The sequence below is a fragment of the Phoca vitulina genome, unplaced genomic scaffold, assembly GCF_004348235.1.
Source record: "Phoca vitulina isolate PV1807 unplaced genomic scaffold, GSC_HSeal_1.0 scaffold2, whole genome shotgun sequence".
NCBI lineage: Eukaryota > Metazoa > Chordata > Mammalia > Carnivora > Phocidae > Phoca > Phoca vitulina.
Genome location: NW_022589705.1, coordinates 91387085 through 91459173, shown reverse-complemented (window position 1 = coordinate 91459173; position 72089 = coordinate 91387085). Strand labels below are relative to the sequence as shown.

General features: G+C 44.5%; 1 protein-coding gene across 2 annotated transcripts; it reads left to right on the top strand.

The window, feature by feature from the left end:
* Positions 1-22828: 22828 nt before the first annotated feature.
* PDPN (podoplanin) lies at positions 22829-51752 on the top strand. Of its 2 annotated transcripts, none has more exons than XM_032393342.1 (6): positions 22829-23188; positions 41454-41584; positions 43257-43386; positions 48303-48341; positions 48915-49020; positions 50024-51752. In XM_032393342.1, the coding sequence occupies exons 1-6, from the start codon at positions 22897-22899 to the stop codon at positions 50028-50030; spliced, it is 705 nt and encodes a 234-aa protein (XP_032249233.1). In that variant the 5' UTR covers positions 22829-22896; the 3' UTR covers positions 50031-51752. The 2 variants fall into 2 exon arrangements, with proteins under 2 accessions (XP_032249233.1, XP_032249225.1); XM_032393334.1 differs by having other exon boundaries at positions 48915-49026.
* Positions 51753-72089: the final 20337 nt, after the last annotated feature.

The window sequence follows — 72089 nt, the reverse complement described above, 5'->3', positions numbered from 1 at the left end:
ATTCAGACTTTTTTTTTTTTTTCCGTACTGGAGAAATTTCAGAAGAAAATTCTTGATCCCATCCATCGGCAAAATATAGACTCAGAGGCAGCATCTGAGTTCCAGATGCCCTTGGAAGGCTCTGGATAATTCCAACCTGGGGCCGCACGTGCAAACATTTAGTCAATAACTTAAGCCTGTTTTAACTTGAATCAAGTTGCCAAGTGCCCAGAAGCTATCACCTGGCTTGCCTGGATGGTAGGTCCTCCCTCTCTCTCGGGGATCACCTCGGAGAGGCGCCAATGGGGAGAGAAAATGTCACGCATTCCTTCTCTTCTCGGGCTTCAGGACACAGGTCAGATCAACCTCTGACGTCAGAAGGGAGTTCATGCCCCCTGTTCTGTTCTAGAATTTCACACTGGCCATGCCTGGAAGGAGTGGGTCCCATTATGGACACACAGTGCCGGCTGGGTAGAGGAGCATGCCTGGCCCGGCCTGCACACGAGTGTCCAGGGAAGATTTAAAAAGAACAGAGAATTGCCCACCTCTTCACACGATGTGGCCCAGTTCCTGTGACACCACCAAGAAAGACTAGGTGGGGCTCTTTGGACAGGGGGCCCCGGAAGGGCTCTCTGAGCAGGTGTCACTTGAGCCAAGAAGACTCCAGTAACTAAAGGAGACAGCCCAAGAGCAGAGTGTTCTAGGTAGAGGCAGAACCCACCACGTGATATAGGGGGCCCTGGGGCGAAATGAGAACGTGGGGCTTGGTTCCAAACTTATGGAGCATTTCAAGATGGCGACAGCAGAGCATTAAACCAAGCGTGGGGCCCTCTATGCTCAGGCTCCATGTGACTACGTGGTCATTCGCCCGAGAAATGGGCCCTGAGAAAGGGAATACCAGTCTGAGAGCCCTAAGGCTTGGCAGACAGTCTCACTTTAGGGTCTTCACTCATCCCCTGCCCTCCCCGCCTGACTCCTGCACACCTTGTATCCTCACGACATTTGCCTTGCACACTCACACTCTTCACTCAGCTCCACCTCAAAGGCCACCTCCTCACTGAAGCCCCCTGCAGGCGGGCCCCACCTGTGCACCCCCGCCCCCACCCCCAGCACCTGCCCCTGGAGAACACCTGCCTCCCCAGCTGGGGCATCCTATGTGTTGCTGATGTCCCGCAGAGTGCGGGGCACTTGGTGGTCCGTGCGTGATAATTAGTTGTCAATTGAGTGAATGAGTTTATTAACTCATGTTAGAAGAAACGGGGCTCTCCTTGAACCCAGCAAATCTGAGCCCAGACCTTGACCTGAAATAGGAGGTTCGATTTCCAAATTCAGCACGCTTCCCTCTCATTAGATGTCTTAAAAAAAAAAAAAAAAAAAAAAAAGTCAAAAAAAGAGAAGCGGCTGCCATCGGAGGCTGTCGCACCCAAATTGCAGCCTCCGACGATTGTTCACGCTATATTTGTCCTGTCTCCAGGCGTCATCCTGGGGGACAGGAAGGACAGGCCAAACGGGTCCTCCCAGCATCTTGCCCTGCGGCGCCCTCTCGTGGCCAGAATGCACATTGCATAGGCCCAGAAGCGATTTTTCCAGACTGAGGGAAACACAGGATGATTTTGATGATGAAGGATTTAGCCAGGAGGACGGGCGAGCTGCCAGAGAGGCTCGGGGAGCTGAGGGCCTCTTGGGCTGGTGGCCTCCATTAACCTGGGCTCTTATTTATCCTGGATCGCCCCAAATCCCAGGACTGCCAAGCTGCAAAAGGACAGCTCTCCTGGACAGGCGACTTGCCGCCCTTGCCAGGGAAGGACAGAACACTGGGCCTTTACAAGGCTTTTTATGGTCCCTTCACAAGGCTGTTTTATTTACCTGCTGCATGGATGAGGCCTAAGAAAAACCCAGATCCACCATATAATTTAGAGCTAAGTACATGATGGATGCCCAGAGATTTAAAATTAGCCAAGTAAACTTAATACGGGGCATTATGCTTGCTTTCAAGCGCCTGGATGTCTGTTAGGGAGGCATCACTTGAGAAGGACTCTCGATAAAATAATCAGACTCTCTCCTCCCTGTAAATTAAAAAAAAAAAAAAAAAAAAAAGACCAGCTCTGAAGGTCTGAAGGGGACCAGTTATCCCAAATGTCCTCCAACCAAATCAGTGAGTAGAGCTGGGTGTACACGTGTCCTGTGTGTGACATTATTTTGTGCTTGCACTAATTAAAATGGAGCGTGGGGCGATTTCCACACATTTGCTATTTTATAAACACATCACACTTAGCTTGCAAAACTGAGGTCCTCCTCCCTCCCCCACTCTATGGTAGGTGAACGGTAGGTGGGGGGATGGGCAAGAAGAGGCTTGTCCCTCAGCACCTCTTGCAAGTTCATGATAAGAAAAGAGATGACATGAATTCACATGAATAGTTAGCACATGAGGGGACGCTTATCCTTATGCTCTTTACCTGCAGTATTTCATTTTATTCTTAACAACTTTACAAGGTAGCAATTACCTCCATTTACTAAATGAAGAGGCTGAGACTTTGCACGGCTGAATGAGTTGTGCATGATCATGCGGCAGGAGGTAATGGCAGGGACCAGGATTCAAACCCAGGTATGACTGATGTGTGCTCAAGCACCCTGTGCTGTTTCTTCCCAAAGTAGAGCAGAGTCTACTGGGTGTTACCCCTCAGATCCTGTCATCTGTTAGAACTGTAGGCAGTCAATCAATAACACCTTTTACTTCCCTTTGGAGGGTACAAACAATTGAGAAATAGACTATATTCATTATCTGTTTCTGTGTGACAAATTTTCCCCACATTTAGCAGCTTCAAACAATAATACACATGCATTGTCTCACAGCTTTGGAGGGTCAGGAATCTGAGAGTAGATTAGCTGGGTGATTATGAGACAGGGTCTCTAAAGAGATTTCGGTCAAGAGGTCAGCCAGGGCTGTGGTCAGCTCAAAGCTCAATTGAAGCTAGAGGATTTGCTTCGAAGCTTACTCACTTAGTGTCGACAGGAGGCCTCATTCCTTGCCATGTGGGCTTCTCCCTAAGGGTGCTCATGATATGGAAGCTGGCTTCCCCCAAAGCAACTGATGACAGAGGGGGAGAGAGAAAGAGAGCCCAGGAGTGACACCACCATTTTTGCCATATGCTAATGGTCATGTAGACGGCCCCCTGATACAGCATGGCACTCCAACAGAGCACGAATACCAGCAGCTAGGGATTACTGGTGCCATCTTGGAGGCTGCCTACCAGTACACAGAGAAATTGGAAAGATGGAGAACAAAATGGTGACTTTAAAACTAAAAAAGCTGTATCAAAGGATGTGGCATAAGATGTGTGGCCACAAGGGACTTTGTACTACTTCCTCCCTGAAGCAGACACACATAGTTAGGCACCTGTCACAGCTGGGGCTCCCCCTGCAGGAGTGCAGCAGGTCAGGCGGGCTTAATACACGGAGAAGCAGAGAACACACCTTCAGAGCAAGACCTTCTGCAGAGAGAATGGGCAGTTGCAGCAGCATCTCCCAGCTGCCCGACCCAGGTCACGTCTCCTCTCCCAGGAGGCTGGGAATGCTCCTCTCGCAGACCTGCCCTCACCTGAACATATGGCCAGGGAATGGGTTTCTCACTAATACCATCCCTGTTACAGTCAATTCTCTGTTCCACCACTGCCTGCCAAATCTGATGGATGTTTTGTGAACCCCTGTGGGCAAGGGACGTTTCTCACTGATGCTGGTATCCCCAGGACCTAATGTGGTGCACGACATGGGCCACCATCATTATCACCACATTCATACATCATTAAGTGCCTAGCATGTGCCAAGCAGTGTGCTAATTCCTTCATAGCAATGATCTCATCCCATCACCATGACCCTCTGCAGCAAGTACCATTAGTATCCCTACTTAGTGGTGACAGCAAGTCAGCCTCAGAGAAGTGTATATGTCTGTGGTCACCCAATTAGCAGGTGGCAGAGGCGGGATTTGAAACCAGGCATTCTGACTCCACAGTCTTGCTCTTTTTTTTTAAAATTTTTTATTTAAATTCGACTAACATACAATGTATTATTAGTTTCAGAGGTAGAGTTCAATAATTCATGAGTCTTTTATAACACCCAGTGCTCATTACATCATGTGCCTTCATTAATGTCCATCATCCTGTTACCCCATCCCCCAAACCCCCTCCCCTCCAGCAACCCTCAGTTTATTTCCTATGATTAAGAGTCTCTTATGGTTTGTCTCCCTCTCTGATTTCTTCTTGTTTTATTTTTCCCTCTCTTCCCCTATGATCCTCTGTTTTGTTTCTTAAATTCCACGTAAGAGTGAGATCATATGATAATTGTCTTTCTCTGAAAGACTTATTTCGCTCGGCATAATACCCTCTAGTTCCATCCATGTGGTTGCAAATAGCAAGATTTCATTTTTTTGATGGCTGAGTAGCATTCTACTGTATATATAGATCACATCTTCTTTATCCATTCATCTGTCGATGGACATCTGGGCTCTTTGCATAGTTTAGCTATTGTGGACATTGCTGCTATCAACATTTGGGGTGCAGATGCCCCTTCGGATCACTACATTTGTATCTTTGGTGTAAATTACCCAGTAGTGCAATTGCTGGGTTGTAGGGTAGCTCTATTTTCAACTTTCTGAGAAAGCGCCATACTGTTTTCCAGAGTGGCTGTACCAGCTTGCATTCCCACCAACAGTGTAGGAGGGTTCCTCTTTCTCTCCATCCTCACCAACATCTGTTGTTTCCTGACTTGTTAATTTTAGCCATTCAGACTGGTATGAGGTGATATCTCATTGTGGTTTTGATCTGTATTTCCTTGCTGCCAAATGATGTTGAGCATTTTTTCATGTGTCTGTTGACCATTTGTATGTCTTCTTTGGAGAAATGTCTGTTCATGTCTTCTGCCCATTTCTTGATTGGATTATTTGTTCTTTTGGTGTTAAGTTTGATAAGATCTTTATAGATTTTGGATACTAGTCCTTTATCTGATAGGACATTTGCAAACATCTTCTTCACATTCTGTTGGTTGTCTTTTGATTTTATTGACCATTTCCTTTGCTGTGCAAAAGCTTTTTATCTTGATGAAGTCCCAGTAGTTCATTTTTACTTTTGTTTCCCTTGCCTTTGGAGACATGTCCTAGCAAGAAGTTGCTGTGGCCAAGGTCACAGAGGTTGCTGCCTGTGTTCTCTAGGATTTTGATGGAGTCCTGTCTCACATTAAGTCTTTCATCCATTTTGAGTCTATTTTTTGTGAATGGTGTAAGGAAATAGTCCAGTTTCATTCTTCTGCATGTGGCTGTCCAATTTTCCCAACACCATTTGTTGAAGAGACTGTCTTTTTCCATTGGATATTCTTTCTTGCTTTGTCAAAGATTAGTTGGCCATAGAGTTGAGGGTCCATTTCTGGGTTCTCTATTCTGTTCCATTGATCTATGTGTCTATTTTTGTGCCAGTACCATACTGTCTTGATGATTACAGCTTTGTAATAGAGCTTGACGTCCGAAATTGTGATGCCACCAGCTTTGGTTTTCTTTTTCAACATTTCTTTGACTATTTAGGGCCTTTTCTGGTTCCATATAAATTTTAGGATTATTTGTTCCAGCTCTGTGAAAAAAGTCAATGGTATTTTGATAGGGATTGCACTGAATGTATAGATTGCTCTAGTTAGCATAGATATTTTAACAATATTTGTTCTTCCAATCCATGAGCATGGAATGTTTTTCCATTTCTTTGTGTCTTCCTCAATTTCTTTCATGAGTGTTCTATAGTTTTCAGAGTACAGGTCCTTTGCTTCTTTAGCTAGGTTTATGCCTAGATATCTTATGGTTTTTGGTGCAATTGTAAATGGGATTGGCTCTTCACAGATGACATGATACTCTATACGGAAAACCCAAAAAAAACCCCACCCCAAAATTGCTAGAACTCATACAGGAATTCAGCAGTGGCAGGATATAAAATCAATGCACAGAAATCAGTTGCATTTCTATCCACAGCCTTGCTCTTAAACTCTAAGCCAGAGAGGCTGTCAGTAAATATTTGTTGAAATACATGAATTCAAAAACAGCTATGACTTGAAAAAAGGAAAGAAAAGTCTAAGTAAGTAAAGTTGTTGGACCATAGCAAATTCTAGAGAAAACTTAATGCGCCCTAATGCCCATAGTACTTTTTCCAGATCCTAGGAATAAACTTAAAGTGGAAAAAGGAACAACATCTTACAAAATAAAGAATTAGTCTCCAAAAGGCAGAAGCTTGGGCCAGGAGGTGGCTTCCTTTTCAGCTTGGAGCTTCTTCTCACTCCCATTCACTTCTATAAGTGTTGCATCCATGGTTGAAACAAGGTTGTTGGGAGGCCTTAGCAAAGCAGGAGTGGGTAGGAACTTCGCCCCACCCCCACCCTCACCCCACCCCCGCCAAGTGCCCACTGGAGGCAGCTTACACAGTGGTCAGTGCAGATGGCTTACTGGCAATGAGCACTAGGAAATTGGAATGTGTTTGTACTGACTTCCCAAGAAACAGAAGCCCCAAGTTTGTTTATGAGACAAACAAATGAAAGGCCAAGAGACAAGCTGCTTAGGGTCTTAATGCTTTCAGTCCAGTTTTTGGCCTGTCTGGGAACAACAGCCCATTTGCTGTTACCACCGGTGTCTTGTTTGCCTCTTATGACCCCACCCCCACTTCCAGCTGTGTCCCTCTGGTTACATCAACTCATTTTCATGTCCAAACAAAACCACAAGGTTTTGTGGGAGATGAGGTCTTATGGGAGTACATGGGGAAATATAGGGAGACGAGATCTCATGGAGAGACAGAGGAGATAATATCTCATGGGGAGATGTGGGGGAAATGAGATCTCCTGGGGGAGACATGGAGAGACAAGTTTTCATGGGAAGGTGTGGGGAGATGAAGACTCACAGAGAGACGAGGTTTTGTGGGGAGACAAGGTCTCATTGGGGAGATGAGGTCTTGTTGGGGGACATGAGGAGATGTGGGGAGATGAATCGATCGCATGGAGAGACGTGAGAAGATAAGGTCTCATGGAGGGCATGGGGAAATGAGGTCTCCTGGGGAGACAAAGAAGTGTAAGGGAACACTTGCTCTGTGGGGAGTTGGGTTTGGATTTTGTTTTTGGGTTTTTTTGACTGTCCTCAAATAGTTTGCTTGAGTTTTGGAGTGAGTTAGGGGGTATGACACAGAATACAGGGGTGATTAGGGGAGAGAGGCTGAAACGCACTGGCCCCAGCGCTTTAGTCACTTGGAGGAGGGAGGAAGCACTTGGGGCTGGGCTGAGAAGGAAAGCTTTCACAGGGGACGTGGATCTGAGGAATCAGGAAGACACAGTCGGGTGTTTCCCAACCCTCATTCTCATACAATTTTTATGACATTTGGCTACAGCCTGTTCTACTGTTTATTTAACACCTTCTTTAAATTGAATCATTTTTTCATATATAAATTAATTCTTCTTTAAAAAAAACTTTAGGGGCGCCAGGGTGGCTCAAGTCAGTTAAGCATCTGCCTTTGGCTCAGGTCATGATCTCACAGTCCTGGGATCGAGTCTTGTGTCAGGCTCCCTGCTCATTGAGGACTCTGCTTCTCCCTCTCCCTCTGATGTTCCCCCTGCTTGTGCTTTCTCTCTCTCTCTCTCTGACAAATAAATAAAATCTTAAAAAAAAAAAAAATAGCCTACATGGGCCTCCATGCTCAGCACAGAGTCAAATTGTTCCTCTCCCTCCCCCTCTGTCCTTCTCCCTACCCTCTCTCTCTAAAATAAATAAATAAAGTCTTAAAAAAAAAATGGGTGAACTAAGGTAGATCTGAAAAAAGTATCCAGAATGCCAAACAGACAAGGAGATGGAAAATATGAATGATAAGGAAGATGTAATGAGAAAATGTTATATACACCCAATTAAATTAGTTAATAAAGGTAAAGCACTTAGAACAGTGACTGGCACTTAGTATCAACAAAGCCAAATGTTGGTTCTTCAACATTTATCAGTCGATAAAAAAATTGTAAAATCTCTGGCAAGATGAATCAAGGAAAAAAGAGACTTCTCAAATAAACAAAATCTGACATAGGAAAAGAAACTGCAGATATAGCTGAGATTAAGAAGTTAATTAGAGTATACAATAAGTATTATGCCAATTAATTGGAAAATATAGATAGAATAGACAAGTTAATAGAAAATATAACTTATCAAACTGACTAAAGGAAAAGTAGAAAATGGAAATAATCATATAATTATAAAGGATATAGAAGTTTGAATTAATAGTTAAAAATTGACCCAAATATATTACACCAGTCCTAGAGACATTTATAGGTAAAGACTACCAAACTTTCATTTTTTTTAAAGTATGTTCTACACCCAATGTGGGGTTTGAATTCAAGGACCCCCAAGATCAAGAGTTACATACTCTACCTGAGCCAACCAGGGTCCCCAAAGCCTACCAAACTTTCAAAGAACAGATTGTTGGAGGAAATATTCCCTAATTTATTCTAGAAGGCAAACAAAACTTATATTAAAGCCAGACAAGAATAATGCTAGAAAGGAAAATTATAGGTCAGTTTCATTTAGGAACATCGATGCAAAAATTGTAAACCAAACATTACCTATCTCAATCCAACAATCTACAAGAAGGGTAAGGAAGACCAAATTGGGTGTAATTTAAAAATAAATGGTAGTTTAACATGAGAAAAATGTATAAACACAATTTGTCATCTTAACAAATTAAAGGATAGAATCATATCATCTTAGTAGATGATTTCAAAAAATCGTTTGAAAAAGTTAATATGTATTCATTATTAAGAACAGAAGGGAATTGGGGCTCCTGGCTGACTCCTTCAGTGGAACATGCAATTCTTGATCTTGGGGTTGTTAAGTTCAAGCCCCATGGTGGGTGTAGAAATTACTTTAAAAAATAAAATCTTAGGGGTACCTGGGTGGCTCAGTCAGTTAAGCATCTGCCTTTGGTTCAGGTCATGATCCTGGGGTCCTGGGATCAAGCCCTGTGTGGGGCTCCCTGCTCCCTGCTCCCTGCTGAACAGTGAGCCTGTTTCTCCTTCTCCCTTTGCCCCTCCCCCCACTCGTGCTCTCTCTCTCTCTCTCTCTCTCTCTCTCTCTCGTGCTCTCTCTATATCTCTCAAATAAATAAATAAAATCTTTTAAAAAATAAAATCTTTTAAAAAATTAAGAATAGATGGGAATTTTGCCTACAGCAAACATCATCCTACATGGAGAAACATCAGAAGCATTCCCTCTTACATCAAGAACCAGACAAGGAAGTCCACCATCCCTATTTCTATTTAACATTATACTGGGGGTTACTAGTAGGGACAATAAGGCAAGAAGAAGAAATAAGAGCTTAAGGGTTAGAAAGCAAAGTGTCAGTATTCCTAGAAAACATGATTTATCTGCAAAGATATAGCCCCAAAGATTTTCAGACCTGATTGTTAGAATTAATAAAAGTGTTAAGCAAAGTGGCTGAAAATGTGATCAATATACAAAAATCAATTGTATCTTTATACACAAGGAACAAATAAAAACATAATTTTTTAAAAGATACCATTTACAATAGCAACAAAAGAGAAGGTACCTAGGAATAAATATAACAAAAGATGAACAAGAAATTGATAGAGAAAATTTTAAAACTTTTTTGAAAGATATTTTAAAACCCTAAATGCTGTATTTGGCTAGAAATATACAATACAAAGATATCAGTTCTCTCCAAATTGATCTATAGAGTCAATGTAATTTCAATCGTAATCTCAACAGTTTTGTTGGTTGGCATTTGTTTGCTTGTTTGTTGACAAATTTGAGAAGCTGATTCCAAAATGTATATGAAAGAAGGGCAATGGGCTCAAAATAATCTACAGTCTTTCTCAATGGAGTTACTCCTTTAACACAGAAAATTGGTTTAGTAATTATGTTCTCAATCCTCCCAAGGATGGGGTAACCAGTTTCATCCTAGAGACTTGGGAAGAAGTTACTTTACATACAATGAGTGTTTTAAGGCATTAGGTGAAGAAAGCCTGGCTGAAAGGTGAGGGTGGAGGAATTTGCTTAATCCCGTATCAAGATGTATTATGAAGTTAACGTAATTAAGATAGTGTGATATTTATGCAATTACAGATATACTAGTCAATGCAGCAGAACAGATCCTCAATTATCTGCAAACCTGATAAAGAGGAGATACAGCAGTTCTGTGAGTCAAGGATGGATTAGGCAACAAATCCTGAGACAATTGATTATCCCTCTGGTGTGGGGGTGGGGATCCCCAACCTCACACCACCTACAAAATCAATTCCATGCGGAATGCCTGGGTGGCTCAGTCGGTTAAGCATCTGACTCTTGATTTCAGCTCAGGTCATGATCTCACAGTCATGATCTCAGGGTGGTGAGATCAAGCCCTGCGTTGGGCTCTATGCTCAGTGCAGAGTCTGCTTAGATTCTCTCTCTCCCTCTGCCCCTCCCCCACTTGCACTCTCTAAATACATACATACATACATACATACATACATAAAATCTTTAAAAATCAATACCACATGGATCAACAACATAAATAACATAAATGTGAAAGGCAAAAATTTGAAACTTTAGAAGAAAATATCAAAGAGTTTTTTTATGACCTTGGAATAAGGGAAAAAAATTTTTATATAAGACTTAAAAGAAAAACTTGACACAGTGAGCTACGTTAACATTATTCCTTTCTGTTCACCAAAAGACATCATAAAGAAAAAGCAAGCAGGGAGCCTGGGTGGCTCAGTCATTAAGCGTCTGCCTTCAGCTCAGGTCATGATCCCAGGGTCCTGGGATCGAGTCCTGCCATCGGGCTCCCTGCTCAGTGAGCCTGCTTCTCCCTCTCCTTCTGCTGCTTCCCCTGCTTGTGCTCTCTCTCTCTCTCTCTGTCAAATAAATAAATAAAATCTTAAAAAAAAAATGGGCTAAAGATACAAACAGGACTTTTACAGAAGAGAAAATGTATGTGGTGGATAAACATAATCAGCCTCATTAGTAATCAGGTACTAATTTGCATATAGAACCCCAGTGAACTGTGCTATTTTACACCCTCTAGATCTGCATTGTGCAAGAGTTAAAAGAGCACAGACTCTGGGCCAGGCTCGCTGGGCATCAGTCTGGCTCCTCCAAGCCTTGAGAAGAAAAGAACTTCTCCGTGCCTCAGTTTCCTCTATGTAAAATGGAACATTAACCCAGTAAAGCCTTATTGAAAATTGGCTCCCATCATCTACTGAGCCCTTGTTCCCATTCCACCAACCTCACAAAAATGCCATCTAATATCTTAAACAATTGTGTTTTTTGGACCTCATTTATAGGATTATGGCAGGCTTTTACTGTAGTACCCGATACATAAGACTGTGAAAATTGCATAAATACAGAATAGTGCCTGACACATGGTATTATATAAGAATTAGCTATAGTATTGAAACATCTGACATTAACAAGTGATGGGGGGGTTGGAAACTGGCAGGATTGCTGAGGGTAGGGGGTCCAGTACCAATTAGAACATATGTATGTATATCTAAACACCAATGAATTACTTTGGAAAACAACGTGGCATTATCTTACAAAGTTAATGCGTAGTCCTTTCTGGCTGCTATAACAAAACACCACGCACCAGGTGGCTTATAAACAATTGAAGTTTATTCCTCACAGTTCTAGAGGCTAGGAAGTCCAAGGTCAAGGCACGGGCAGGTTCGGTGTCCAGTGAGAGCCCACATCTTGGTTCATCAATGGCTTTCTTTTCACTGTGTTCTCTCATTTTAGAAGGACAAAGCAACCCTCTGGGGTCTCTTTTATAAGGATGCTAATCTTATTCATGACCTAATCACCTCCCAAAGGCCCCACTACAAACACCATCACATTGGGGGAATAGGTTTCAATGTATGAATTTGGGGGACAGAGAAACATTAAGTCTCTGGCCGTTAGACATGCATATGAACATGCACATTCCTTATAATCTAGCAATTTCACTTAGATTTATGCTAGTGGTTCTCAAATTTTAGTGGGCATGAGAATTACCTGGTTGGGGGGTAGCTTGTTAAAACGCAGATTGGTAGGTCCTACTCTCAGGTTTCCTGCTTCAATAGGTATGGAGTGGGGCCCCAAAATTTGCAGTTCTAACAGGTTCCCAGGTGAATGTGATACTAGTCCAGAGCCAACGCTTTGAGAATAATTGGTTTAGAGAAATTCTCCAAAGTGGGCTCCAAGAGACTTGTACAAGAATGTTCATAGTAGCTCCGTTCACAACAGCAAAAACCCAAAAACCCAACCCAAAAGTCCATCAACAGGAAATAAAAAATAAACAATGATATTGCCATACAGTGGAATATTACATAGCACTGAAAAACAGATGACCTGTGTTATACACAACAATGGAGATGAATAGTAGCAACCTAATTTTGAATGAAAAAAGCAAGCTGCAGAAGAATACACACCTTTGGAAAACTTTTGTTTTTTGGTTCAAAAACAAACAAATTAACTAATCGTGTTTAGATTTATGTACATATGTGGTAAATCTATTTTAAGAAAATCAAGGGAAAGATAAGTACCGAATACGTGATGGTGTTAGCTCTGGAGGTTGACAGAGAGGCTTGGGGGGGATATCCTATAACACTGGTGATGTTTTTGTTCTTAAATTATGCAGTTCATTTTATTATAGTGCTTTATAATTTATGTTTATGTTATCTATTTTTGGCACATGTCAGTTATTCAATTTTTTTAAAGATTTTATTTATTTATTTGACAGAGAGAGAGAGAGCGAGAGAGGGAACACAAGCAGGGGGAGTGGGAGAGGGAGAAGCAGGCTTCCTGCCGAGCAGGGAGCCCAATGTGGGGCTCGATCCCAGGACCCTGGGATCATGACCTAAGCTGAAGGCAGACGCTTAATGACTGAGCCACCCAGGTGCCCCTCAATAATTTTTATAAAGGAGAATGGAAAAGAGAATAACTTTTTCACTGCGATTCATTATTATTTAATGGAATGGAAAACACTTTGTGTGAGAATAAAAAATTACACACTTCTTTTGGGGGATGTGGAGAATGAGGTATTGTTTTTTAGATGTTTTCATAGATGTCCTCACTTCGATCCAGATATTGGGTATTAGAGGAACTTAAACCCTCTCAGTATCACTCACTCGATCCCCTCTGGTTTAGAACAGTCCCCTAACATCAATTCCAAAAACAGAAATGTTTAGGGTGCCTGGGTAGCTCTGTTGGTTAAGTGTCTGACTTCTGCTTGGGTCATGGTCTCGGGGTCTTAGGATCAGCCCTCATCCGCCTCCCCACTCAGGGGGCAGTCTGCTTGTCCCTCTCCCTCCACTCGTGCGCTCTGTCTCTTTCTAGCTCAATAAATAAATAAAATCTTTAAAAAAGAGAGAGAGAGAAATAGAAATGCTTAGTTTTTCAGTACTTCTCTTCCTAAACGATATCTGTGTGCAGGGGAGATTTTCTCATGGGGGCAGTGGTGAAAGGCTGTAGTTGTTAAATATAGTGTGACAACTCTGGCTTTGTCCTTGGGCATCTACCTTGTTTTTGGGATTGACCTCCGTCCTTGCTGAATTGGCTGGTGATGTCATTGGTCCTGCCTGCTCTTAAGCCATGAGCTGGCATCTGCTATCGTTGCTGATTCTCGGCTCTGCTGTTTGCTCTGGTCTAAGGTCATTGGTGTCTGAGGTCTCCCTGTCAGGCTTCTATCAGGACCTCTGGTCCTCTTAGCATCTCTCTTTCCCCTGGGGAGACATAAAGGACTTCCCACTGTGGGGAGCCAACTGTGCCATTTCAGGGTCACCTCTCTGGAACCTGTCTGGACACCTCCCTCCACTGTGCCACACTTCTTCCTTCTTGCCATGTTGGATAGTTCTGGAAGCAGAACATTGGTCCATGTGTTCTTGGGATGTGCCCTCAACTTGTCTGGGGTTTCTGTCTTCTTGCCATCACCCCCGACCTAGGGCAGGCAGCATCTTCTCTCCCTTTCTCCTCCTTCTGAGTGTCTTGACTCTTCCCTCCCATGTCAGAAACACCCATCATGTCCTCCTAGCCTCCACTGTTTCTTTTTGTCCTCTCTTTTCATGGCTCTCCCAGAGTTCTCCCTCAGAGCCATGCATCTAGGTCAAGAGCCAAGGTATGGAAGAGGCCAGGTCATACAATCAAATTGTCATCACTCTCAATAACTGAATTCAGAATAACCCAACCTGGGTCCAAATACCCCAATTCCAAAGCTAGATTTCACATTTCACAGAAATATCCGTATGACAAAAAAGACATAAAGCTCTCCTGTGGGTTTATGGTGCTTTGCTTAAAGGAGGCTGTGCATACATCACCGTTTCGAGGCATCACCTCTTCGCCCTTAGAGGGGCTCTACAGCCTATAGATAGTGCGCCATTGTACAATTAAGGGTGATTAAGAGATCTGTCTTTATATAGCAAAGTGGAAGGAAAACGATGAACAGGGCAGTTCAGCCACGTTAGCCTAGAGAACACAAATGAGCTGAGAATTTGAAAATTGAGGTTCTTTAAATTTTGGTGCCTGTATGTGTCCCCTGAGGGTCAGCACCACTCCAGTGGTGTGCAACCTCACTCGCAAGATCGGTGCTCTGTTCCACTGACTTCTTTTACTGTTTTTTATAACCCTTCCCACAACCTCTACATACCTCATTTATTTCTGTACCTATCATCCGTCTCCCCCACAGAATGTAAGAGGCTCAGAAATGGCCACCTGGTTGCCTTGGACCCTGCCATGGCCCTGGAGCCCAGGACAATGCCTGGCACACAGTCGGATGTCCCATAGACAGTTGTTGAACGAAAAAATCCATCATCTGTATTGTAACTGCCTGCTGTTGGTGCCAGTAATAAAAAGGTGATCAGGTTCCCTAGCTCTGCTAAGGAAAGCAGTTAAATCCCTCTAATAACATCTCCCAGAAACTGTCTTGTGCCTCTCACCCACCTCGGGATGCCCGGTAATATGCTACACCAATATAAGGAGAGTCCTGGCTCCGTCGGAAGGCAGTTGAGGACAGGGTTGGGGGGCAGGGGCTCTGGATATTGGACTGCTAACATTAAAGCTGTTTTCTTCCCACTTTATTAAGTTTTAAGCCTTTTCCTGTTTTCCTATCATGGCCAAACCCACCTCTTGGCAGACACTAATGTCTGAATTTTTTGAATTAGATTCCTGAACGGTGATTAAGACACATTTGGGACCTCAACAAAAGATTTCAAAATACTGACGAAATCCAAGCTCTGCCATAGGGATGGTACCCATTGGAGGGAGGCGGTGGGGGAAGGGGAGGCTCGTCTTCTGGGCCTCTTGGTCTCATCTTTGGGCAGGGCACTAGCGGTTCTGGCCAGGGAATTCCAGGTTGGGACAGTACAAGGTCTCTGGTTGGGGGTTTGCTGTCATTGCCCTTAGCATGCAAGCAGGAGCTGGTGGGACGCAGGAGGGGGTTGCTCAAGCCTTTAGCACACAATGCCTCACAGGTCAGTGATCTCACTGACACCCAGGGACCTCATCACCAACATTTGCACAAGCCCAGCTTCGGTTTCCACTCAGGGACACTGAGGGAGAGAAAGCAGGAGCTGAATGTCTTCAAGGCCACCAGCGTTCAAGAGAGCAGTAAGATAAACACCAGCCTCCCAGCCCTGTCCCTACTCGACTTCACAGCCTCCCACACTGAGACGCATTCATTCAGATTGTTTTCCAAGCAGTGCTGAGTCTCCATAATGAAGGGCTCTCTGAACACACCAATGAAAGGAGCTTTCTGTGTGTATCGGTCAGAATTGTAAAAAACTTCGCCCTCCCTCCTCCCCGATGGTTGTCTGTCCATTAAAAGCTCAGTGTTGATTAAAAAAAAAAAAAAAAAAGACCAAATAAAACAAAACAAAACACAAAACAAACAAAAAAGCAACTATGCTCCCAACCCATAAAAGTCATCGGTGACCCTCTCCTCCCAACCATCCCAAACACCAGAATTCAAATTCACTGGTGGATTCAACCATTCTTTTCTTTGTTTGGGGGGTGGGGGGTGGGTAGTATGTAAATAAGCAATTTGTTGTTGTGGGAAAAAAAAATTACCAGTGGCCTGAGTGAGTTCTGTCTGCATTTCTTTGGTGCCGTGGGGAAGCAGCATCAGATTTAGTCTATGAAATCGGGTGTTTCACCTCCCTGGGGAAGGGGATGTTCACACCCTTGGCCAGGGTAGAGCTCTGAGTTCTCCCAGCATCTGTGGACCTCACCCTGCAGCCAGGAGGGAGGCCCAAGGCTTCCCCAGGACGACAAAGAGCACAGAAACTTGTTGATCCACAGAGTTGAATGTTTTCCTTATTGCTTCTAGCACACGCCTGATGCTTTTAATAGACCAGTGAAAAACGGAACACCGCACCTGGTTCCTTGTCCCCAGAAGGCAAAGGGTCCCACCTCAGCAGTGAAGAATCAATGCTCCCATACCAAAATGAGGGGTGAACGTGGACCTTTGGTCCTGGGGGGGCTGATGGCATGTGGTGTCTGTCGGCCAGAGGACGGCCAGCTCCAGCCAAACCCAGGAGACATTGCAGGCGTGCCGCACCCCGTGGGTACCAACGGCAGCGCTGGGCAGGCCGTGCGCACCAGTAAGTGTTTCCTGAGTGAGTCAATGAGTTATGATATGACAGCATGAGCGACAGCATGAATCCCTAGTGCTGCTTGACCAAATAAAATGATGAAATGGGTAAAATGTGTCTTTAGCATCCCAAGGCTTTTTCCTTCCTGGCAAATTCCAAGAAGCCAGTCCCCTGGACGCCCAAGATCTGCTCTTGGTTTTGTCTTTGCATAGACGGGCTGGCCTGTGGTCTATCATGTGCCATTGACTCAGTCTCTGGGCTGGGCTGGGTCGGCAGGGTGTGTGTGTGTCCTGGATGGTGAGGATCTTCCAACAGGCCAGATAAAATCTCTCTTTTTGCAACAATTTATGAAGCACAAACCAGAGGCGAGGGCTACAAAGATGAATGGATCAGTAAGCGCCTGGCTTCGGGGAGCTCAAGATAGCCTCAAAGGGGGTAGGGGGGGCACCATCGCTTAGAAGACATTGGGCTCAATCCTTTACAGCAGGATGGGTTGGGGTGGTCCTAATGCTGGGAGGAGGTCCAGCCAGGCAGAGGAACAGGGCAGGGTCTTCAAATTGGGGACACACACAGATTTCCCCAGGAGCATGCCAGCAAGGGAGGGATTTCTCAAATCCTCAACATCCATAAATGTTCCCCTAAAACTGCAAGGACAGATGAATCAGCTTCTTCACAAATAACCCCCCTCCTGTTTACAAAAGAAAGGCAGCTCCTTATGCAATCTCAAGTTTTATTATGGAGCATTTTCTGGGGTGAAAAGAAATCCGCTTTAGCCCGGGGGTGGGGGGTGGGGGGTAGGGGGGCCAGGGTATACACTGGTTTTCCCTGTTTTTGCATACATCCTGTTAAGGGTGGAGCATGGCTCAGGTTGGCTTGTCCTAAACTCAGGATCAGAACGCCCTATGCGGGGTGGGGAGGGGGTGGGATCAAAGTTAACACTCGCCCGCGTTGGGAACTGCCATTCTGGGCCTCTTCCGTGAAGCACTGAAAAAACACAGGTCATTTCTGCCGTCCTCCATCCAAAATGCATCCCTAAATCTAATCACGAGGCAAGATCAGACAAACCCAGACTGAAGGACGTTCTACAAAATAACTAGCCTGTCGTCTTCAGAAAGCATCAAGCTCAAGAAAGACAAAGAAAGGCAGTGTTCCCACGTCTTCTGGGGACATGACAGCCAAGTGCAATGTGTGGCCTTGGATTTGATTCTGGAAAAAAAAGTCTGTAAAGGATACAATTGGGGCAGCTGTCAAAATTTGAATATGGACTGTGGATTGGATAATCGTGTTGTATTCATATTAAATTGTGTGCCTTGGCTAATCGTACTGCAGCTACAAAAGACAAGGTCTTTGTCTTTAGGGAATTCACACCCAAGTGTTTAGGGCTAGAGGGCATAATCTCCATTACTCTCAAGTGATTCAGATCAAAACCAATATGCAAACGTTTTAGATACAGAGATAACAAAGAAGCAAATTGGGCAAAACAGAACCGAAGTGGTAATCTAGATAAATCTGAAATTATGTCAAAAGAAAAAGTTGCAAACACACAAGGAAATCTGGACATACTATAAATTTTCTATTTTCCTGGTTTCCACATTTTTTTAATGAATATATATTTTTATAATGAAAAACTGATAAATGCACACCATTTAAAAAAAAAAAAGAATATCTGGGGGTGCCTGGTTGGCTCAGTCGATAGAGCATGAGACTCTTGATCTTGGGGTTGTAAGTTCAAACCCCATGTTGGGTGTAGAGTTCACATTAAAAAAATTTTTAATAAATAAATAAAAATAATAAAAAAAATAAAAAAAGAATATCTGTTAGTGATGCTGACTCTCTTAAGTGTAACTGGAAAGTTTTCCAGATCTTTTATCAAAAAATGTCAAAATGTGTGGATTAAAATTCATAGATAAAATTTTCATATAATTTTTTCATGGTCAGCACTTATTCAATGTTATAGAGGTTTTTTTTTCCCCATTTCATTCAGTCTTCACCTTATTTCTTTTTATAAAGTATTTAATATGTTCTACCTCCTGCTAAGCATATACTTATTTAACTCTGTGATTAAAAATGACTGGTACCTAGTTTCTCAAAATTCTCTTTGGGGGTCCGTAAGCAAAATTGTGTGCACCCCACTGAAATAGGGCATGGGTTTGATTCTGACCATTGGAAGGGGCAGTCAGCATTGGGGAGGCCCCTGGGAGAGCTTTGGCAAATAGAAATCCAAGCCAGCTCCCCATCATTTTAGGAATGGCAGGATCAAGCCTCCAGGTAGGGTCCTGGTGCCGAACACTAGTTCCCGGATGGAACTGGGACATAACCCGGCTTCCCAGAGGGGTCCTCATGGGACCCTGGACAAGGATCCTGGAGGGCTCTTAGAATAAGGCCCAAGGTGAGGGCTGGACCTAACAGAGGACAAGCTGATGCCAAGTCCTCACATACCGGTCCAGCTGGGTGTCCTAAGGTAGAAAGGAACCAGTTTCATTGGGCCCATGTCAAGAACCTTAGATGGAGGGGCTGGCTGAGTGTTCCGGTGGGCACAGGGGGGCACAGGTGGGCCCTGGAGGATTCAAGAGGCTGAGAACCGGGCAGGGCCTGGCCGAAACAACCATCATAGCAATCATAGCAGTTATGCTGCTGGTTCTACATAGAGCCCTCCAAAGTAGTAGTATGCCCATTTTAAAGAAGCAGAAACTGAGACTTGTATTGCCCGAGGCCACCATGGAGCTGAATTTTGATTCTAAAACACTGAAGCTCCTTCCAGCAAACCAAGCTGCTGTGAGTTCACAGTCCCACACCACTCCCCACCTGCCTTCCCCACCCCCATCCCTCATCCCCTCATTCCTGCTAAATACATTTTGGACCCAGCTTGTACACCTAAGTGCATGATTTATTCCTGAGTCGCAGAGGTGCCTTTGACAGCAGATGCCATCTGAGGTGGTATCCCAGCTCTGGAGCAGTGTGTGTTGAGAAGCAAGAGAAGATGCTTGAGAAGCCTTCCCGGGCAGCGTGGGGAAGCTCTCGGACTGTGCAGGAGCCACAGAGCAGGCAGGGGGAATGAGAGATCCCGACATCTACTCTCCAGCATCCCTCAAGATGAAGGGTCTCAGGTTGGGTGTTCTGGCTCTGCATCTTCTCCTTCTGCAGCCTGGTCCCCCACCCTCAGGGGGCTTCCTGCTCCCCAAAAGCAACTTACAGACCTCTCCCTCTAGATCCTTAAGCAAGACACAGCCCTATCAACAGGCTCCAATTGTGCAATAGAGGGACAGTGGTCCCGCCCCTCACTTCAGATGACCCTGGACTATTTGCGTTATCTCTAAACCAGTGGTTCTCCAAGGGGGACCCCGGGGCCAGCATGTCACCTGGGAACTTGTTAGAAATGCAAATTATCGGGCCCTACTCTTGACCTACAATCAGAAGCTCAAGAGGGGGGCCCAGATTAGTGTCGTAATTTATTTATTTATTTTTTAATTTATTTATTTGACACAGAGAGAGAGAGAGTGCACAAGTAGGTAGAGAAGCAGGCTCCCTGGTGAGCAGAGAGCCAGATGCGGGATCCCAGAAGCCGGGATCACGACCCGAGCCGAAGGCAGACGCTCAAGCGACTGAGCCAGCCAGGCGCCCCAGTGTCGTAATTAAAAAAAAAAAAAAATTTTTTTTTAAGAAGCTCTATGCCCACTGTAGGACTCGAACTCAGGACCCTGAGATCAAGAGTCTCATGCTCCACCGAATGAACCAGCCAGGAGCCCCCCGGGGTCTTAATTCTAACCAGCCAGTCCTCCACACAAATTTGGTACACACTTGTTTTGGAAACCACTTAGGGAACCTGTTTCCTTAATATACAAAATGGGTTTTATCAGTGTTCTTACCCCAAGGATTATTTTGAAGTTTCAATGAGATAGTGCTAGAGTTACCGGTGAACAGGATAGATGTCATATTACCTTACTAGTCACTGTTTTGGGAGCCCAAACTATTTCAAAGAATGGAGGAATCTTCTGGCATGTACTTTACTTGTTTCCTTCTTCCCCTCATGTGGGCTGGTCTCAGGCTTCCAAATCCATTACGCTTTACCGAATCGTCTTTAGCCTAAGCTCGAGTCACTCAGATGCACCCCGGCTCCTACCCCTATGCCCAAGACCAGCATCACCTCTCTCTCCTCTGCTGTTTGCATTGCTGAGGAAGGTTCCTCCACTAGGTTCCCCCAGCCACTCTCCCATTACTTGAACCAACAGCATCTGGACCATGTCCATAGATTCCCTTGGTCCTGACGCTCTCCCCTCCCCCAGGATGGTCTCCAACAGGATGCAACTCCCTATTCCCTCCCCCTCCTCGATCCTCTACCAGAAAGGTCAAGTAACCAACCTTGTGGAATCTAGACTCATCCCTCGGCAGGTGCACGGCTGTGGGGATGGGGAGAAGGGCATATCCTTGAGTAATAACCTAGCCCCAAGCACCACTCCAAATTAGCTGATTTTAACCTGTTCTCTCCCACTCAAGCTTCATTTCATCCCTGTTTCCAACTGAAGATGGTCTTTTTCTTTCTTTTATTCAATCTTTTGTTTTGTTTTTTTACTTTAGAGTGGATTTGCATCTTTTCTCCATCTAACAGGCTGGACAGATGACATGTATCATTCAGTCTATAAACAAACATTCCTGATAATGCAGTAATAATAAGCTACTAAAAGATGGGGGAGGCAGTCTGATTATCTTCTCTATCTCTCTTATCTTTACACTTTCAACCCTTTGACCCTAGGGTCCCTTTCCTCTCTCTAGGTCAGGTATCAACTCCTATCTTGTAGCCCCAGGATAAGACATTGTCCAGATCTTCAGAAATGAGGAATCTCCCCACCCCAGACCCACAGAAGCCCACCTGCATTTAACTACACTGCAGTGTTTCACACACTGTTTGAGAAGCGAGGCCAGAGGACGTGGTTTATTAAATACCCCTGTGGACAAGTTTTCCTGCAACAGTGGCTTAATATGTAAATTTCCACAGGGCCTGATTTAAGGAGTTGGGGGTGGAGCCCAGTAATCTGAGCTTTTAAAGCGACCAATCCCTTGTGATTCTAATGACAAAATAAATTCGGAATCAGGGTCTGGGATGAGGATCTGAAAATAACCAGTTTTCATGCCAGTCAGGAGCTTTGGGGCATCTGCAGTTTCTTTCTGTTGAATGGAATTTGTGGCATCTTGGAAGAGGCAGAGGCCATGTCCCCATCTCCTCTTCTTAAAAAATTTTCTCTTTGGGGCGCCTGGGTTAAGTGTCTGCCTTCGGTTCAGGTTATGATCCGGAGCTCCTGGAATCAAGCACCCCACCATCGGGCTCCCTGCTCAGCGGGGAGCCTTCTTCTCCCTCTCCCTCTGCCGCTCCCCCAGCTTGTGCGCTCTCGTTCTCTGTCAAAGAAATAAATAAAATCTTTAAAAAAATGTTTCTTTTTAAGAAAATTCCAACAGTTCAGAAGGAAAGTAAAAAACCCGCAAGTTTGCCTGTTGCTAACACCCAGTACCTGAGATCAGGGCAAGATTGCTTAAACCAGTAAAGTGGGGATTATGGGGCCACATTCCAGGATTAAAAGAGATGAGAGCCCCTGGAAGTGAACATAGGTTTGGTGACGGTGGGCGGGCGGTGTCCTTGGACATTCTTGGGCTGCAGCACCTCACTGGGCGCCGCCATCCGTCTGTTCGTCCGTCCAGCACTACAGCGCTGCATCCAAAGTGAGGAGAAACAGATCTCCAACAGCCTTTTTTCTAAAACTGCCAGAACCAGGGAGTCCTCCAGACTACCCGCCCCCCAGCTCTCTAGGCAACACCCCCTCCAGAGCCTGCCTGCTCGGGTCCTCCAGACAAGGGAACAATTTACCAGCCCGATCCGCCCCTGGCCACCCAGATGAGGACGGCCACTTTTTTTAAAAAAAGACATCAAATTCAATATTTACAAGAATAATCCCAGGCTCAGTTCTAAAATTACTGGCTATAGAAGGAAGAGTTTACTTCTAACAAAAAAATAAATAAATAAAATAAAATAAAATAGGCTTGTGCCTTACTCTTTAAGAAACCCAGAATCATAAAGTAAAATACTTTAAAAAATAATAAATTGCTCACTGCATGCTCCCCCTTCCCCTCCTGTTGGGGCTCAGGGCTCTCCAGACGTCCCGGGGGCAGCCCTGCAGCTGTGGCCCTGTAACTTTAAACCTGGCCTGAGGTCATCGTTTTAGCGCTAGCCAAACAGAGGCAGAGGGCGGTCCTAGTGAGCCCCGGACTGAGACCACCTTAGGACCAGCGGCTCCCCGCCCTCGTCGGGAGAGATAAATGCTGACTCCTCGCAAAGTTTCCTACTGCAAAGTTTGCTCCTCCGCCTCCGCGGGAGAAGGAAGCTTGGGGATCCCTCCTACGCTGGGGCTTTTTTGCTCCCTGAATTCCAGCCCCTGTTCTCCCGCTCCACTGGGCAAGGGCCTCTGGCTGCAGAGCTTTTTCATCTTCCCCCAGCACAGAAACCAGTTGCTCGGCCCCAAAGAAAACAAGTCAACCGAGAAGATGTGGAAGGTGCCAGTTCTGCTCTTGGTTTTGGGAAGCGCGTGGCTCTGGGACCCGGCAGAAGGAGGTAAGACCCAGCAGAATGGCCGCCTGCCACCACTGCTGGTGGGGACTAGCGAGCTCAGACTTGCTGGAATGCCTGGGCCTGGTATTTGAAGTTGCCCGGGAAAGCCGAGGGGAACTGGGCGTGTGTGCGAGCCCACGAGTCCGGGGGACCCGGAGAAGGGGAGACAGTGGCTTAGCTAGTGGCGCGTCCCAAAGCAATGGTTGAGCAGGGTGGGAGGAGGAGCCCCCCCTCCATCGGATCCACAGGCAGCAAAGGTGGGGAGCAGAGGGGGCCTCCCTCCGGGCAGCCCACCTCCTGCAACCCTCTGCTCAGCTCATGAGAGAGAGGGTAGAAGGATAGAAGCAAGGAGCCTTCCATTGGCTGGACTGGGCTTTCCTATGGGGCTGTGTATGGGAGGAATGCAGATGGCCTCAGAAGAAGTTGGCCCCATATATGGGGGGGCATTCAGCAGTGCTGGGGTGGGGAGGACTCCCCTATGCAGCGACACCCTCAGGGCCCTATCAATGGGATGGTCTGGAAGAGGCCTCCGTTATCCTCCCTGGAGGCCTCCCTGCCCCTTTCCCCCTCCTGCCCCCTACCTCCGCTTCCCATCCTGCTTCCTTCTGCTGTCTGCTGTGCCGTGCAGATAGCATCCATGTACATCTGTCAGCATTTGATTTTTCTTGGGCTTTTATTTTTATTTGTTTCCCCAATAGAATATAAGCTCCCAAGAACAGAGCTCTGGCTTAGCCTTGATCCCCAGGGCCCCCAAAAAATCCGGCGCATAGTACTTGCTCACTAAATATGGATCGCAGGAACTGTAAGCCCCCTGGTGATCTTTGGAGTTGGAGGTTGCTGAAAGGGAAACTCCTGCATTTTCCAAATTGAGGATAGAGGTGGGCCGAGTACCAGAAAAATCCTTCTTGGAGGGAGTGATTTGCGGGAGGGTAGACCTGACCCAGGCATTTGTAATTCCATATGCAGACAATAATCTCCAGCCCTGGGGTAATTACACAGGGTGTACGAGTCTCTGCCCGGCTGTGGGCTTCAGAGGGACTTGAGCAACTATCTTTACGGGGCCATGGGCTATTCGTGGCAGTCCTATCTTTGGAACTTCTCTTTCCACTGGAATCCACACAGCTCTGCACTTCACTTACATTTCCCTTTTGGCGAGACAGTATGCAGATGACACCATTCTGTGCTGCCCAGGGCAAGGTGTGGGAGACCCCCAAACGGAGCCACATCCCAGTTCAGCTAAGGAAAGGCAGAAGCAGCTGGGCAGCATCCTCTGTTTCCTCCTCTGAAAGGGTTGGCTGTAATTATCTTTAAGCCAAAGTTTTTGAAAGTCAGAGGTACCCTAAACCGAGTGGTTGGCGGGAGGGGTGAAACTGACTTAAGCATCTATAAATCTGGTCTGAAAAAAAAAAAAAATCACCAGCCATTAGTTGGTACTAGAAACTGCCCTGCTAAAGAGAGAACCAGTCCCCCCTTCCCCACTCCACCTCCCCAGGCTGTGTGGGGGGCTGGCTGCGTGTGGATGCTGAGTTGCTGGGCTGCCGGCAAGCAGCTGAGGCCCAGGAAGGGTTTTGTCTGAGGATAATGACTGAAGCGCAGGGAATATGGATGAATAACTTCATTGAGCTGAGCTATTGTGGCCTCTGAGGCTGGGGGTAATTATGGTGATGAATTTTATTATCCTTCTCACAGGATTCTGCTCCCCACTGGCTTTCCCTCATCTAATGTATAATCTGGTTCAGTTTTGTAATCTGGTCCCATGTGTCGTCTCTTTGGAACTGAGTGGATTCAAAGGCGCTCTGTTGTCCACACATCTGGCATTTTCCTCAATTGTCAGGCCCCGCCCTCGCTCTGAACTTCCATCCAAAACACGGACTTCGGGGCTTCTCCGTTAGTTGGTTTGTTTTGTAAAATTCTGCATGCTCCTGCTTGCTGCAAACCCGCATGTGATTTTCCGGGACCGGTCCACCCAGGATTAATCATGCGGTGAACAAATTTCCCTGTGATTTCCCCGAAACTCTTGGCAGTCAGTTTTGGAGGCCCTGAGGCTCTCAGGAGTTGCTAAGAGTTTTTGTTGCACCGAGCATTTGATAAACACCAGGTCCGTTAAGAGTCTTTGTGAGGGAGGTCTATCCATTACACTGGTGTATGAGATCCAAAATAGCATTTAACGGAGAAAAAGCACATTTTTAAGAAGTATCCAAGCGTGAGAAGGCGAAGTCGGGACATGGTGAATAAGGCAGAACGCTGGCTGAGCAGAGGGATGCAGCCCCTTCTCTTTCTCTGGCCTCTGACATGCGTGGTCCATGAATCACTCTAGACCAGAGAATTATAAAGACCCCAAACCTTGGCATGACGGTGAGTGGTCTGGCCAAGTAGGGAGGACACCCCTCGCTCCCATTTCCATCCCCACCATGTGCTAGGAAGTCACAGTTCCCTCATTTAATCATTACAGCTCCTTAAATTATACATCATTATCTTCAGAATATGCCAGAACTGGGATTCAAAAACTGGGTCTAATTCCAAACCCCAAGCTCTTTTTAGTACATTACAAAGCCGCATAAAAACTAAAGGTTGCACTTGAAATTAAAGGTCAACGTCACTTTAAGCTCCTTACACATGAACACAAAAAAATTGGGGTGCCTGGGTGGCTCAATCAGTTGAGCGTCTATCTTCAGCTCGGGTTGTGATCTCAGGGTCCTGGGATTGAGCCCCGCGTCAGGCTCCCTGCTTGGCAAGGAGGCTGCTCTCCCTCTCCTCCCCGCTTGTGCTCTCTCTCTCTCTATCTCTGTCTCTCTCTCCCTCAAATAAATGAATAAATTCTTAAAAAAATATATTTTAAAGGTATAAAAAGTCCTTTATGTTACATACCTGCCATAATATTCCTATAAGAATGAAGATGTCACAGTACATTAAAATAGGATTCATTAATTCATTCCCCAAATGGTAATCCAGCACCTCCTGAATGCTTGGTACAGAGCCAGGTGCAGGATTTGAGCTGTGTGCACTTTGGAGAGAGGCACGCCTAATTTACAAAGCATTCCCCAGAGTCTTCGCCCGCGGAGCAACGGACCTGTGCTTTAAATTCCATTGCCTTATCTGAATATTTGTCATATTTCTGGCTCTAAGAACAGGCATGCCAGGTTACAACTTGTGGAAACGGTTCAGGAGAGGATGTAGAGAGACAGAAGACTCAGATACCTAGCAGTACCCTGGTGGAACTCATGGGAGCAATCTCAGTAAGATCCTGCAAGGCTCTCCAAGGAAGCCATGCCATTCCTGCCCCCCTGAAATCCCTCAAGGAAATATCCAGCAGGAGCGATTTGTTGGAAGAGAATCAAATGATTGGGGGGACAGGGTGGGGAGCACTTCCAAGCACTTAGCCAAGTCAGCGGTTACGGAGATAAGTCTTAGGATTCCCAGAGGGGTGGGCAAGAGATAAAGCAGCTCTGGATTGAAATTTTGAATCCTTTCCTTATCGATTTCTTCAAACTTTTTGGGAAAGGAAAGAGATCAGGCATTTTCTTCCAGGGCTATGAGATGGAGTCAGGTTAGGGAACAACGGGAGTTCTGCCAACTTCATCCAGGTGGGGAAAACAAGGCGGCTGCTTCTGTCCTTGCTGCACGCCCGAGCCCACCAGCCCAAGGCAAGCATTCCCTTGAGCTTCAAAGATAGGGGTGAGCGGGCTCTCCCTTCTTTTTGTCTAGCCGAGTGCCTTTGCCTGCGGAACTGCTCAGAGGAGGTGGGTTTGTCCTTTGAGGGGAATCTCACTAAGTCTAGAGGGAAACATACAGACCTGACCACCTCATTAGTTGTCTGAGGAGCTGCAAACTGAAATTGTTTAGGGCAATGCTCAATTTCATGCAGGGAGAAAAAAACAAAACGAAACAAAAATCAACAAACCTATCAAAGGATAATCACCTTTCCAGAGGAAGATGGGCCCTCCTCCACCTCTATCCAGGGGGAATAGAGGTACCAGTGCCCCAGACAGTGGAGAAGTAGCTCTGCGCACATGGGGTCATAATTGACATTGTTAATGTTTGCAGCATGTGGGGGATGTCAGTTACATAGAATACAGACGAGAAGCAGGGAAGGGGCGCTAGAAGATAAGTAAACACATTATTGATGAGCATGCAGTATTTCCTGCAGTTCATTACAATGTCTCCATCCAAAAGAATAAAACACAACTGACATAAAAAGCTGTTATCGAATGAATAGTATCCTGCCTGAGGAAGAAAGGTGTCAGTTTGCCTAGAATCTAGAAAGGGAGAGAAAAGGGATGAGGATTTGATGACGGTAAACCTGCCCTGCCCAAGGAAGTCATTTATTTAGCAAGTACATTCTGAATGACTGTTTTGTGAGTCAGGCAAGGCACACGTTATCCCAGCTTACAGCTAGTACGCAAGATGTCCTATAGGGTGGCCTTGGTGTTCTGATCTCAGTTACAGTGACTGTTCTATGATGAATCAGGGACCCCTGTTCCATCACAGTCTGGAAATGTATTCCACCCAAGAGCCCCACCCTTTGCCTTTGTTGTATGTACACCAGGTATTTCACTCTTGAGAAGGGCGCATAGCAAATGTGTACAGCATTGGAAAACTGTCTCCTGATGTAAATAAACTATTTGGTTTCCTGGCCTCTTGTAAGTCTGGCTAATGTGAAACAGCGTCATCTGAGTTGGATCACCCCATAATAAGATTAAATTTCTGAATCTATAAAGCTAAGGGAACTAGATTCTGCATGGGTGGTGTTAATAGTAGTAACTATGTAATAACACCTACTGGGTGCTTAGCACATTTCAAGCACTTTACAAGCCCTAGTTCATTTAATCTGTGCAACAGACCTACAAGGTAGGAACTATTTGTATTTTACAGATAGTGAAGAGGCTCAGAGAGGTTCAGTAACTTAACACGCAGACGCAGGTAGTAAATAGCAATGGTGAGACTCTTGAATCCAGGCAGCCCAACCCCAGAGCCCACGCTCCTAACCACTCATCACGACAGCCATGAGGTCAAGGCTTCCAAGGACACCCAGAAAAGTCAGCCTATTGATTTCTTCAAGTACCTCTTATAGCAGCACCACCACTTGTTTGTTAGATGTGTATTTCAGATTGATGAGGTTGGAACTAGGACATGGTCCTGCCCTCTTAAGCACTTACAGGGCATACATGTTATTAAGAACTTTAAGAGTTAGAGAAGAAGCATAAAGTGGGATTGCAGCTCAGAGAGAGAGGGAAGACAGGTGTGTGTGGTGTACATGTAAAAAGAACATACGAGACAACATAAAATGGCATGTCCTGAGCAGCAAACACCGTTATCAGCCACTCAGAGTTTGGAGATGAGATTCTTTGGCCATTGAGAGCTGGAAAAAAAGCTTAGGGGGGCAGATGGGGCTTGATCTTGGTTGTGAAAAATGGTAGGATTGGTTGGACAAGGTGGCAGGGAAAGGCAATCCAGGCAGGAGAAATTGCTTGAGCAAATGCACGGAAGTTAGAACAATCTGGAGTTTGTATGGGAAGATTCATGAAGGCTCGCTGGTGTTGGAGTGGGGGTAAATCGGGGAAAGGATGAGTCCCTACTAAGTGGGAGAGCTGAACCTTTTTCTGCAGGCAATAGGCAATAATAGTAAATGAAAGTGAGGTGAACCATGAATAGCAGTTGTCAGGGGAAAAAAAATGATGACAAGAACCATATGGGATTGAATCTAGTTTATGGGACCACTGGGGTGGGGGTCATGAGATGAGAGACTAAATGTGGTGACCACAGAATGGAGGATGAGATCAGATTTGGGGAATAGGAGCCAGCATGACTTACAGGTCAGAATTTCCTGATTTCTTATTCTTCCCTTATTTCCTGAGTTCTTTTTTTTTTTTTTTTTTAAAGATTTTATTCATCTATTTGACAGAGACACAGCGAGAGAGGGAACAGAAGCAGGGGGAGTGGGAGAGGGAGAAGCAGGCCCCCCCCATGGAGCAGGGAGCCCGATGCGGGGCTCGATCCCAGGACCTGGGATCATGACCCGAGCCGAAGGCAGATGCTTAACAACTGAGCCACCCAGGCGCCCCTTTCCTGAGTTCTTACTATTCGCCTCTTACAACATAACATTATTAAAATTTTTTTTGATAGTTAATTCGCAGATCATAAGATTAATCCTTTGAAATTGAACAGTCAGGGACACCTGGCTGGCTCACTCAGAAGAACACATGACTCTTGATCTTGGGGTTGTGAGTTTGAGCCCCACGTTGGGTGTAAGAATGACTTAAAAATAAAATCTTAAATGAAGAAATAAATTGAATAGTTAAACCACTAGAAGTTGCTGCCATTTTCACTCTCCCCCCTGTTTCCTGGCGACCACCGATCTGCTTTTTGTCTCTATAGATTTGCCCGTTCTAGGTATTTCATATAAATGGAATCAGACAATATGTGGCCTTCTGTGCCTGGGTTCTTTCACCCAGCATAATTTCAAGGTTCATTCCTATGGTAGTGTGTGTGTCAGAATTTTATTAATTTTTAATGGCCGAATAATACTCCGTTATTTATCCATTCACCACCAATTGATGGACATTTGGCTTGCTTCTGCTCTGGGGCTATATGAATAATGTGGCTATGAACATTCGTGTGGCTATGAACAAATCTTTATGTGGATGTATGTCTTCATTTCTCTCAGGTATATACCTAGGAGTATAATTGCCCGGTCATATGGTAACTCTATGTTTAACTTTTTGAGGAACTGCCAAACTGCTGCATCATTTTACATTCCTACCAACGATGGAGAAGGGTTCCAATTTCTCCACATCCTTGCCAACACTTGTTATTTTTGTGTTGTTTTGTTTCATTTCATTTTTTGATGGTAACAATCCTAATGGGTATGAAGTGGTATCTCATTGTGATTTTTGATTAGTATTTCCCTAATGACTAATGATGCTCAGCATCTTTTCATGTACTTTTTGGCCATTTACATATCTTCTTTTTCTTTTTAATATTTTATTTTTAAGTACTCTCTACGCCCAATGTGGGGCTTGAACTCACAACCCCGAGATCAAGAGTCACACACTCCACCAATGGAGCCAGCCAGGTTCCCCCATATCTTCTTTGGAGCAATGTCTATTCAAATCTTTTTCCCATTTTAAAATTGTTTTGTCTTTTTGTTGTTGAATTCTTTATATATTCTGGATACCAAACCTTTATTAGACATAGGAATTGCAAATATCCTTCCCAGTCAATTTCTTGATGGTGTCCATTGAAGCACAAATTTAAAAATTTTTGAAGTCCCATATATCTATTTTTTTCTTTTATTGCCTGTATTGTTGGTGTCATATCTAAGAACCCATTGCCTCAGCCAAGGTCACAAAGGTTTACTCTTGTGTTTACTTCCAACAATTGCATAGTTTTATTATTTTTTAAAAGATTTTATTTATTTATTTGACAGAGAGAGAGAGAGAGAGCACAAGCAGGGGGAGTGGCAGAGGAAGAGGGAGAAGCAGGCTTCCTCCTGAGCAGGGAGCCTGACACAGGGCTCGATCCCAGGACTCTGGGATCATGACCCGAGCTGAAGGCAGACACTTAACCAACTGAGCTACCCAGGAGCCCCAACAGTTCTGTAGTTTTGGATCTTACATTTAGGTCTTTGACTCATTTGGGGTTATTTCTTATATGTGATATGAAGTAGAGGACCCATTCCATTCTGTTGCATGGGGCTCTCTGGATGTCCCAGAATCATTAGTTGAAAAGGTAATTCTTTCCCATCAAGTTATCTTGGCACCTTTGTCAAAAATCACTTGCCAATAAATGGATGGGCTTATTTCTGGACCTCAATTCTATTCCATTTTTCTATACATCTATCCCTATGCCAATGCCACACAGTCTTGATTACTGTAGTTTTGTAGTAAGTTTTGAAGTTGGGAAGTTTAAGTCCTCCTACTTTGTTCTTTTTCAAGATTACTTTGACTATTCTTATCACTGTGTTTTAGTTATTTGTATACATCTCTTGCCCGTTAGAGAGCAGGACCCATGTCTTACTCAGCACTTAAAAGAACACATGATTGGTACATTGTAAACATTTGTCAGGAGGAAGAGGGAGGAAACGCAGTGATCCAAGTCTCTGGGCAGAAATGACAAAGAGGCAGGTGACAGAATTTTAAAAATCAGGTTGGAGGGATGATAGGTTTGGAACCAATGTTATAAGGAGGAGTTCAAGTTTGTGCACTCTGTTTTAGACACAGGGACTTGGAGGTAATAATAGGACATCCAATTGGATGTATTTGATGGGTACCTGGAAAGATAATCAAAATGACATCAGAGGTACACTCTAGAGACACAGTTTGCTGCCTGAACTCCTCCCCATTCATCGGAACAAGGGGAGAGAGATGGCAAGAAGGGTCAGAAGAGATTCCCCCTAGCTAAGAACAATTCTTTTTAAAAATCTACCGAAGCACACTTCAAACTCCCCAACCAGGCTCAGGATCAAGGCCAAGGGCAGCTAATGGAAACACAGCCACATTCTGCACATTCCTCTAAGGCCTCATCCTCCTTGGTGCACAGCTGGGCTGTCTGTGAGCTACATGGGTGGATGGTGAGGTCAGAGCCAAAGGGGCTTCTCTTTTCACTCTTGCAAAATCAGGGCCTGCTCAGCTGACAGCCCTGAGTGAATCAGAAGCTCAGTTTCCGAGCAGATGGTGAGTGTTTTCCCACTCTGCCACCCTGTTGAGATGCTCAGTTCCGGGGCAGGACTTCTAAAACAGGTTTTAGTCATTTGATTTTTCAGGTACTAAGCAGTCCTCTCTATGCGGTGACCTTTCCAACGGGCCACTGGACCCAGCCAGTTCCAGAGAAGTTATAACAGAGGTGTTGATTCCAGTTTACAAAGCTGAACTCATTTCCTCTTTTACTGAGAACATTCTGCTCTTGGTCAACAGAGAAAACCTCTCCCCAGGTTGAGTAATCTCGGTTGAAGTTGTAATCAACAGCCTCTAGTTTTAACACTTGAGGAGTTCCGAGCCCCAGTCGTGTTTGGGGGTGAGCAGGTAAGTTGATCTGTGAAGGCTGAAAAGTGTGAATATTCATGTACTCATTCATTCAGCTCTCAGAGGCCATGCCAGCGGCTGGGCCATAAACTTATAGTGGAATGGGATGCTACTCCCAGGAAGCTTATAGATGCTAGCAGAGAAAAAGTAGTCAGTGTTGGTGTTATCAAGCCTTGTTCTAGTTTAGAGGAATTACTTTCTCTTGGCACCCTGGGAAGGCTCTGGGGGAAGAAGCATCTCACTTGGGCCAGGTAGATGAGTAGGTAGGGTTTAGATGGACAGTGAAGTTGGAAGGATGAAACTGCAGGTGCCCTTGGCATCTGGAAGCCCACAGAGCAGCTTTGGTGCCACCCCAGCCCTTGCCACATGGAGTCGAGGGAATATGAGGGGAGCTGCAGAGAAATGACCAGTATATATGAAGCCCGTGTGACACGGTGGTTCGAGCGGGGTTTGGCGTCTAACAGACCCGATGTGTAATTCCTGCGTCACCACCTGCTAGCTACATGGGCGGTTTATGCTCAGCCTCACCATCCCCAGCTTCAAAATGAGAATGACATTAGTTTGTAAGGCGTTTGTAAAGATCAGGAGAGGGTACCTGGCACCATGTTTTGGACGTTCTCCAATAAATTCAAAATAGCAGCCATTATTATAATACCTACCTCCTTAGAAAAGCAAACTGGTGCAGCCACTGTGGAAAACAGTGCGGACGTTCCTCAAAAAATTAGAAGTAGAACTACAGGGGCGGCTGGGTAGCTCAGTTGGTTAAGCGTCTGACTCTTGATTTCTGCTCAGGTCACCTGCCGGTGACTTGCTGGGAGGTTTTGCTAAGGACATGAAAGCTGATCTCAGAGTCCTGAGATCAAGCCCCAAGTGGGGCTCTATGCTAGGCATGGAACCTGCTTGGGATTCTCTCTCTCCCTCTCTCTATACCCCTCCCCCTCCCTGCGTGCATTCTCTCTCCCTGAAAAAAAAAAAAAAAAAAATAGAACTACCATATGACCCAGGAATTCCACAACTGGGTGTTTATCCAAAGAAAATGATAACGCTAATTTGAAAAGATATATCCTGTTTACTGCAGCATTATTTACAATAGCCAAGATACGGATGCAACCCAAGTGTCCATCCATAGATGAATGGATAGAGATGATGTGGTCGATATGGACAATGGAATATTACTCAGCCATAAAAAGAATGAAACCTTGCCATTTGCAACCACATGGAGCTAGAGAGTATAACGCTAAGTAAAATAAGTCAGAGAAAGACAAATACTATATGATTTCACTCCTATGTGGAATTTAAGAAACAAAACTAAGAAAAAAAGAGACAAACCAAAAAACCGACTCCTAACTATAGAGAACAAACTGGCGGCTGCCAGAGGGAAGGTGGGTGTGGGGGGGATGGGGGAAATAGGTGAAGGGGATTAAGGGTGTCCTTATTGTGATAAGCACCAATGTGACCAACGTGTAGAATTATGAATCACTATATTGTACACCTAAAGCTAATATAACACTGTATGTTAATTATACTGGACTTTAAAATAAAATCAAATACCTACTTGTTGGATGGTCATGGAAAATAACCTTGAAGATTTGTGAAGGGCACACAGTGGGCCTCTGCTGATTCTCCCCCATCAGGGAAGAAAGAATGCAGGTGGCTGGGAAGTCTGGTGTCATGTTTAAAGGACTGCATGTCCTGGTCCCTCCACCTGCCAGTGACTTGCTGGGAGGTCTTGCTAGGGACATGAAAGCTGAGTCCCCAGCCACACGGGCCCCTCTCCTTTCTTGACTGCTCGTGTTCAGCTGCAGAGACCTTCAGAATGCTACCTCTTTGGGGCATTGTGCATAATGTCCCCTCTCTGAAGTCAGGGAACGCTGCTCCAAATCTTAATGTGTAGCATTTCTTCTGATTTCTCCAGAGGAACTGGTGACGTTTGTCTGATCTCAGCCTTGACACGTCTCTCTTGAATTTCATGAGAGAGGCACATGTCCCCGGTGCTGACAGTGGGTGATCACAGCTCGGCATTGGCTGGGCCTGCAGGGGCTGCCAGGATGGGACACAGCGAGTGGACAGGCTTCTGCTCACGACACATTGGACAGCAAAGCCACAGAGCTCATCCTCAGAGGTGGATTGTCCTATTCTCAGCCATGTTCAGGGGAAGCTATTTAATAACTCTTGAGTGAAGCCCAGTAGACAGCAAGAATATCGTAACATAAGGGTTAATTCAAAAGAAATGTCCTACTTGGGCGTCGGTGTGTTCTTTTAGTCAGTTGTTCAAAAAAACATCTGCTGAATACTTACCGTGGTGCCAAGCACTGGGAATATGGGGCAGTGTGGGCTTTGGGGATGTGGGGGGGGTAGCACTGTGCATCCTGGAAGAAAATTATGGATAGTGTGGGATACTGAGTGGTTGGGCCAAGCCTTCAAGGAGCCGCCTCGATTTTCCATGGCCACACTTTTGATCCGGTAAGCAATTTACCAGGAGCCACAGAAAGAGTGGGAATTGAGAGGAACCCACTGGCCACATCAGTGATTATACTGACCCCAGCCCAGCATCTGCCAGGAGTTGAAGGCCAGCATACAGCTCTGGGTCAGCAAGTGATTTTCAATATTCCAAGGAAAGGCTCCTTCACAAGGTCAGAGGATGGGCCAGCCTATAGGACGAGAGGATTGATTCGAAAGAGGTGGTAAATAAAAGCAAAGTCCTAACACCTTTCTTCTGGTTGCAGAAGCCTACTTGGTGGTAACTAAGGGAGCGCATCAAACAGCTAAATTTGGGCCATTTGAATTGAGATGAAGGACCCTATGAAGATCTGAGTATCAACATGGGTGGTCTGCAGGGCGCTAGGTAATGTTGGAGGTTGGCAACTTTCCACAGCTCTAGGTGTGTTTATTTTCGGGCTTCTGAGCACAGTATTGAGACATGGGGTGATAGGCACAAGCCTGTGTCTGGGCAAAGGAATAAAAACAGGTATTTTTGCTTATGTTTTTCAAATAGATGTTTTGACCTCTCTCCAAAAACATTGCTTCATCCCAAATGTAATTGGGAAGCGAGGGGGGTGGAAATGCTAGGATTCATTATTTATTAATTATCCGACAGTTACTCCTACAGGGGAAAACCAGAACTTCCTAGGATGTTGTAAGAAAAAAAAAAAAGAGCATTCTCTTTCTCAACGGCCACAAAACCCATTCCACAGCCACGTAGTCATTCATCTTCAAAGCTTATTTGTGCAGTGAGATGCTGGGGCAGCTCAAGATGCTAGGAAACCTCAGGCAACACGAAAGATTGCCTCAATCTGTTGGCTGACGCTGCAGGTTTTCTTTGAAAACCCCGAGGATAGCTCAGCTTGTGACTTCTTTATTTTTAAAATCAACTTTCATAAGATGAAAGCAGAGAGGGAGGCAAACCCTAAGAGACTCTTAACTCTATAGGAAACAAACTGAGGGTTGCTGGAGGGGAGGGGGTAACTGGGGGATGGGCAGTAAGGAGGGCACGTGATGTCAGGAGCACGGGGTGTTATATGCAACTGATGAACCACTAAACTCTACCCCTGAAACTAATAATACACTATATGTTAATTGATTTTAAATTTTAAAGAATGTTAAAGTATAGCTAAAAAAATAAAAGTATAGTTAAAAGTGTATTACCTGAAAAACTACAGTTAATTTAGAAATGAATATCTAAAAGTAAAACATAAAAAAAAAATCAACGTTCCTCTTTTAAGATAAAATGCTATGGAAGCTGCTTCTCCGGCTGTCTGATTTTTGAGGCTTCAAGTCAGCAGAAAGAGGACTGCAGGGAGCTTCTCCCTCACGTGGACATGGAAACAGCAGAGGCTCTTAAACTTAGGGAGAGGACTTTTGTGACTCTTTTGATAAAACAAGGGGGAAGTCCAGTAAAGGACTCAGGGTCATATACTTAATACATCCATTCATACTCTGAATGTTGTTTCTCCACGGAGCTGTAACAGGTGGGAAAATGAATTCTTGGCTCCAAGGTGTGGTATTTATTTCTGACTGTTGGTGGGTGAGGTCTCTAGACACGTCCCGGCCATTACCTGTCTGGGTTTTTTCCCTTGCCACCTCACTGTCCTGGTGCAAGCATCAGCCACTCCTGCCAGGACAGTGGGATAGCCCGAGGGGTCTCCCTGCTTCCTTCGGATCCCTGCACCATCCCCGATACACACACCCCATTCACATGGCACTCCGACTCAGGTGATGTCATCTCCTGCCTTCCCTTCGCAGTCCAGTTGAAAGGAGAACCCCACCAGACTGGCCCTCCACGCCTCCTCTATTCGTTTCTTCCATCCAGCCCCACTGACCACTCTCTGTTTCTTGAGTGTGCACTGCCCCAAACTCATTCTGGGCTTCCAGGTTAGACCATCTCTTCCCATCTGGAGTTCACTTGCTCATTCAACAGATACTTACTGAGTGTCTCTTATGTGCCCGGTATTCTAGGCCGGGGGCGGGCACTGAGATGGACAGCCTTTACTGAGTTTATGTTCTCGTAGGACAGCCAGGTAGTGAAGATCCAGCTTGATGAGTGGTTGAGTACTCTGGCATGTGTGTGAGGGTGTGGGGAGGGTGGGGGAAGGCCTCCCCAAGAAAGTGCCCTTTGAGGACAGATCTAAGGGGGTGAAAGAGTGCTATCTTGAGATTTTCCTTGTTTGCTTGTTGTGAGTCCCCTCCCCGCCCCCACAACAGTACCCAAAATCATGAGAGATCTCACTTTGTTCAATCCTCCGTCTCTAGTACCCAGAATGGAGCCCAGCACTTAGTAGGTGAACAGGGAATATTTGGGGATATAGAGGTGGGCCTTGGGAAGGTTCCAGTCTTGACTGTTGCTGCTGCCTTAATTTTCAGAGCAAGTAGAGCTCTTACACTGTTGTAAAGCAGGTCACACCTGCCTCCTATAATCTACCACTTCAGAAAGCCTAGTCCTAGAAGGGACTCATTTGAGGAAACTGAGATTCTGGTTCCTAAATAATGGAAGATTCTAATCAGATGGGATTTCATAAAAGGATATATGATGCAAGAGGAAGCGGTTGCTTCTGACAACCAGGATTATAATTTATGAAAGGAAGGGGGGGGTGTGGATGAAGAGGAAGGATGTCAGAACCCAGGGAGGGGCCAGGGGGCTTTCTGGCCCATGGTAGCACAAAGATGTCTTTTGTTGTGTTGCTGAGTACACGGATGAGCTGTTAAAACACTTGGCTTTGTGTCCGTTCACCGACCAGGTGAACTAGGCAAATCATTTAATTTCCAATGTTAGACAATTATTCTGACACTTGTTAAGACAGTTGGAAGAATTTATTCAAGACTACTGCAATAGGGGAGAGAGATAGGGGTTCAATTCTAAATACAGCAAAGATAGCTGGGGATTTATAACCAAGGAGCAGAGTATGGGGGGTGGTGAATGGAAAAGTATGGAAAGAACACATCAAGGGTAGGGGGTGGTTCTTGCTAAACTGGCTCAACAGGATTCTTGCTAAAGGCAGGCCTACCACTTGGACATCAAAGGTGGGGGATGGGGCACTTGGTCAGGCCGGAGCATTCTCTCTCAACGGACTTAGCAGGGTTCTTGCTAAAACTAGACCCTTGCAAGGATGGACAGAGAAGCCCAACTAGAATTTGGTCAAGGAGAGATCTTTGTCGGCCTCATTTTCCTAATCTGATAAAGGGGACAGTGATGCCAGTGTAACCCACCCATGGGGCCATTTTGAAATGAAGTCAGTCAAAAGGTAATAAACAAATAAACCCTATGTGGTGGTGGTGGGGGTGGGTGGTGTTGTTATAAAGCTGGGCCTCCCACGTTAAGTAGAAGCTACAACTTGGAAGGACCTCGATGCACTTCTGTTCAAGTAGCCTACTCTTCCTCCTCACTCTCTACACCCCTACACCCGTAGTACTGAATTCACTCAGCAGCGGATAGTGGACTTGAAGAGGAAGGGGGAGTGGGTGGTGAGGGGAGCACAGATTTAGGAGTGGGTTCTGGAATGGAAGTGAGGGCAGAAGGCAGTGAGCAAGCCATTTGACCTGGGCCTTGTGCTGAAAGTTTACTCCCATGACTGCGACATGGTATTTGAAAGTAGACATTTGTCTCAATGAGAGCTAGTTTTGAAGCAGTGGGGGAAAGAGGGTTTATTGGGACCAACTGGTCAATCTTCTGGGGGGAAATCAAATTATATCCCCATTTTGCATCACACTTCAAAAGAAACACAAGACAAATAGAAATAATCAGTGTAAGAACAAAACCATAAGGACAATCTAGGTGAATATTCACATAAGCTTGAAGAAGGGTTTGTAGGTATGATATCAAAGGGAAAAACAAGCTTAATGTTTGATTAGCAAATGAGCTCAGGACTTCCAAAAGAAAGATGCAAATGCCAGCTCATCAAAAAAAAAAAAAAGTGTTGGCGGCAGCTCTTACAAAGAATGTATTCCTAAGGTATAAAGAACACATACAAAACAATAAAAAAGATGAATACCATAAGAGAAAAATGGTCACAGAAGAAGAAGACATTTTTAATGGCCAAAAAATAAATGGAACAACTCATCACCATTTATCAGGAATGTAAATAAAACCAGAAGATTGCAAACACTTATTTAAAACACTTTTATCAAGATCTTGGGACTATTACTATTACAGTAACAGTTCTAAATTCTAAAATATTTTAAAAGAAAGGGATCCCATAAAAATACGTAAACTGGAATAATTTCTTTAGAGAAATCAGTCTTCAATGCGAAGAGGAAAGTGGTTCCTAATTAGCACTTTCAAACCGATAAACATCTCTTCAGTTCTTGCTTGTTCTTAAACTTGAGAACCTGAAGGTAAAATTGATTTATCACATCTTCTCGTGGTTAATATAAAGTTTGGCCTAGCTCTTGAAAGAATAACACCTACACACAAATTCCAAAGCAGATGGATGGGTTGCTACTGTATTTGGAAACTTCCATTGGTTCTGACCACCACCACCGCGCCCCCCCCCCCGCCCCGCCACACCCCACCGCTGGGTGAGGCTGGGTGAGACAGGAAAAGGTGTTCCCGTGAGCATGAGGGTACTCTGGGCACAAGGACACTGTTATTGCAGGTTCATCACTGTGCTTATATAAACAGCTGTGTGTGTTGCCTGTGCACACACGTGTCTTCGGAGGAAAAAAGAATCGGAAGATGGAGGCATCCATACAGGATTTGAATTTCACCGGTCAAGGGAAAAGGGCGTTAATTGCTGGTTGGAGACTCAGGTGGCTGGGCTGGTAGGAACTCTTCACCCAGGAAAATCTTCGACCAAAATAATAAGAGGGACAATTGAAGATCTCTTGTTAGAGATCAACTTTCCCATGGAGCGAAAAGAATACCAGGGCAGTGAGACAAAAGCTATGCATCTTAATCATGAATGTCATTCATAAAACACCCTTTGTCTATTCAGGGTGATTTTACTACTTGGCTCTGTGGGCCAAGTACAAGAAGGAATTTTTATCAAGTTACGCTTTCAATGAGCTGAACTTTCTATGAAAGAATTCGAACCAACTTCATTCAGCACTTGATTTTTTCTTTTTTAAAAGCAAGGGTGTTTTGTTTTGTAAAGTTGGAGGATGCCATATAATAAATGGTTTTGCTGAGCAGCCTCCAGAAAAGATTGCTAAAATTGATGATTTGTTAACTGTTCAAACCAGGAGGGAAAGAAAAGAAAATGGGATGTAGGTTTTGAGCGTGTGTGTGTGTGTGTGTGTGTGCGTGTGTGTGTTTAATAAGGACTACTTGCCTGACAAAGGGATATTTCCCCCTTGAGCTTAATAAATACATTCAACATTTGCCTAACACCGCAGTCATAAATCCTGATGGGAGCCCATCGCTGCCCACCCACACCCCAGCAAGCCGCCAGGAGGGGAGGCAAACTATTTGCATGCACTGAGGTATTCAGTTATTGCTAACTGGTGAAAGCCATTCCCCGCCCCCCCACAGATGAAAAAAATAAATGCATATGCTTAGGGAGCTCATCCAAAGCCATTGATCGGCAGCACTGGATTAGGACTCCAGATGCAAAGAGAAGGCTCACAGAACCAGTGAATTTACTCTTGAGACTTTCTCCCTCCATGCATCAGCAAAGAAGTTATGATCAAATATTTATTACCTTTCCTTTGGCTGGGCTTTCTAAGCACAGGGAGAAATAAGGTATCTTAAGGCAAGGACTGGATTGCTGACTTGAGCACCGCCTGGATACAAACATCTACTCTTTAATTATACAACGAAGTCTCCAAGCACCCCCTCCCTCTTGCTCCTGGGATGTGTATGCTTGCTTAGTTTGCAACTGTGTTTAGCCATAGTTTCCAGAGCCACTCAGTATGGGGAGGGAGCCCATGACCAATGACTCAGATTTTTAACTCTTGAAAAGGGTTATTTGCTGAGCTGAGATAATACCCCTGCTTGGTCGTGCTTCATTTGGATCATCGCGACAGAGGTTCAAGAAAAGGCCACTGTTGCTATCTGTCCCGCTCCCCGCACTCCACCTTCGTGTGGAATTCAACTTGCTATCCCACTCCACTCATCCCCTGCTCCTCTGGAAACCTTTCTCATGGGTACAACAGGGTCATTCATTCTGTTAACGCAGAAAAGCCCTGGCCAGGGGCACTGAGGTCCCTCATTAGCATAGCTCTCGGTGCACTAAGATTTCTGTTGGGTATCTCGGCACCGTTATGTACATTACTGACTCTCCCCCACAGACAGTAACCTCAGAGCCCTCATCATTCAAGGAGACATCGGTCTCAAAATTAAATGGAAAGCAAGCTTGATTTTTAAGAGATGGGATCCGCTTTTGGACATTCTGATTTGGTATGTTTAAGATAGAGCCTGCAAATTGGAATTGTTAGAAATCTTTCCAGGTGACTCTAATTTAGAATGTTTCCAGGTCTAAATGATATTCTTTTTTTTTTAAGATTTTATTTATTTTTGTGAGAGAGCGAGCACGGGGTGGAGGGGGGGCTGGGGAGGGGCAGAGGGAGAAGCAGACTCCCCGCTGAGCAGGGAGCCCCATGCAGGACTCAATCCCAGGACCCTGGGATCATGACCTGAGCTGAAGGCAGACGCTTAACCAACTGAGCCACCCAGGCACCCTTAAATGATATTCTATTAACCTGAATGCACTATTGTATGTATTATATGAAATGGTAAAGAAAGTAATCTGATTGTAGCCGGTCAGTTAGGTCACGCAATTTCTACCTTAAGCCCTGACCCAGTCTTTCTTTTTTAGCCAGCACAGTCCGGCCAGAAGATGACATAACACCAGGTGTAGAAGATAGCGTGGTGACCCTAGGTGCAGAAGATAATGTGATGACCCCAGGCACCAGTGAAGAGCCTTATGAGTCTGGTTTAACAGCCCTGGTGAGTGTTCCAGGAGAGTGGAGTTTGCTCCATAGGCATGCAATCATATGCAAGGATATTTTATGACTGTCTTATTTCACTTAGCATAATATCCTTATGGTTTATCCATGCTGTAGCACATGTGACAATGTCCTTCCTTTTTAAGGCTGATTATTCCATCGTATGTACCACATTTTGTGTATCTGTTCATCGGTCAGTAGACGTTTGGGTTGCTTCCAACTCTGGGCTATTGTGAATAGTGCTACTATAAAAATGGATGTGCAAATACCTCTTCCAGACCTTGCTTTCAATCGGGTATATGCCCAGAACTAGGATTGATGGGTCATATGGTAGTTCTATTTTAAATTATTTTGAGGAAACTCCATCTTGTTTTCCATAGTGGTTGCACCATTTTACAATCCCACAGTACACAATGGTTTCAGTTTCTCTACCTTCTTGCCAATGTTATTTTCTGTTCTTTTGAGAGTAGCCATCCTAACAGGTACGAGGTGATAATCTCATTGTGGTTTAATTTGTATTTCTCTGATGACTAGGGATACTGAGCATCTTTCATATGCTTACTGACCATTGTATATTGTCTTTGGGGAAAGGTCTATGCAAGTCCTTTTGCCCATCTTTGTTTGTTTGGTTTTGGTTTTGGTTTTATTTTGGGGGGGGTGGTGCACGCATACAAGCAGGGGGGAGGGGCAGAGGGAGAATGAGAATCTTAAGCAGGCTCCACTCTCAGCATGGAGCCTGATGCAGGCCTGGATCTCATGACCCAGAGATCATGACCTGAGCTGAAATCAAGAGTCAGACGCTTAACCAACTGAGTCATCCAGGCACCCCCTTTTTGCCCGTTTTTGAATCAAGCTATTTGATTCTTTGTTGTCAAGTTGTAGGAGTTCTTCTTACCCTTATCAGATATATGATTGGCAAATATTATCTCCCATTCCATAGGTTGCTTTTTTACTCTGCTGATTGTGTCCTGTGATGCACAAAGTTTTTAAGTTTAATGTGGTCCCACTCATCTAATTTTGCTTTTGTTGCCTGGGCTCACTGGCATATTTGTTGAATGCTATATTGGCATGAACTTTGGAGTCACAGGATCACGTCCAAGTCTTCTTGCTTGTTGGCTATGTGAGTTTGGGCATGTTGTCTAATCTCTCTAGGCCTCATTCAGACTATAGGACTAATAATAGGATTTTCTTTACAGTGTTGTTTATGGAGTAAATGAGAAGGTCTTTAAAGGGCCTTGCACAGTAAGCTCTCAATAAAAGCCAGTTATTCCTTTAATTGGGGAAGGGAAGGCATTGAAAGATGGTACAACATAATATGTACCAAATAAATATTACAGGGAAAAAAAATGCCATTCAAGTTCAAGGGAGAGAAAGAATTAAAGCCTAGTGACCTGGTATTTTTTGAAGAATTAAGACCCTAGGAAGTCAATTTGTTAGATTAGTCAACTTAGTCATGCTAAATACTTGATATTTATTTCCAGAGTACATTTGGTGTCATTCCTGCCCAAACTCTGTCATTTCTGTTTGTTTGTTTTCTTGTTTCCACTTTAAATTGATGTCATCATATATTTTGTATTTTTTTCCGCTTTAAATCCTTTTCTGTTATAAGGTTGAGTATGTATTTTAAAACATTAGATTTTATTTCTCTTTTGCCTCATTTCCTTCTCTAATAGGTGCCAATAAATACAGAGAGTGTGACAGACTTTCACTTAGAGGATGGGCCGACTCAAGAAAGCACAGTCCATGCCAAAGAAGAAAGTCAGAGCACCACAGCCTTGAATGTAGTGACTAGTCACTCCATAGGTAAGAAAACCAGTTGCCCCCAATAGGTGTCGATCTTCTTTTATAATCAGTACATTACAAATATCCACAAACAAATCTAATGATTAGTAGGGCACGTTTTGGAATGCTAAGAGTGATTTCTGAACCAATCTTATGTGCTAGGTTCAGAATTCGGTTTATAGGGTTGCTAAATTGAATTTGATTTATTGGGTTGCTGAACACAGCTCTCCCCTTTGAATGACAACTAGTGATAATGTCCCCACAAGGGCAAATTAGCTACTAGTGTCATGTTGCTGATGGTAAGCTGATCCAATGTTGCACTAAGAACCTTGTGTTGACACCCAAGAGCGGAAACCTTGACCAACCTATGTAAGTTGTAATAGATTCCATACTAATATTTACCATCTCACACTGAGTTCATGTCTGTACACATGGAACAAGAATCTATCCTAAACCAGTCTTGCCAGGATCGGGGGCTGCACTTTGATTTATAGTTGGTACCTGCAGCTGTGTAAAAGGACCACTGCCTTGGGTCTTTGTCATTATTTGAGGTGTAGACCATCACTGAAATTGAAGAGAAATCATTGCCATTACAACTTAATGGAAAGAGATAGCCTCCGGTTTCTAGAGCTTTCTTAAGAGAAATGCAGTTGTTTGGGGTTTTTATTTTAAAATTGCCTTATGTTGTAGTAAATGGGATGGGAGAGGGAAAAAAACTAATCCTCCGATAACTGCAATGAATGCTTGCTAATGAGAAATTTTAAAGATTTTATTTATTTATTTGAGAGAGAGAGAGAGCTAGAAAGAGCATGAGTAGGGGAGGGGGAGAGGGAGAAGCAGACTCCCCACTGAGCGGAAAACCCGAAGTGGCGCTTGATCCCAGGACTCCGAGATCATGACCTGAGCCAAAGGCAGACACTTAACCAACTGAGCCACCCAGGCGCCCTGCTAATGAGCAATTTTATATAAATTATTTTATCTAGATAGGTGTTTCCATCTTTAAATGAAAGTAAACATAAAGACCTTGCCTAAATCGATGGTTCCTCAAATCAGTGGCACATCTGAACACCTAGAAAGTTACTTTATTGTTCAATATACGTTTCTTTTTTTTTTTTAAGATTTCATTTATTTATTTGACAGAGAGAGACACAGCGAGAGAGGAAACACAAGCAGGGGGAGTGGGAGAGGGAGAAGCAGGCTTCCCTCTGAGCAGGGAGCCCAATGCAGGGCTCGATCCCAGGACCCTGGGATCATGACCTGAGCCAAAGGCAGACCCTTAACGACTGAGCCACCCAGGCGCCCCTCAATATACATTTCTAGACCCAATCACCACTCTGGTTTTACAAACTCTATAGCACTTTTGAGGGTTTTTTAAAAATTGCTTTATATTTGGGCTGCTTGGCTGGATCAGTTGGTGGAGCATGTGACTCTTGATCTCAAGGTTGTGAGTTCAAGTCCCACACTGGGCGTGGAGCCTTTTTTTTTTTTTTTTGACCTCTTTATTTAAAAAAAATCTGAAATACATAGGCATAATGTGAACAATTTTCTTTAATTAACATACAATATATTATTTGTTTCAGGGGTACAGGTCTGTGATTCATCAGTCTTACACAATTCATAGCACTCACCATAGCACATACCCTCCCCAATATCCATCACCTAGCTACCGCATGCCTCCCATCCCCCTCCCCTCCAGCAACCCTCAGTTTGTTTCTTGAGATGAAGAGTCTCTTATGGTTTGTCTCCCTCTCTGGTTTCGTCTTGTTTCATTTTTCCCTCCCTTCCCCTATGATCCTCTGCCTTCTTTCTCAAATTCCACATATCCGTGAGATCATACGATACTTGTCTTTCTCTGATTGACTTATTTCGCTTAGCATAATACCCTCTAGTTCCATCCACGTCGTTGCAAATGGCAAGATTTCATTTTTTTGATGGCTGGGTAGTATTCCATTGTATATATAGACCACATCTTCTTTATCCATTCATCTGTTGATGTACATCTAGGCTCTTTCCATAGTTTTGGGTATTGTGGACATTGCTGCTATAAACATTGGGGTGCATGTGCCCCTTCGGATCACTACATTTGTATCTTTGGGGTAAATACCCCGTAGTGCAATTGCTGAGTCGTAGTGTAGCTCTATTTTCAACTTTTTGAGGAACCTCCATACTGTTTTCCAGAGTGGCTGTACCAGCTTGCATTCCCACCAACAGTGTAGGAGGGTTCCCCTTTTGTGGAGCTTATTTAAAAAAAAAATTTTTTTTAATTACATTATATTTGTACACACAGTGTCCATAGCAGCATTATTCACAATAGCTAAAACATGAGAGCAACTCAAATGTCCGTCAACAGATAAATGAATAAACAAAATGTGGTGTATACATTAATGGACTGTTATTCAGCCCCTAAGCACATTCTGGCACCTGCTACAATATGGATGAATCTTGAGGACATTATGCTAAGTGGAATAAACCAGTTACCCAAAGAAAACTACTGTATAATTCCACTTATATGAGTCAAATTCATAGAGACAGAAAGTAGGATGGTGGGTGCTAGGGGCTGGGGGGAGATGGGGGTGGGAAGTTAGTGTTTAATGGTATCAGTTTTGTGAGACGGTAAGAGTCCTGGAGATGGATGGTGGGGATGGTTGCACAAGAGTGAATGTACTTCATGCCACTGAACTATTTAAAAATGGTGAGGACAGTAAGTTTTATGTTATGTGTATTTTACCACAATGGTGGGGGGGAAGCTTTATGAAGTGCTTTGAAAATAAAGTCTAAAGGTCACTCTGAAATGCTAAAGAAATGGTGAACAATTAAACACCAGATAGAACAAAATAGGGCTAAGCAAAGAAAGAATCATCAATATAATTGGTAATTGGAAAACATTTCAAAATTTTGGAGAAGAATTGATCATTTGTGAAATGAGTTGACAGCGCATTTAGCTGCCAAAAATGCAGTGTCCCAAGTTGAGTATTCTTCCCATCAGACTAGCATACCTCTCTTATTCCTTTAAAACAAAATTCTCAATTCTCTGGAAAATATTCATGATTCCTCTCCTGTCCAGTCTCCTGCCCCACCCTGCCACAATAAGTGTGACTTATGGCACGTTTCCACATAATACATCAGTGTCCCAAGAAATTTTCACATGTGAGTTAAAATGTAATTATAAGCACTTGGTTTTTTTAAGAGGTGATTTTTATTAGGGCAGCAGATGTCTTTCCCATGAAACACCCAAGTACGATGATGTTCACTCTCATGACTACAATCAGTATAATTGGGCTGGAGCTAGGGAGGATAGAACTAATAAGCTCTAATTTGGTAATGAATCTTCCACATTTTTTGGTAATATGTTTTCTGACCAGTGGTGTCACAGATGGTGAGAATGATGTGTCATAAGTCTGGAAATCAGCAGCCGCCATGTTAAGACATGATAAACAAACGATTGACTTTTTTCTACTGGTAGTTGGCAGCCAAAGGGATGACCTTTTAGGAGCAATTCCATGATACGTTTGTTCCGGGCTGGCCTCAGACCCACCAGTCTTTGAACCATTTTTTTTTTATGGTGGGATAGCACCATCAACTTGAGCTCCATGTAAATGCCCCAGAGCCATGGCTTCAGCTCATGCTGGCAGAGCTGTGTTCAGGGACCCTTATCCTAGGGCCATCTTGAAAAGGTGCCTATTTTTGAAGAGAGTCTTGGTACAAAGACTTCTTTCAAATCCACGCATTAGACAGGCGCCTGGGTGGCTCAGTTGGTTAAGCGACTGCCTTCGGCTCAGGTCATGATCCTGGAGTCCTGGGATCGAGTCCCGCATCGGGCTCCCTGCTCAGTGGGGAGTCTGCTTCTCTCTCCCGCTACCCCCTCTTGTGCTCTCTCTCTCTCTCATTCTCTCTCTCAAATAAATAAATCTTTTAAAAAATCCACGCATTAGAAAAATAAGCATCTTGTAGATGATGCTTTCACCTTTGATTTGAAAAGCTCTTGGTTATATGTAGTATTTGCAAGTTGTGAACTATAGTTCTAGGGTGGGACCTGATTGATTGACTACCTCTGTTGTCTCATTAAATGAAAGCCTCTTGACTTGTCCCCCATCTGCAAACCAGGTAAAGGACCACCACCTGAAGGAGTTAAAGACTTGGTATGCAAAGAAGGTGATGGGAAAAACCAAACCAAACCAAAAACGTTTACTTTTAAATAGGCATTGTGTAAAATTATCTGAAAGAAACTCACAACTTTATTGTTTACTTACTGTAAGTTAGTAACTGAAACCCATGTGATAGGTAAATGAGAATATTCACATTGTAACTATTGGACTAGGTTTGGCTGCAGAGAGAAATCCTAATGTAACAGTGACATAAACACAAAGAGTATATTCCGTCATTAAACTTAGCTGGGCATATCGCTGCCCTGTAAGATATGAATTTTACTACTAAAGATAAAGCAAGGAATTGGTATCACAAGACAAATCACAGTCTGGGCCCCATCTTCCAGAACTAGAGTATATTGCTCTCAAAATACAATTCTTCAAAATAAACCTTATCACAGTGGATGAGTTTTCTGTGGTCTTGATATTGGACCAAGAATCAACAGCCTTGGTTTCTTTTGTTACCCAAACCTCTAAGACTTTTTGACCATTTCTGTGGGTCAATTTCCCTGACTCTGCTCTCTAAAGTAGATGAGAAAAAAGTAAGGTTCACCAAAGTACTATGGATGCATAGGTATGAAGAAGCACTCGTAAGTTCAGTAATAATAGTTTTGAAGACAGGATCGTGTCAGAGCTTGCTTAAAAATCCCCTGATCCAATTTATTTAAGAAATTATATTCTTTGCTTGTGTCTTGCTACCTTCCACTTAGGGTAAATTCATCTTTTGCCACTTGTTAAATTATAGTTATTATATCCTAATAATTCTGTATCATTATATCTCTTTCTTTACAGAGAAAGTAGGTGAAGACACAGAGACAACAGTTGAGAAAGGTAGGCGAGATTTTGTTATCAATTATTTTTATGGGAGTTTTAAAAAAAAAGTTTCTTTGAAGCTTATCTTGTGATGAATTACATTCTTTCCTGGATTGTAGTCAACAAGAGCGAAATACAGAACCCTCTGAGAAGAGGTTTCAAACCTCTTTTAAGAGAAAAAAGAAAATTGCCTGTACTTGAAAATACGCAAACCACAAATGAGTCTAGTCACTTAATGACAGCCATGGAGAATGGTGTCGTATCACAGTTTATTGTTATGAAGGATGAAAGTAGGGGCTCATTTAATCCAGCACACAGACGTTACCTAATAATTAACAGTGAAGCCACCCAGTATGAATGGTATGCTTGATAGATCCTGAGACCCAGGAATCTTTCCATTCATATGAGGAGATGAGAGTAGCCCAAAGTTTCATCTCTTTTAGGTCAACTCCCACTGAATAAGCAGAAGCAAATTAGAACATGATTTGCTATCTTCAGTGGGGCAGTGGTATTGTTTATAAATGACACATTTTATCACAGGGATATCATTTATCTGGGGCTCATGCTTTTTTTTTCCCCATCCTCATTCAGATGGCCTGGCAACAGTGACCCTGGTTGGAATTATAGTTGGAGTCTTACTAGCCATTGGATTCATTGGTGGGATCATCATTGTGGTTGCTCGAAAAATGTCAGGAAGGTACTCGTAAGTAAATAACTTACACCCATGTGGTAGGTAAATGAGAGCAGTCATATCTAGAACTCCAACCTTTGAGCTAATTGAAACCTCTAAATAAAGATCATGTTCAGGGATGTCTGGCTGCCTCAGTGGGAGGAGCATGCAACTCTTGATCTCAGGGTCGTGAGTTTGAGCCCCACGTTGGGTGTAGAGTTTACTTTTTAAAAAAGTCATTTTCAGAAGCCCCTTACATCTGTGAGGACTACATCTGAAGTATAACCAGGAGAACAGGTATCTACTTGGCCCTTCTAAGTTTCCAAAAAAGAGAGTTAGAGCCAGAGATGGCTTTTGAGTTGACTCAAAAGTTGAGATCTAATCAAATTTGGCCTCTTGTCCTAATTTTTCAACTAACTGAACTTGAAAGAAAACCCAAACCAAGTTTCAACTTGTTACCTAATTGCCCTGCTCCCAATCATCAGAGGGAGGGAGGGGGCCTTCAGCAGAGCATCCATTGCAGAGCCTGGGCACCATTCTGATGAGAATTCTTCTGGTGGTGGGGTCCCCTCCCTCTACTCCTGCCCTGCACATACCCACACGCATGGTAGTGAACTCCTAGTAGTGATTATTGATGAAGGGAAGGAGTTCTTTCTCTTTATGAAAATTCCTTAAGAATTCAGAAGATCCAAACTCATAACCAGAGGAAGACTTTTTCTTATTTCTGTTGGGGAGATGATATATAATGGGGGGTAGGGGGTGGTAGAGAGGACAAGTGCTATATAACTGGGGGCTGAGGGACACAGCTCACAATACAGTCGCAGATTTATGGGCTTGGAAAAGCCTGGGAACCTGCCCCTGGCTGTGTGAGGGCCAGGCATGCAGGAGGAGTGAGCGGGGAGAGGAGAAGAGCTCCAGGTTCCAGAACTACCAGATTTATACGAAAGGACAATAGGACCATGACTCACAGGATTACTATTTACAGTGCCAGTAAGAGAAGTGACAGTCACCTTTTTCTTTGTTTTCACAGGCCCTAAAGAGCTGAAGAACTGTGCCCTTCTACCAACACTTTTTTAAAAGAGTTTCCGACTTCCCCATCCCTGAGCACGTGGGAGAAGATGACCCATGGAAATCGCTTGGCAATCCCACTCCAAATCCATGGCGATCCCTCCGCTTGCCAAAAGTAACCCAGGGAAAGACAATTCACGAGACTTGCTCCTCTAGGCATTTTGTCTTTTGAAAATATTTTTAAATATACATTTTGTAAAAGATGATTTAAAAGACAAAATGCATAGAAAATGGAGCAAAGCGATGTAAACTGATTTGTAACTAAGACAATATAATTTAATCGATGCTGGAAATTATAATCCTGTCTCCGTTCTGACCATTCGCTGTTATTGTTAAAATGCAATCAAGTCTGGAAATATTTATATCAATGGAGTCCCTGAGTTTAGTACCATGTTCGTGAGTGGCATAAGCATTGTGCAATCTCTGCTCTGTTGAAATGTACATATTCCAATCTAGTCTGGTCTGTTGTGAAAGCCTAATTTCATGTCAATAATCAAGTAGAAAATCTAAACTTGTATAATATGTAATGAGCAACTGCCTTTCACTGGCCCAGATAAATCATTTCAAAGGCCCCTATGTTAGAGTACAAACAGGAAGTCTATGGTTTGGAGAAGGGATTTTGTTTCTCACAATAAGGTCATCGGGCAGGCTCTAGGCTGGCTTATTGCCTTCTCCAGCGATGACTTGGTGACTTACAGATTTGCTCCCACCTGCTGCCTCCTCTTCCCTCAGATGATGAGCCAGAGCTCCTGGAGCAGCCTTTTCTCTTCCCAGGACCTAAGCCCTTCAGATTGGCTGTTTTGTTCTGGAATATGGAAGTCTTAGCCCTGGATGCCAGGGAGACTGCTGGATGTCCAAGGGTGCCCGAGGCTCAGATGTTCCAGAAACCAAGAACTATGGTGTTCCCCAAACAGAAGGAAACCCTGTGTGTCCCTCTGGCCTGATTACTTTCTGCCTCAGAGGAAACATCCAGGACACAAAAATAATCCTGTAAGATAGTAATTTTAAGAAAGCAGGTGGAATTTAAAGACTGGACATAAAAAATCAAAGAAATTCTCAGTCTCCGTGACACATCCCACACACTTCCATGGGGTCATCACTGAAAAGATCATCAGAGTAAAGGACCCCACGCTACCATATGGGGCGGGCTCCCTCCAGCTCAGTACATTTTCTGTAGTTCAGCTGCCTTCTTTTTCCCAAACACAAAGTTTTCATACTGAGCAGGTATCGCTCTGTCACGATTGTGGTTGTGCAGGTCTGATATTCTCTCAACTTGTACAAAAAAGTAAACTATCCTTTGGAAAAGCACCGCCCATTCCTCTCTTTCTTGCAGTAACGCGGGGATGTTATGTTAAACAGCGTGCCCTTCTGTTACCCAAGTCTGGCTGGCCCACCAACCCGGGGTCTGTATTTGAACATCCGCTGATTGAGAGAAGGGGCTTTAGAAGGGCTTTGTGTGCTTACGTATCCTTCTGTTTCATCGCTCAGATTCCTGAACGGGAGTTTGGGACAAAGTCTGTTTTGTCTTGCGTGTCCTTTCTTTTTTTTCTCTCACTGTGAACAATAACTTTCCGCCCCAAGTCATACACTGGACCCGCCACCTGCTGGGACAGGACTGTGGGTTTCTTGGTCACATCTGTGTTGGTGCTCAATGCAGTGTAGATGTGTTTTAAAATAAAAAACAGATGATTGCGTATAACAATGAGTCAGACCTTTGATTGGAAAGATCCCGTCTGGGTCACACTTTAGAACAGCTCCAGATAAGATTATCAGTTATGGAAACATCTGCCTCTAAACTTGATCGGAAGCGAATTATAGGTGGTTACAGGAAATACATCCACTGGAAAGAAATACAACTACGCCTTTCACGTAGGGCTCTGCCAAAGTGGAGAGGTGAAGGTCAAACTGAGGAATGGGATGAGACAGGTGGCACCTTGGGACTTCTTTTGCCCTCTGGTCACAAAGGGTTAACAAGGTTTTGCCTGGCTCCTGATTGCCCTGCACTGGACAGGAGCCGGGTCAGGGAGCCGTTACACCTGCTCCTGCCAGTCTTGGGCAGCCTGTCCCTCCGGAATTCCTGCTCCTGGGACATCTCACTGCTCCATGGCCCTTGGCTGCAAGCACTCTGCCTGGTCTAACAGAAAACTAGCCGTGTCCACCTAGCTCCAGAGACAGAGAAAGAGAACAGGGCTCTCAGCTAGGTCAAGTGCGCAGTCACAGTCCCTTACCCGCTCATGGAGCTGCTGGGGCTGCTGAAAGTTCAAGGGAACTTTCTCCCATCAGAGGCTCCTGGGAGCAGGCATGCTTAAGGTAACCGTGCCAGATGAAAGCCTCGTTTTACCCCCTGCCCCGCCCCCTTCTTTGTTTCAACCCGGGAGAGCCAGTTGAAAACCCAGGACTTAGTTCTGCCCTCATGTGGCACCTCAATGACCCAGGAAAGAACAAGAAGCTGAATTCCTTGCTGAGTCTATCTGCTTTTTCATTCCTATTTACTTAGTATTCAGGGCATGGGACTGCTTGGGACAAATGCTTCCATGGGGAAAATTGTGTATTCGGACCTTAAACTTTTTTTTACTAACTAAAAGTCCAGTGAAAGTGGGGGAAGCAGTTCCCCAAAACGCGGCTGGGTTGGGCACCTACTTGGAACACACAGTTGTCCACTTGTATGTCAGAGGACTTGCCTTCCCTAAGAGCCAGCACTTCTCTGTCCTCTTCCTGAAGCTTGACATCGGGTTAGAATGTGTCGTAGATCCTGGATTCTTAAATTCAATAAATGTAAATGATGTGGACACAGTTAATAGGCAACGATGCAGAATAAATTTGAAATCTCAGAGTTGGGGGCACCTGGGTGGTGCAGTTGGTTAAGCGACTAACTCTTGATTTTGGCTCAGATCATGACCTTGGGGTCCTGGGATCGAGCCCCACGTTGGGCTCCACACTCAGCACCGGGTCTGCTGGAGATTCTCTCTCCCTCTACTCTGCTCCTCCCGCTCATGCTCGCACTCGCTCTCTCTCTAAAATAAAGTCTTTTTAAAAAAATAAAAAATGAAATTAAATCTCGGAGTTGAAGCATGAACCCACTGCTGTGAAGAACATGGGATTTTTTTGGCCGGTGGGCCAGCCTGGATTCCCCCCAAATTATTCCTCATCATTTCCGCTCTCTCAGGGGGTCATCTTACCAGACACTGATGCGAAGCACCGTGTGTTCTACCTCGGCACCCAAGGGCTCCTGGCCATGATCCGACAACGTACAGGCCATCCCGGACACGATCCTGAGACCTTGTTTCTCCCAGCTGTTTCTTTCCTGTTCCTGCAAATCTTTCAGAAGAAAAGTCACATGCCAGCCCGGGCGGTTGTTTCTGAAGTGATAGCTACCCCCCCAACCAGAGGCTACTGAAGACATCTGCAATATGTGTTTGAACAAATAAAACCATGTGTGACTTTAAGAGCGGTAGGAATTTTCTGGCTAAAGTGACTGGATGAACCCTCCTTTTGCTCCCCCCACACCCATGCTGTAGATGTGTCTGGGGCTGTGGATGGCACAGGGCCAGTTGGAAAGGGAATGTATGGTGTCTACAAGGTCTTCCAGGCTGCTGGAGAGAAAGAGATTCTCTTGTAGGAGGAGAATAATCTGTTCATTCATTCATTCGTTCGTTCAACAGACATTTGTTCTCAGACCCTGTTCTAGGTGCTGGGAACACAATAAATGGAACTGACCAAAGTTCCTGCCCACGTGGAGCTTATAGTCTAGCGTGGGAGACAGGCTATACCCCAAATTAGCAAGTCCCAGAGTATGGGGAAACTTCACGGGTGGTAAAGGCATCGGAGAGACACAGGGGAAGGGAGTGAAAGTGGAGGAGTGGAGCATGGAACTGGGGGTGGGGAAGGCTTCACCAAGGTTTGGGGAATGCAGGGAAGCTCAGAAGGCTGGAACAGAATGGACCCAGGGGAGAATGGAAGGTGACAAAGCCAGAGGGGGTGAGGGTGCTCGTAAATATGGAGGCTTTGGAAGGCTTTGAGGTGTGTCCTTTCAGATAAACATCTGAAATATTAAAAAAAAAAAAAAAGTCACTCTCGGGGCTCCTGGGTGGCGCCGCTGGTTAAGCTTAAGACTCTTGGTTTTGGTTCAGGTCGTGCTCTCAGGGTCCTGGGATAAAGCCCTTCATCCGGCTCTACGCTCAGTGTGGAGTCTGCTTGAGATTCTCTCTCTCCCTCTCCCTCTGCCCCTCCTCCCTGCTCGTGCTCTCTCTCTCTCTCTCAAATAAATAAATAAAATTTAAAAAAATAGTAAGAAATAAAAAAACATCACTCTCACTTCTGGCTGGGAACTGGCCAATTAAAAAGCCAGTGTGATGAGGCGCCTGGTTGGTTCAGTTGGTGGAAGGTATAACTCTTGATCTCAGGGTTGTGTTCTCAAGCCCCACCTAGGGTGTGGAGATTACTTAAAAATAAAATCTTTCTTTTTTTTTTTTTTAAAGCCAGTGTGATAATCCAATCTCAGGATGCTGGTGGCTCAGACCAGATGGCTATAGTGGAAGCGGCATGAGGTTGTCCAGTTCTGGCTGTAATTTGAATAAAGTCAACAGAATTATCTGACGTGTTGGACATGGGATATGAAAAAAGCAGAGAAGTCAAAATGACTCTAAGGACTTTGCCCTGAGCAACTGGAAAGTGGAGTTGCCATTGAGTCACCGGGGAAGGCTGTGGGTGTTGTAGGTTTGAAAGGAAAGAACCGGACTTCTGTACTGAACATCTAGAATTTCCCTCCCGTAGTTCCTACTCATCACTGGCCAACACCACCTTGCTTCCTGGCCTCTGCTGATATATAACTTCCACAAAATCCCAACTTGAATCACATATAGGCCAGTGGTGTCCCCTAGACACGTCCACCCTGCTGAAGCAGCCTCTCTCGACTTGTTTCTGCCACCATTGGACTCTGCATTTCCAAGACCTCACTGCCCATTCCCTCTCGGCAGGGGTTGGTTCTGGAGGGAGGAGCATGGGAAAACTGTCTGTCTCTGAGCCTTACTATTTTTTTTACATGAAAAAATAAAACCCATAGAAAATAATACCTACCTCATAGAGTTGTTGTCGGCCTTAAAATAATGAATGTTTACTGCCTGTTCGAAAATACAGTAACTGCTCAGTCATTAGTAGCAATTATTACAACAACCCCTTCTTGCTCCAGTTATAGCCTCATTTACTCTCACTACCTCCCTGTGAAGTAGGCAAGAGAGATTACCCCCATTTTACAGATGAAGATATTGAGGTTCAAACAGGTGCCTAAAATTATAGTTACGATGTGCCTGAAGCATAATCAGGGTGCAGGTATCTTGATTCATTCTCTGGACCTTCTTTGTTGGGTCCACATGTCTTTTATCTTTCTTTCTTTCTTTTTTTTTAAGTAATCTCTGCACCCAACTTGGGGCTCGAATTCACCACTCTGAGATCAAGAGTCACTCACTCCACCGAGTCAGCCAGGAGCCCCCCACGCAGCATCTTTCAAAATCAATTGTTTCCCTATCAGCTCAACGGTAGTGCATTTTGAAGACACAGTTTCCTCAGCCAGTGGAAAATAGGGAACCCATTTTTTAAATCATGAAATATTTTATTTTTTTTTATTTTTTTTATTTTTTAAGATTTTATTTATTTATTTGACAGAGAGAGACACAGCAAGAGAGGGAACACAAGCAGGGGAAGTGGGAGAGGGAGAAGCAGGCTTCCCGCGGAGCAGGGAGCCCGATGTGGGGCTCGATCCCAGGACCCTGGGATCATGACCCGAGCTGAAGGCAGACGCTTAACCGACTGAGCCACCCAGGCACCCTAAATCATGAAATATTTTAAACATACAGAAAAATACAGGGAGTAATAACAAAGCCCCACATGCCCACCATTCCGCTCTAGCAAACCCTAATATTTTCTCCTATTTTCTACATTTTTTTTTTTTCCGAGAAATACAACCCTGCACATACTGTCCCTTGGGTACCCTCCTGACTTCAGTTCCTTCCTCCTCCCTTTCCCAGATGGACCATCCTCCTGAATCGGGTGCATTGCATTTGGAAACATGTCTATTTTTTCTACTACTCTTCTTATCTTACATGTAGATATCCGGAATCAAGACATAGCATTGTTGCGCATGTTTTCAACTTTTAACTGCATGGAATCTTTCTCTGCATCTTGCTTTCCCCCTCCACACTGTGAGATGGATCCTCACTAAGCACAGGGCTCCAGTCATCTCTGTAGCTGGGGTGAAGCACGGGATCACGGCTAGATCAGCATTTACTTACTCTTTTCCTGTGGATGGATATTTAGGATGTTTCTAAATATTTGAATTGCAAACCATGCTCTGACTAATGGGGTCATAATAAAAGAATTTCCACGTTCCTAGAGACCAGGATTTTTGTCCCCTAGGAACAATAAAAGTAAAAGTGAGTTCATGTTTTGGATATTTAATTATCCAGATTTGACTAGGAATTGCTTGGGCATCTCCTATAAGTGTGATGTTCAGAGGAAGAAGGACTAAGTTAACTGGATTTAAATGGCTACTAAGTTCAAAATGATCTTTTGTCCCTATCCATCTATTCTCCTTCCGATGACCTCCTGGTCTTTTTTTTTTCCCTATAGGAAAACATTTTAATAAAATACATTTATTGTTTCTTTTCAAAATGATAGAAATGTCTCATCCACCTTCTATGACAACATTTTTGGAGCTAGTCTGTTATATCTAGTAAAAAATAGAACTTAGTGAATTTAAAAGTCAGCATTTTTTTAAGTGCAATTTGATATATCAGATGTTGGAAGAGATTTTCTAATATGTAACAGAAAAGGAATTTAAAGATGTGGAATTGGCTCCTGAGAAAAATCCTTCTGGGGATCCAGAGTCCAAAATCTTTCTGGGGAGGTTGTCAAAAATGGAAAGATTTCGTGATAGTCACCTTCTCCGAAATGAAAAAGAAATTTCTAGGCACACAAAATTAAATTGCACATTTTCCTCATTTAAAACAGGAAACAAGGAGTATGCTTGGTACCAACTGGGAAATTCTCCACAATTGTTTTATCAGCGTCACCTTCAGAAAGCAACTGGAGCCAACCCCACCTGGAGTGGGTTGAATTGTGGTCCCCAAGATGAGAAGTCCAAGTCCTGACCCCCAGTCCCTGTGAAGGTGACCTTATCTGGAAAAAGGGTCTTTGCAGATGTAAGTAAGTTAAGGACCATAAGATGAGATCATCCTGGATTAACCAGCTGAACTCTAAATCCCATAACAAGGGTTTTTGTAAGAAGAGAAGACACAGAAGAGGAGAAACATGGGGGGAAAGGCCATGGGAAGACACAGGCAGGTCAGAGTGATGGTGCCACAAGCCAAGGAACCTCCCCTGAACCACCAGAAGCTGAAAGAGGCTGGAAGTATCCCCTAGAGCCTTCGGAGGGAGATGTGCCTGCCAACGCCTTGATTTCAGATTTGTAGCCTCCAGAACTGTAAGAAAATAAATTTCTGTTGTTCTAAGCCACCCAGTTTGCAGTAATTTGTTGCAACTACACTAGGAAATTAACACCCCCCCTGAGTAACTCATCTGGGGAGGCAGCTCCCCACTGCCCATCCAGCCCATCCCAGATGGAAAGCAACACTGACCTCTTCGACTCTGACCTTGAGCCATTCCCTCGATTCTTCCAAACAATGGGTTGGCAGCTATCATGCTTCCTTTGTGACAGACAGATGTTACTAGACCTTCCCATACTGTCATTCCAATTTTTCACTCGTGTTGGAGGAATCCATGGTGAAAGAAATATGTGGCCTAGAACAATAGGCAAAGTCAACGCTTGCCTGATGAGCGGAATACAAAGGCAGAGCCAGCTGCACTGATTTTCTCCACCCTTCATGGTGACTAACCCTCCAATGTCCCCCTCACTCAACACTCGCCCTGTGTGATCAGAGACACTTTAATGAAAATAAAATACCCACAGCGACCTAGTGAGCATTCAACAAATATCCATGGTGCACTTTCCTGCAAGTCAGTCACTACCATAAGTGTTAACAGTGAAGAGAATTATTCTAACAATTCATAAAGAGTGCCAATAAAAATATCCCCTTTTGTCTGTGGCTAAAGGAAAAATGGTTTGTTTGGGGTCTGAGGAGCATTCTTCATTCATAGATCTCCAACGGGATTAACTTTCAATGACCAAGGTGTTCATGGAATTGCTTCAGACAGCCGAGCACACAGCACCGCAATTTCAAAGATGGTCGAGGCAGCATTAGGAACTTCTTTGGTGTCCTCCCACCTCCCCTTTGTTCAGTCCTCTCCCCTAGGCTCCTAGGCCACGCTCCGTTGTCACTGAGCCACTGACAGGGGCTGAAAGAAACCATTGGGGAGAAGGAGTCGGAATACCTGGCTTACAGTTCACGTACAGCACATCACCTGTCTGTTTCTTCATCAGAAAAGATAGAAATCATGGCAGTCCACAGGCTTGTTTGCATCTGGAACACATCTCTAGTGCACGTGGAAGTGTTTTATAAATGCAAAGCAGTGGAGACACCTGGCTGGCTTGGTTGGCGGAGCGTGCAACTCTCGATCTCAGGGTCATGAGTTCAAGCCCCATGTTGGGTGTAGAGATTATTTAAAAATAAAATCTTAAAAAAAATTACAAAGGAATATTCAACAGCAATAGGAGTTGCTGTTTATTTGGAGACCACCACATCCTGGCACATGCTAGACTCTCTACATGCATTGTGACAACCCGTAAATGTGGGTATTGTTATTGCTCTTTTTTAGGTGAGAAGGCCCAAAGTTGGAGTGGTTGACTCAAGCAAGACCACCCAATAGTAGGGGAAGGAGCTGCTGTCCCAAATCCACAGCTCTTTCCCTGTGTCACGGTGCCCCCAATTTAAGGCACTGTACCTGCAACAGGCTCGCTCAGATGAATGTTTATGTCTCGTCTAGAGAAGTAAATTATTTGAAAAATCTAAGATACAAGATATTTAACTCCCTCTCTCTTCTGGAAAACTTTATCTCGCCGCCTAGATAGCAATTAGGTTTGTTTTCCTTGTATCGTGGTCCCTCACCTTCTTTAAGGGCATTGGGAACAGAACCTGTACCTGGGTGTAGTGGGTTCCGCAGTGGTGCCCAGAAAGATCAGTCCACGTCCAAGTTCCCAGAACCTGTGAGTGGGACCTAATTTGGAAAAGGGGTCTTTGCAAATGTAGTTAATTTAAGGATTTTTAGATGAGCTCATCCTGGATTTAGGGCGCAACCAGGGGGCCCTAAATCCAATGTGTCCCTATAAGACAGAGAAAAGGAGAAGTCACAGGGAGAAGAGGAAGAGGCGGTGTGACCCCAGAGGCAGAGGTTGGAGTGACCTAGGCATTAGGCAAGAAATGCCGGCAGCCACCAGAAGTTGGAGGAGGCAAAGAACAGATGCTCCCCTGAAGCCTCTGGAGGTAGTGTGGTCTTGCAACACCGTGGCTTGGGACTTCTGGTCTCCAGAACCGTGAGGGAATAAATTTCCATTGTTTTAAACCACCATGCTTGTGGTATCTTGCGATGGCAGCCACAGGAAACCAACACACTAACCAAATGTCCTCCAGCCCCCTGGACTGAGTGTCTCTGCCATGACCGTGAGAATGCAAAAACAGTGGGGGGAAAAGACCCATCTTTGAATGGCCCTGAAACCATCCCCTGGGGGGCCCTCCAAATGCGATCGTCAAGCCTCTGACGGAAGCCTGCTGCTTCTCTTCCCCTGTGTCCTGCACAGAGAACATGGCTATTTATCCGGGAAAGCTTGGCTCACGGGGATCAGGCCGTCCTCAGTGGCCAAGCCCAGAAATCAGGCCCCCAGCTAACCCCGGGTCATCAACCTGTGGGTTCTGAAGGGCTGCCACGGTGAGCAACAAGATGGGGAGCATGCAGCCTTGGGGGCCACCCAGAGGAGGTACCAGCAGTGACAAGCATATGAGTCACAGATTTGTGCTGTCCTCTGGCCGTGGCCCAAGCCCACTCAGTAAATAAACCCCGAATCACACCAGCTATGGGTCTCTCTGTGTGTCTGTGGCTCTAGGCATCAGACCAAACCCACAGACCCTCTGGTAACAGACAGTTGGGTCAAAGTACAAAGATCTCCATTCAACCTCCTTGCTTGTTAATCTCTCCGTGCTGAGGAGAGCAATACTTAAAATCTTGCGCAAATCAAATCCGAGGGCATTTGAATAGGCCGGGCTCTTTCTATGTCATACGTTTTCTGGTGTAAGTATTCATAATCAGAGGGTGGGTTCACTCATTTTTATCAAAAGCCATCTTCGGGGCACCTGGTGGACTTTGTCAGTAGAGCATGTGACTCTTGATCTCGGGGTTGTAAGTTCGAGTCCCATGTTGGGTGTAGAGGCTACTTAAAAAAATAAAATCTAAAAAAAAAAGAAAAAAGCCATCTGCAGGGGGAAAGCAATTGTGTGACAGGTTTCCTGAAGTTCTTAGTAGGCCATGGGAGATTAAATCTCTCTTCCACAAGCACATGCTCATGCCTATCACACTCCCAGGCCCTGGACAAGCACAGGTACCCATAGGAGTGTGACAGAGCCCTGGGCCCCAGCGTCTTTCCCCAACCTGTCTCCAAGTCCCACCCCTCACCTCCTCCCTGGCCCGCTCTATCTAGCCAGCTTTGCTGGTTCACCCTGCGGGCCTCAACCCCAGTGGGATAATAATAGCAAATATGCTTCCAGCCCTTGTTCCGGGCTGGACATTGTTCTATGTGCTTTACATATCCTCAACAACCCAGGAAGTGCATGTTTTATTATTCCTGTTTCACAGCAGGGAAACTAAGGCATGGAGAGGTCAAATGGCCTGAAGGCACTCAGGGCTACATGGCAAAGCTGGGATCTGAGGTCTTAGCCTCTGGCTCTACTGCCTCTCGGTGTCCCCACATCCCACCCCCAGACTAGGCCAGGCCCCTTCCACAGGTCGGTCATCGGTGCACCCTCCTTCATATAGTCATCGCTGCTGTGCACCATAACGATCTCCATGATTAGTCTTTAATGTCCGTCTCCTCTGCTGGGCTGGGAACTCCCATGCTAGTTCCCTTGGGCTGATGGAACAGACCACCCAGCCTGGAGGATAGAAGGCCAAGATCAAGTCTGCGTCGGGCCCCAACCCCCACCCACCCAGAAGCTTCAGGGAAGAGTCTTGCCTGTTTCTTGCCTCTTGCAGCTTCTGGCGACTGTCAGCGTTCCTTGGCTTATGGCTGCCTTTCTCCAACTTCTGCCTCCATGTTCACTGGCCTCTCCTCTGTGTGTATCTCTCCTCTGTGTGTCCATCCCCAAACTCCCTCTGCCTCTTTCTTATTCGATTGCACTCAGGGTGCACCTGGCCAATCGAGGATAAACCCCTCCTCTCAAGATCCTTTACTTAATCACATCTGTGGGCAGATAAGGTATCGTCACAGGCTCCAGGGATTAGGACATGGACCTATATATTGGTGGTGGGGTGGCGCTACCCTTTCGTGGACGCACCACGATTCTTAAAGAGCAGGAAGTACGCGCCTCATTCCCAGCTGTACCCCAGCGAGGATAGGCCTCCTTTAGGATTCTGAGTCCTCCAGCACATTTCTATAAGCCTGGCAGAAGCCCCAGCTCTCTGTGTAAGGGAAAGCTAGGGCTGCAGTGTGTACAAATTCTTTTTTCTCTCTTTGGCGGTGTTATCATTGCCCACCACCGTCCCCCCCCCCCCCCCGGGCTGAATCTGCCGTAGCTATTCCTACAGGAAAGGAAAGTAGAAAATCTCTCTTCTCCAGGACTCACTTCTTGCTGAACTCCATCAATCCATGTGTATCTGTGAAGGTCACCCAGGTCCCCAGGAGGGGTGTCTGGAGAGTGAATTGGTTCAGAACTGCATGTTTCCCAGACTCGCTGGCCAACATCACAGGGAGTGAGCAAGGCTGGTGTGTTTTCTGAAGCACAAGTTTTTCAGGGACAGTGTGGTAGGTATGCCCTGGTGTGGCTGAGCTACTGGCTCCAAGACTTCATGTGTAGTGGGGAAGATTGGGATCTCTGTGCCTGGTGGATACGGAATCCTTTGGAGATGTGGGCTTGCCCCTCCCCCATTGCTCCTCCCTTCCAAGAGCACACAAGCCGCCTCAGCTCGACCCCAGCTCCCTTCAAAGGAACTTTCCAGGCCAATCGACTCCCTTCTTTAAAGCTTGAATATGTCTTGTTTCCTGAGGAATTCACTGTGAAGACTTGTCATGGAAACTCAAGATCCCAGACTGCGCCCCAAGGGGAGACAGTACTTGGGTTTCTGAAGGTTCTGAGCACTCCAGAATAGAGAAGCAAAAAGCAGAACATTGAGCATCCCCAAGGCAAGATGGCAGCTGCAAGAATGAATAAAGAATCTGTTCACTGCTTTGTGGATTTCAGGCAGGAGGCCCCACACAAAGAGCTCCTTAGCTCGCTTCATGTGAACGGTGAGTTCCGCGAGGATGAACGCCATCCAGTTCTAACTCATGGATGGCAGAAAGTCAATAAAAGCCGATGATTACAAGATAGAGAGTGGACACTTTGATGGCTTCAAAGAGACTGAAAATTATGTTTAAAATATGATACATGTAGCACAATCTCATTTTAAATAGCAGCTTGAGAGAATACAACTTTGCATCCAAATACAATAGCCTAAGGAGGTGTCTCAAAGTCTCTCTCTCTCTCTCTCTTTTTTAGAGAGAGAGAGCATGCATGTGAGCAAGAGGAGGGGCAAAGGGAGAGGGAGAGAGAGAATCTCAAGCAGACTCCACGCCCAGCGTGGAGCCCCACCCAAGGCTCGATCCCACATCCCTAAGATCATGGCCAGAGCCAAAATCTGGAGTCGGGTGCTCAACCAAATGAGCCACCCAGGCTCCCCTCAAAGTCTCTTTTGATGGCACATAATATATTCTGGCACATCATTGAAACCTGGACTTTGTTTTCTGAACTCTCCAGCTATAATGCTTTTACACGAGGGTTCTACCACCTCATTATTTGAGAAGAAAAATAAAGTCTTGACCTGAACCTTGAAAGTCAGTGCTTTGCATTGAAGAGTCTTGCAGAGCACAAACTTTTATGTAAAGATGAAAGCTCAGGGCACTCATTTTATTTAAAATGAAGCAAGTGATACCATGTTTTCAGAATTTATCAGTCGCCATTTATCTTGAAAAGCTACAATTGCTTTTAAATAATTTTTCAAGGGAAGAAATGCAATCTGAAATTTGTATGCATTGGGATGGTAGTTGACAGACTAACTTTAAGATGCCGTCCATTTTAGCATGGTCCCACTGTCGATGACTAGTTGGCAGCACGTGCCACACCAGGTAAGTTCACCACCACCAATGTGGTCTACAGTAGTGACTTTCTACTTGCTTCAACAGGATTGGCCCCTGGTGGGGGAGCTTGGATGTCACAGCAAGTCAAATTTGCCATAAAATGTTCTCAGTGTTTGCTCTCAATTTCTGAACTTTCTGGCCATGAACCAGTACCAGCTCTCAGACCAGCACCAATCTGCTCACCAATCTAGTTCAATTCCCCTCTTGGTCCAGATTTATTAATTTGCTCATTCATTTGTTGAGCAAATAGCAGTTGAGCGTCAAGCAGGTACCAGGCACTGGAGCCAAAATAGGGAATATTTCAGAGACAGTCCCACCCTCATGGCACTTACACTGTTGTGGGGGAGACGAATCACAAACACAAATATGTGATATAATTTTAGGTTGTGACAGATGCTATTCAGAAACACAAAGCAAAGGAAAGGGGGAGAGAGTGAAGGGGTGGAGAGGGTCATGGAAGCTTCTCTGAGGTGGAAGAGGTAGACTTCTGAGCCAAGAAATGAAATGAAGCACGGGAGGGAGCCATATGACGTTCTGGGAGAGGATGTTTCCAGATAAAACAGCAAAGGCAAAGGCCCTGGGAGGGGAGGAGCTTGGTGTTTTTTGGACAGGGAAGAAGGCCAGTTGGCTGGGAAGGAGTGAGTGCAAGAGAGAGGGGTTAGGTGGTGAAGATCGAGAGGTGGGTAGGAGCTAGATCACGCAGAGCTGTGGGGTCGGAAGTTTGGTAAGGACTGTACATTTCATGTTATGGGAGACAGATGGTGGGTTTTGAGCCGAATGAGTTTGATGTGCAAAAACGGGGGTGGGGGCATCCAGTTAAAGTTGAATAAGACTACAGCAATGGCTCCCAATGACCCTCACCTTGTGGTATTCACACCCTTATGCAGACCCCTTCAACATTAACTAGGTCTGACCTGTGTAACTAATAGAATATTGCAGAAATGGAAGAGGTCAGCTCATGAAAGGCAGTATGGCTTCCTCCTTGCTTTCACTCTCAGATCACTTGCCTGGCGGAAGTTGGCGGCCACATTGTCAGGGTACTCATGTTTCTCCCTATGGAGAAGTCCGTGTGATGAAGAACTGAGTCTTCCTAGCAAAAACCACACTGACTAGTCAGTCATGTGAGCAAGCTGTCTTAGAAGTGGATCGTCCAGCTCCAGTCAATGCTTCAGCTGACCACAGTCTAGCCCACCATTTTGACTACAACCTCGAAAAAGACCCTGAACCAGAACCATCCAGCCTGAGCAGCTCCCAAATTCCCCATCCACGGAAACTGTGAGATAGTGAGTATTGATGGTTCTTCAAAGATGCTAACCTTTGGAGTAATTTGTTATGCAGCAATAAATAGCTAATACAGGGAACGTTTTTGGAATCCTGGAGACTAGTTTATCAATGCAGTTTGCAGGACAATGAGGGGATCCTATAAGGGAACTTTTCTGGTACATGAAGGTGAAGAGTGTTTGGAAATGAGTGTTAACCGCAACCCATGTCAGCGAGAATTCCAGAAAGTAGGATGAAAGCTGCATCCCAGGAAGTGGAGAAGAATATACACTTGGGCTGTCATATGAAACACTTGGCACAGCTCAATGTGGATCCATTTCCTCTGATTCATTTTTGTGTCCCACATCCATGTGGGACATCCGCCATGTCCTAAAATGAGAAGACTGTTGGTTGATGATGGTAGAAGCTAGCGCCCGGAGGACACTCATTTGCCTCTGCTTGCAGATCAGTGTGTGCTCTGAATTACCAACGCCACAGCTCCTCCAGAAATAACACTGTGAGAAGTCTGGGAGAAGCAATCTGTGGCGGGGCATCATTGCTCTGGCTTTGAGCTTTGGATGAGATTCAGTACATCAATCATTATTCCAAAGAGGCTCCTTTAGAATGAGTGTCTCCAGCCTTGCATTGAGCCCTGAAAACCCAAACAAATATTTGCATGTATTAGCTTTCCTAAATTAGTCAGATGACTTTTAGTACAACCCATGATTGATGCTAATTTTTCTTCAAAGCAAACACAGTTTTCTTGACTCTGAATGTGCATTCAGGAAGTGGAAACCTGATCATTCCTTCAACCGAACTGGTGTTCTGGAAAATTACAACCTCTCATGCTGTTGTGGGGCTAGTCAACAGCTATAGATTTGCATGCCGAAGGAATGACATAAAGAAATCAATTAGAGTTATATTAAAAGGACTTTGATAACGCCAGTGATTGTCAAAGCGCCACGCCCAGCTGTCCATGAAGGCCCAGGGACACAGAGGCTACACTATAGGGCCCCCGGGGGCTGTTGCATCTGGCTCCCAGCTCCTCGGTGTTCCAGGCCCCGAGAGTTAATACCATGGGCTGAGCATTGTTGTAACCCCTGGGAATGGTCTGATCCATAATGAGATACTGCACTTTTCTCTCGCCATTTCACTGTATGGACTTGTCATTTATAAAGAGAATGGACAATCTGTGGTTGACACCCCAACATCCATTATCCCTAAGCAAGCCGTCTAAATCAATCATGGATCTCATTCTCCTTTTCAGTGATTGATTTAGAACCAGCAAGGGTATTATTTCTGACTTCTAAGCAGACAGGGGAAGTCGGCTGGGGATGGCAGCCTCCCGACAAGGTGCTTTACCCCTGAGACTCAGTTCTTCATCTGTGTTTTCCTTCAAGAGCTCTTGCAAAGATTAAAATTAATCCTTATTAAGAAGAGGCTAGAAGTAAAATGAGGTCAGATTTTTCTAGAACAGCGGTTCTTAAGCTTTTGGATCCTGGGATTTCTTTACACTCAAATATGGTGTAGGACCACAAAGAGTTTTTGTTTATGTGACGTATCTACCAATATTTACCATATTAGAAATTAAAACTGGGAAAATTTAAGAATATATATTTACCTATTTATTTAAAATACAATCAGAAGCCCATGTCTACATTACCCTAAATAGCACATTTTTAGTGAAAAATAACTACGTATTCTAAAACAAAACCCGTGTCCTGAGAAGAGTGGCATTGTTTTACAGTTTTGCAAACCTCCTTCATGTCTGGCTTAACAGAGGACAGCTGGGTTCCCGTACCTGCTTCTGCATCCCGTCAGTTGGGTTTTGGTTAAAGTATATGAAGAAAATCCTGCCTCACGCAGACAGGTTGACAAAGGGAGGCCCACCGGAAAGGGCTAGCAGGATCCCTCAGGAATTCTTGCACCATACTTGCTAGGGTGTACCAGAATCACTGTCTAGAAAACCAAATATGGACCAGCGTATCCAGAAACAAGCTACCGTGTTTCATCGAAGACAGGCTCTCCAGGCAGAGGGAAGGTGGCTGATCCACTCCCAGAACAGGAGTCTGGAGCTTCTTTATTTATCTGTGAACACACTTCCATGAGAGCCTTTGGCTTAAAACTTACATTTGAGGGGCACCTGGGTGGCTCAGTCGTTAAGTGTCTGCCTTCGGCTCAGGTCATGATCCCAGGGTCCTGGGATTGAGCCCCGCATCGGGCTCCCTGCTCAGCGGGAAGCCTGCTTCTCCCTCTCCCACTCCCCCTGCTTGTGTTCTTGCTCTCGCTATCTCTCTCTCTCTGTCAAATAAATAAATAAAATCTTAAAAAAAAAATTACATTTGACATTCTAATGGGCAGAATGTGCGTGTGCTAAACTGACAAAGGATCCAAGCATCCCAGGATCTCAGAGTCAGAAGGGAGCTTAGGATCATCTTCGGGTTCCCTGTTCTGTCTCCTGTCTGGTTCATGCCGCACCTGCGAGCAGACACTCACTACCTCAGGAGACTGCGTGTTCACAGAAGCACGGAACTGGGGATCCCCTGGCCACTATCTTACAAACCATTAAGCCACTTACTAACGATCCTACAGTTCATTACCAGCACAACCTGGCTCTTCTTATTCCCGATCCAGTGTGTTTCTTTACTTCCTTACGTTAACTTTTTTTGAGTTCGGATCATAAAAACATTTGTCCTTTCATGTGCCTATACTGAAGAAGTACTTCCTTCTGGGAATGAATAAACCACGTCATTTGGTTTTACACAGTGTATGTTTCGGACCTGTGGGACACTTTTTGCTAAATGAACTGTCTGAATCAGCCGGATCAGTTAAAGGAAAGGAAGGTTTCAAAGTAAAATATTTCTTTAGGGTACAGTGAAGACAGAGCAGCTCACGTGGCCTCTTGGAGCACCTCCCGCTCCCATCTTTGCATTTCTTCTTCGGCCTACCTAGGGAGGTCGCTGTCAGCACCCGTATGCAGGAAACTTACAGACCAGGTCTACCCTAGGGGATATGCTGATCATCTCAAATCTTTTTGGCAAAGTGCACAACAATTGTTGTTTTGTCTTTTACGTTTTATTGTGAACATTTTTATGGCAAAAGTGCAGCAAATAGGATAATTAACCCATTTCTCTGAGTTAGCAATTTCAACATTTTTATTTTGTCACACTGGCTTTAAGTAGCCAGTCCTTACCCCTCTCCTTCCCTTCCTTCCCTCCTGTCTTTTTTTTTTCCATCAATAACTTAAAGCGTATCCTTAACACCGTGTCATTTCACCTTGAAATGCTTCTGCAGCTATTTCTAAAATATAAGGGCATTATGCACAATAGCATTATCTCATTTAACTTAGATTAAAAAATCCTGGGGTGCCTGGGTTGCTCAGTTGGTTAAGCGTCCTACTCTTTGTTTTGGCTCAGGTCATGAGAGATTGTGAGATCAGGGTTGTGAGATGGAGCCGTGCATTGGGCTTGGTGCTCAGCGTGGAGTCTGCTTGGGATTCTCTCTCTCCCTCCCCCTCTGCCCCTCTCTCCTCACTCTCTCAAATAAATAAATTAATTAATTAAATTAAATATTTTAAAAATAAAATAAAATAAAAAATAAAAATTCCTTAGTAAGAATGATTAGTCAGTTTATACTCTAATTTCCCACTCATTACATTTGATGATTATTATGGCTCTTTTTTATCATCATCCTCCTGCCCCTTCCACCCTATTTTCCTTATGCCCTTGACTTGTTTTAGAAACTGGATCTGTTTCCTACGGGATGTGCCACATTTTGCATGTGTTTGGTGACTTTCTTCCGGAGTCATTTAACTTGCTGATTTGTCCCTTGTTTGTTCCATAAACTAAAAGTGAGGTTTATTTTTTTAATTCAATTAGCCAACATACAGTACATCATTAGTTTCAGATGTAGAGTTCAATAATCCATCAGGTGCATATACCACCCAGGGCTCATTACATTAAAAGTGAGGTTTAAAGGCTTGATTAGATTCTTTGGCAAGAATACATCACCGTGGTACTTTCTGTTGGACTCTATTTATAGGTATACTTACCATGGCATCTCATCAACAGGCATGTAGTCTGGTTGTTCTACCTGTAGAGATGCTGAGACGGGCCAGTGGGTTCAAGCGGTGGACAGTCTGGTCCCTCCTTGTAAACGTCCCTGCCAACCAATGTCCATTAGGTTTTGCATCAGTTTAATCCCAGGACCAAAGATTTAATCTGGAGTTGAAAATGGTGAATGGTGATTTTTCTCCTGTTTTTATTCCATTTATTAGCTGGAATTTCTAAATTTATTAGCTGGAATTTTCTTGCAAAAAAGAACTTTTCCTCTTCAACTAGAACTATTTAGTCACCTAGAAATACAGTTCACATGGAACAAGCAGGATGAATGCTTAATTCTTTCCCTTCAATCACCAATTCTCAGAGTAAAGAGTCAGTCTTAGCTGAGGCTGCCGTAGCAAGATACCACATACTGGGTACCTTCAACAATTCTTTTGGCTGGGGAGTCCAAGATCAAGGTGCCAGCAGATTCAGGGTCTGGTGAGAGCCTCCCCCTCCCCCACCTCCCCCGCCCCTGGCTTGGAGACCGCCACCATCCTGCTGTGTCCTCATGGGGTGGAGAGACAGAGAGAGAGCCCCAAAGGCCCCACCTCTGACTATCTTCACATTGCGGAGCTGGGGTTTCAGCATTTGAATTTGGAGGGGATACAAACATTCCGTCCACAGCAGAGTTGGTGCTCTAGCTTCCAACAGTTCCTTCGATAGTGCCCAGTGGACTTTTTGAGCTACTGCTGCCATTCCTCTCTCTTCTTCCTGTTCTCACTCTGATTATCATTGTGAACTCATGATCTTACGTATTTGTGATGTGTTGATCAGTTATAGTCATTACTCTTGTTGATGCTCAAACTGTCCCATCGTAGGCCATGGTGGTCAGACATGTTGGCTTTTTGACATGACCCCATTAATCTTTGCTTCCTTGCTTTCTGGCCCAACAGGAGCCCCCCAGATCAACTCATACATTTCCTGCCTCCAATTTAGACTTTGCTATTTCTCTAAAAAGCTTTGTTTGTTTTAGTGGGGGAATGGTGTAGTCATCACTACTGAGTTGTTACTGCTTCTGTTAACTTAATTTAGAAAACACATATTTTTCTAAAGCAAAAACCTAAAGTATTCATAATTCGTAGTGATACCTCCACTTCAAATTTAACATCATTGGGTTTAAATTCTTCAATTTTATGCTTGCGTGTCTTTTCTGTTACACTAAAAATCTTGATTTCTAACAATAATTGTATTGCTGTAATGACTTATTAACCTATAATACACATACAGTAATTTCAAAATGCCAATATTGGTACTCACAAAAGACTACTGAATGAAGTTCAAATTTTCTTCACAGTTCTTTTCAATCTTAGAATATTCTACTAATGATGTGCAGTCCAAATCCTGCATCCCCGAGTCACTTGAAATAGCTCTTTTATCCTTGTGGTACAACATCAGTTTGATATATAATTTAGTACTTGTTTGGATTTGTTTTTGAATTTTAAGGAATGCTTACCACCGCCCCCCCACCCTGGCCTTTTGATTTAATTTTCTTTTTGGAATATGTAAAATATTTCCTGATTCCAAAGTCAAAGCTTTATAGCAAGATTTATTCAGAGAAGTCTCATTTCTATTTCTGCTTTGCCTCACAATCTCTCCCTCTTCTTCCCAATATTTTTCCCACTGGTTTATCCTTCTTGTGTTTCCTTTTGGAAATGTGAGAAAGTGTGTGTGTGTGTGTGTGTGTGTGCGTGTGTGTGTGTGTGTGTATTACTATTCCCTCACCTCCTTTACTCAAAAGGTTGTGCACCATATGCAGTGTTTTGTGGGTGGTCTTTGCTTTTACCAATATATCTGGCATATCACTCCATTTAAGAACATGGAGATAGGGGTGTCTGGGTGGCTCAGTCGTTAAGCGTCTGCCTTCGGCTCAGGTCATGATCCCAGGGTCCTGGGATCGAGCCCCGCATCGGGCTCCCTGCTCCGCGGGAAGCCTGCTTCTCCCTCTCCCACTCCCCCTGCTTGTGTTCCCTCTCTCACTGTGTTTCTCTCTGTCAAATAAATAAAATCTTTAAAAAAAAAAAAAAGAACATGGAGATATTCCACATTCCTTTTTACGACACACTATGCTCCGTTGTGTGGATTTTTCATACTTTATTCAATCATTTCCCTACTGATGGCTGTTTGGTCTGTTTCCGATGTTTTACCATTACAAGTAACGTTGCCATGAGTAACTGAATATGTATGAGTAAATGAATATGTCCTTCTGTGTTTTGCTTGTTTGTTTGCAGATGTATCACTGGGATGGGATAGTTTCCTAGAAATGGGATGGCTGCATGGAAGGATAAATGCATATGGGATTTGGCTAGATATTGCCAAATTCTCCTTCTGTTATTTTGTATTCCTACTAACAAAGGATGCGAATTCCGATTTCCTCCCCACCCTCACGGATGGCTTTTGGGGTCAAAGTTTTGAATGTTACCTTGATAGGTGAGAAATAGTATTTGAATGCAGTTTTCCCATTTCCCCTATTATGAGTGAGGTTGAGCACCTTTTCTTATCTTTAAAAACCATTTGCTTCTCATTTTCCAGGAACTGTTTTAGCTGTCATCCATTAAAAAAAACAATACTCTTTTTCTTCTTGACTTTTAGAGGTGTTGTCTATAAATTCCTTCTCTATGATATAAGTTGCAAATACGCTTCCCTCTTTACTATTTGTCTTTTGCCTTTGCGTATAGTAGTTTCACCATTTAAAAGGCCTTTGATGTGTTTTGCTTTATTATTTATTTATTTATTTTTCAGATTTTATTTTTAAGTCATCTCTACACCCACCATGGGGTTCAAACCCACAATCCCGAGACCAGGAATCGCACACTCCAGCAACTGAGCCAGCCAGGAGTCCCTGTTTTGTTTTATTTTGGGGAGTTGAATTTATAATCTTTTTTCCTATTGCTTCTGGATTTCAAGTCATAATTACTAAGGCTTTTCTCCACTCCTACATCACAGAGGAATTTACCCACTTTTTTTCTGGTACTTATATAATATCATTTATAAAATTTAGATCTTTGGTCCATTTGGAAATCACCCTTTTTTCTCCTTCTTTTTCTTTTAAGTAATCTCTACACCCAATGTGGGGCTCGAACTCACGACCCCGAGATCAAGAGTCACATGCTCTACCGCCTGAGCCAGGCAGGTGCCCCTGGAAATCATCTTGACATACTGTGTAAGGGACAGATTTATTTCCAAATGGAATTGTGATTGATTGTGGTTTTGACACAGTTAGTTGAAATGACTGTTGTTCTGGTTCATTGGCTAGCCTTAGTTAAATTAAGACAGTATCTTTCTCAGACTTTCAGCACCTTGTCACTCATAGGCTAAAACTCAAGACTACTTTA

Excerpts from the sequence above, each read along its gene's own strand:
- PDPN (XM_032393334.1), top strand. The coding sequence starts at position 22,897 with ATGCTGACTCCTCGCAAAGTTTCCTACTGCAAAGTTTGCTCCTCCGCC. Across the intron at positions 23,189-41,453 it reads CTGGGACCCGGCAGAAGGAG|CCAGCACAGTCCGGCCAGAA; the intron begins GTAAGACCCAGC and ends TTTCTTTTTTAG. Across the intron at positions 43,387-48,302 it reads AGTGACTAGTCACTCCATAG|AGAAAGTAGGTGAAGACACA; the intron begins GTAAGAAAACCA and ends CTTTCTTTACAG.